The 71,475-nt window shown below is 44.2% G+C and overlaps 4 protein-coding genes and 1 long non-coding RNA gene across 5 annotated transcripts; 3 read left to right on the top strand and 2 right to left on the bottom strand.

Moving 5' to 3' along the window:
- Window positions 1-5,851: 5,851 nt before the first annotated feature.
- Window positions 5,852-8,408, bottom strand: LOC127331714 (uncharacterized). The gene is made up of 4 exons (XR_007869947.2): window positions 8,122-8,408; window positions 7,769-8,032; window positions 6,986-7,039; window positions 5,852-6,121 (listed from the first exon to the last, which is right to left on the bottom strand). It is a non-coding gene; the product is annotated as an uncharacterized lncRNA (long non-coding RNA).
- A 21,836-nt stretch (window positions 8,409-30,244) lies between these two features.
- Window positions 30,245-31,498, top strand: LOC127329862 (short-chain dehydrogenase reductase 3a). Its single transcript, XM_051356279.1, has 2 exons — window positions 30,245-30,325; window positions 30,418-31,498. The coding sequence occupies exons 1-2, from the start codon at window positions 30,294-30,296 to the stop codon at window positions 31,322-31,324; spliced, it is 939 nt and encodes a 312-aa protein (XP_051212239.1). The 5' UTR covers window positions 30,245-30,293; the 3' UTR covers window positions 31,325-31,498.
- Window positions 31,499-36,703: 5,205 nt separating this feature from the next.
- On the top strand, window positions 36,704-41,081 carry LOC127331713 (membrane-associated protein VIPP1, chloroplastic). The gene is made up of 11 exons (XM_051357894.2): window positions 36,704-36,961; window positions 37,692-37,820; window positions 37,908-38,018; window positions 38,295-38,359; window positions 38,443-38,524; window positions 38,766-38,840; window positions 39,026-39,096; window positions 39,188-39,270; window positions 40,179-40,243; window positions 40,327-40,401; window positions 40,658-41,081. Exons 1-11 carry the CDS (start codon window positions 36,812-36,814, stop codon window positions 40,760-40,762), a joined length of 1,011 nt encoding a protein of 336 aa, XP_051213854.1. The 5' UTR covers window positions 36,704-36,811; the 3' UTR covers window positions 40,763-41,081.
- Window positions 41,082-50,902: 9,821 nt separating this feature from the next.
- On the top strand, window positions 50,903-58,180 carry LOC127331712 (F-box protein At5g49610-like). Its single transcript, XM_051357893.2, has 3 exons — window positions 50,903-51,043; window positions 51,188-51,693; window positions 57,259-58,180. The coding sequence occupies exons 2-3, from the start codon at window positions 51,204-51,206 to the stop codon at window positions 57,930-57,932; spliced, it is 1,164 nt and encodes a 387-aa protein (XP_051213853.1). The 5' UTR covers window positions 50,903-51,043; window positions 51,188-51,203; the 3' UTR covers window positions 57,933-58,180.
- A 4,963-nt stretch (window positions 58,181-63,143) lies between these two features.
- On the bottom strand, window positions 63,144-64,394 carry LOC127331711 (momilactone A synthase). Its single transcript, XM_051357892.2, has 2 exons — window positions 64,245-64,394; window positions 63,144-64,145 (listed from the first exon to the last, which is right to left on the bottom strand). Exons 1-2 carry the CDS (start codon window positions 64,274-64,276, stop codon window positions 63,272-63,274), a joined length of 906 nt encoding a protein of 301 aa, XP_051213852.1. The 5' UTR covers window positions 64,277-64,394; the 3' UTR covers window positions 63,144-63,271.
- Window positions 64,395-71,475: the final 7,081 nt, after the last annotated feature.

Genomic DNA, 71,475 nt, shown 5'->3' with positions numbered 1-71,475 from the left:
TGGCTGCTCGCATGTGCCGGCTGCGCGCGGCCGTACGCGAGTCAGCACGTACGCATGCTGCCTGCTCGATGGTGAGCTGATTGGTTGCCTTGCCAATCTATTTTTTTTTCTTTTTTTCTTTTCTTCTCTATTTTTTTCTGAAAACTGAATTAGCTGTAGGTTGCAAAATCTGATGTAAATAAAAATACGAAAATTTGTAAATACTCCCAGTACAGTATCGGGACTTAATGAGCACAGCTCCAATCCAGTAAGATACTAGCAGTATAAAACTTTTATGCAAGGTAAAGTAAAACATTTTCTAAAACTGAAACTTTAACATGCTGATATGTTGAAATGCATGAATTTGAAAATGCACAGTTTTTAGGATGTTACAAACCTAACCCCCTTAAGATGAATCTCGCCCTCGAGATTCGAAGTGGCTAGCAAATAGGTGTGGGTGGTCTTCTCGAAGATCATCCTCTCTCTCCCAAGTTGCTTCCTCCTCTGAATGATGATTCCACTGAACCTTGCAAAATCTGATAGTCTTGGTGCGAGTAAACCTCTCTGCTGTATCAAGAATCTTGACAGGCTTCTCCTCATATGTAAGATCACTTTCTAGTTGAACCTCATCCAATGGAATGGTGTCTCTCAACGGTGTGTCTGCCATTTCCGGATGACACTTCTTCAACTGGGATACATGAAAGACGTTATGAACTGCCGATAGTGCCTCTGGCAATTCTAGCTCATATGCAACCTCTCCTTTGCGTGATAGAATTTTATATGGTCCGATGAATCGCGGTGCTAACTTTCCTTTGATTCCAAACCTCTTAATGCCACGGAGCGGTGAAACTCTAAGGTATGCTCTATCTCCCACTTCATATGTAATCTCTCTACGCTTGGAATCCGCATAACTCTTCTGTCTCGATTGAGCTACCTTCAGCCTATCACGAATGAGTCTAACTTTCTCCTCAGCTTCCTTGATCACATCAGGTCCAAAGAAACTACGCTCTCCAACTCCATCCCATAACAATGGTGTCCTGCACTTCCTGCCATACAATGCCTCAAATGGAGCCATCTCAATACTAGACTGATAGCTATTGTTGTAGGAAAACTCCGCATATGGTAAATTCTCATCCCAACTAGATCCATAATCTAGAGCGCAAGCTCTAAGCATATCCTCCAAAATCTGATTTACTCTTTCTGTTTGTCCATCAGTCTGCGGATGAAAAGCTGTGCTAAACTCCAATCTGGTTCCAAGTGATTCATGCAATTTGCGCCAAAAGTGAGAAGTGAATTGAGTACCTCTATCAGAAACAATTCCCTTCGGAACTCCATGTGAGCACACAATCTTGCTCATATAAATCTTGGCTAACTTGGCGCTTGTGTATGTGGTCTTTACTGGTATGAAGTGAGCTACTTTGGTCAAACGATCAACAACTACCCAAATTGAATCATACCCCGATCTAGTCTTGGGCAATCCTGTGATGAAATCCATATAAATTTTGTCCCACTTCCAATCGGGTATAGGCAACGGCTGTAGTAATCCTGCTGGTTTCTGATGTTCGGCTTTCACTCTGCTGCATACATCACATAATGCAATATACTCTGCAATCTCCCTTTTCATGTTAGCCCACCAAAATCTCTCTCGCAGATCCATATACATCTTAGTGTTACCTGGATGAATAGAATATGGCGAATCATGTGCCTCCTGGAAAATCAACTTCCTAATCTCCGGATCATTGGGCACACATAAACGCTTCTCAAACCATAGCGTTCCTTGTTCATCCAAACGAAAACCTTCAGCTTTACCTTTCTCCATATTCTCTTTTATTTCATCCATCTCATCATCTCCCTTCTGAGCTTCTCTAATTCTATCTAGCAACGTTGGCACCACTTCCATCGATGCTAGGTATCCCTTTGGTACCATTTCCAACCTAAGGTCCTTGAATATCTCACATAAATCTGATGGTAACTCCCCTGCGGTTATACCATTCACATAAACCTTGCGGCTCAATGCATCAGCTACAACATTAGCCTTTCCTGGATGATACTGCAAATCCATATCATAATCCTTTATCAATTCCAACCATCTCCTTTGTCTCATGTTCAGCTCTTTCTGAGTAAATATGTACTTCAAACTCTTGTGATCAGTAAACACATCACAATGCTTTCCCATTAGATAATGTCTCCATACCTTAAGTGCATGCACGACGGATGCTAACTCCAGGTCATGCGTTGGATAATTCCTCTCATGATGCTTGAGTTGGCGCGAGGCATAAGAAACCACTCTTCCATCTTGCATCAATACACTACCAAGTCCTTGACGAGAGGCATCACAGTATACTTGAAAATCCTTCTGAATATCAGGCAAACATAAAACAGGTGCACTTACCAGGCGTTGCTTCAATTCTTGAAAGCTGGCCTCACACTCCTCAGTCCAAGTGAATTTCTTCTCCTTCTTCAATAATTCAGTCATCGGTTTGGCAATCTTGGAGAAATTTTCTATGAATCTCCGGTAATATCCTGCAAGTCCTAGGAAACTCCGGATTTCCCCTGCATTTTTAGGCGACTCCCACACAGTTACAGCTGCTACCTTACTTGGATCAACTGCAACTCCTTCTGCTGAAACAATGTGTCCAAGAAATCCCACTTTGTTCAACCAAAACTCGCATTTGCTGAATTTAGCATACAACTTGTGTTCCCTAAGTTTCTTCATGATCAAACGCAAATGCTTCTCATGCTCATCTTCATCTTTAGAGTATATCAATATATCATCAATGAATACCACTACGAATTTATCCAAGTACTCCATGAATACCTTGTTCATCATAGTCATAAAATATGCTGGAGCATTTGTTAGTCCAAAAGGCATAACTGTATACTCATATAAACCATACCTAGTAGTGAACGCAGTCTTAGGTATATCCTGCTCTCGAATCTTCAATTGGAAATAACCCGATCGAAGATCGATCTTAGAGAACACCTTTGCTCCTTTCAATTGGTCAAACAAGTCATTGATATTGGGCAGCGGGTACTTATTCTTAATGGTCACCTCATTGAGAGAGCGGAAATCCATAACTAGTCTCTTAGTAGAATCCTTCTTCTCCACAAATAAAACAGGCGCTCCCCAGGATGATGAACTAGGCCGAATAAAACCCTTTTGCAGTTGCTCCCTAAGTTGTTTCTTAAGTTCCTTTAATTCTTCTACATCCATCTTATACGGCCTCTTAGCTATAGGTCCAGTTCCAGGCATTAATTCAATGAGAAACTCAACATCTCTATCAGGTGGCATTCCTGGTAACTCCTCTGGAAATACATCCGGATAATCTCTCACTATGCGCACATCCTCTATGCTAACCCCCTTAAGAGAATTGATGTTGGATCCCTTAAGCTCAAACGTGGACTTAAATCGAATGCGCTTCTTCTCCGGGGTTGTAAGCATTATTGCTCTATTAGCACAATCTATGACACCTTCATATTCCGTCATCCAATTCATGCCCAATATTATATCTAAGCCTTGTGACTCCAAAACAATCAGGCTAGTGGGGAAACTATGTGCTCCAATCTCTAAGGTTAAATGGGGACACCCATAGGTCGCAATCATCTCTCCCCCAGGTGAATTTATTTTAATAGGCCTGTTTATGGTACTAGTAGGTATCTTACTTCTATCCATAAATACCCTCGATATGAATGAATGTGATGCTCCAGTATCGAATAGTACGAGTGCTGAAAAATTATTGAGCAGAAACGTACCAATCACGGCGTCTGGCTCCTCATAGACTTCCTCCACGTTGACATGGTTGACATGTCCCTTCTGAAACGGGGTTGGCTTTGCATTCACATCCTTCTTCTCCGGGCAATCACTAGCATAGTGCCCGGTCTTCCTGCATTTGAAGCACTCCACTTGGCTGATATCCCTGCCGGTGAAGTTGTTGGGACGGTTTCGGCCATTGCTATCTCCATTGTTGAGGCCATTACCTCTTCCAGAGTTGTGGTGAAGATGCTTCTGTCCATTATGGTGGTGGCCATTTCCTCCTTTGTGCTGATGACCCTTCCCACCGTGGTGGTTGTGTCCACTGCCTCCATGCTTATGTTGTCCAGAATTTCCATTACCATCATGGAATGTGCGGGTCCTCTGATGCGGCGCTGAGTTGTTGTGGTTATTGCTATGCTTCCTCTTGCGGTTCTCAGCCTACTTCTGCTTTCCCTCAAGAATTGTTGCTTTGTCCAAAAGTGTCTGAAAATCAGGAATATGCACAATGGACAATTGAACAGCAAGATCATCATGCAAACCATCCAGGAATCTCTCCTTTCTCTTTGCATCGATCCACATCTTCCGGTGCATAGCGCGCCAAGTTGCTGAACTCCTCTATGTACTCGGCCACGGTGCGGTGGTTCTGGCGCAGGTTTCGAACTCCCTTCTCTTCAAGGTCATAACTCCGGTTGAAACATGAGCTGTGCGAAACCCTTCTTGAAACATTTCCCAGGTGATTCCGGCAAGGGGTGAGTTATCTGGTAATTATCCCACCATGATGCAGCTGGTCCTTCCAGCAAGTGAGCAGCAAACCTCACCTTCTCAGCTTCGGTACAACCCACTGTCACTAGGTCCTTGTCCACAAAGACGCAGCCAGTCCAATGCTATCATTGGCTCAGGTGCAGTAGAAAACTTGGCAGGCCTCAACCTCAGGAACCTTGTGAGCATATCTACCCCTGGAGGTGGATTATTGTTGTTGTTGTGGTGATTGTTGTTCTGGTTCTGGTTCGCTATGAACTGATTCATGGTCTGCATGAGTTGTGCCTGTGCGTTGATCAGCAGCTGCACATCAGGATTGGGGTTGTTGTTTCCAGTGTTGTTGGTCCCGGTCCTTACACGTCGAGGAGGCATCTGTTGGTTCAGCAAAGGTAAATAGAGATAGATAGAAACTAAAGAAAACACTACCCATACTAATACACCAACATGGCAGCAAGCATTCACACCAAACATATTACACAACAATCAAACAAGACATCCCTATAAAAAGACAGAATCTGTCCAGAATTTTACTGCTGTGAAAACGTATTTTGCAGAGGCACTTAAATACGTCAGAAAATTTAGCCAATTTTTGTGGCTGTACAGGAACGAATTCCGCACCTAACCTGAATTTTTCGTGATTTTTGGAGTTACCAGCAAGGCATGAAAAATCGCGTGGTAAACAGCATCAGCAGAAAAACTGTAGCTCGCACAGACAACAACTTTTGGTAAAAACGAATATAATACTGATTTATAAACCTCACGAAAATTCCACACAATCATAGTTTAGAGAAAAGCAAATCCTAAACATAAACTTGCCATACCACATGTTTTGATATGACATAGATCTATTGCGATATCGATTTCCTGACGAAGACTAAATTGGTGGGCAATCCTAATTAGAACTTGAAGCGTTTGATGTAGTCCGTGCTCCTCTGGCACCGGCGCTTCTTTGGGCGAGCATCTATGGCTGGTGGTTCATCCTCTTGAGGATCTTCATCATCACTTGAGATATAGATGATCACTTCCTCAGGGTCCTCTTGTTCATCTTCTTCTTCGATGTTTGCACCAACTTTGATTTCATCACCATCCTCATCATCATGTTCATATTTTCCAATAATTATTTCAACAGAGGTTTGACTTGTTAACTAAAGTGGGCAATAAACATCTACTATTTTGAACAGAGGAGAGTGAGACAAATGATAGATATAGAATTATGAGAAATGAAGAGCGAGAAGATAGAAGACAAAATTAAATAAGTTTTCAGTTCCTATGGTCTTCCTATTTCTAATCCATTTTCTAAGGTCACGAACCTACAGGCAACACAATGCTCTGATACCATCTGAAGCGACACAACCTGAATACAGATTGAATCTCTGTGCTTTCTGTGCTAGTCCCTTGGATCAATCGCTAGCACACACAGTTCGATGAATAACCAGAATAGCAAATGCGTCAATTATTACAACGTATGATCCATGGTATAATTATTACAAAGCGCATAGCTCAAGGCTAGCTGAAAATAACATAGTTCAAGCAGCAAATAAATAAACGAAGAGCTCCATCACGCCACAGGCGAACATGTTGGGTGTAAGCTCGCAACCTACGGTATCTCTTACTCGTCTTCAGAATAACCTGCAACATAAAAACGTTGCAGCCCCGAAGGGTCATTACACTTGGAATGGAAATGGCAAGATGTCATATGGTGGCTTTTCTGGCGCCTATAACTACATGATATTTGGCAGGTGGAGTTCATATTTGCGTAAAGCCAGTTTTGTTTTCCCTACTCTCAAAACATTTATTCAAAACATAGTATATCAATAAGACTAATTACTACCCATAATCCACCTGGTGCATTAATATTCAGAAATTCGACTGACGAGATCATCCAACAGTTTCAAGCTCTAATTGCTCATAGATGTCCGTAACCGGGGACACGGCTAAGTACTTAGTTTTGACACTCTCGAGAGGTTGTACACATTCCCCACATGACCTAGTCTGTTCTTCTTCCATGATGCGCATTTTGCTCAAATGGACAAATGTCGACTAGGACAAGACCTTTCAGAAGCAATACCTCAACCACAATGGACGTGTTCCGTCCTACCAATATCTACCACCCTCTGTACATTGGGTCGAGTTCTCGCAACCTACTCAATCTAGCCAGAGCCCATATAGCATGTGGTTGTACTGGAAGCTACTAAAACAAGAAAACCGGGCTAATCTCTTTGTTCCTGGGTGGCCAACCTCAAGTGTGATGCACACGGTGCTGCCATAGAAATGACCCCGGTGCAACCACTCAACATAAACCAAGCATTACCACTTACCACCCAGGGGTGTATTAATTTGACATGGTTGTTTTCATTAAGAGAATAAAACATTTATCTCTCGCAACCTCTCCACTTTGATAATATCCCAGGGCCAGTAATTTGAAAATATTATGCACATAAAACAGCTACCAATGCATATAAAACAGTAGGATAATGAGTTTGTGACACTTGCCTTGGTCGGTGTTCAGACAGTCGTCGCAATCGCACTCGTTGCAATCCGGGCAATCTAACGCAAGCAAAATAATTCACAATCAAACACCAAACAACACAAACAGGTAAAACACATAATGAAATTATGCATGCATGCTCTGGAAAGAAATTGGATATCAAACATTTTTATAAACAATTAATGCAATAAAGGTTTCAAATAGCCATTTAACCATGAACAAAATATATATGTATAAAATAGTTTCTAATATCTCTTGCAGGCATACTGGTGGATAGGCAATATAAGTATCTGCAATTTTGCGTTGGATTCATATTAAAATAGTTTACAGAATTTAAAATATACTAGAAATACTATATAAACGATTTTAAATTGCAAAAATTCGCAAGTTTTGTAAAAGCACAAACTAACAGTACCAAAATGTTCCTCTCATTTTTCTGAATCCAACAATATATTATTTGTTCAATTCCGAGTTACAAAACTTTAATAATGAATTTTAAAAGATTAAACATTTCGAGGTTTATTAATAATTTTTGTCCGAAACGTTGTTCGAAAAAGTTTCTCGGATGGAGAAACTTTCTACACGAAAGTAACAGAGAATTCAATTTCGAACTTAATGCAAAAAGAATCACCTAAAACGGAGCTACAGATTATTTGATATGGAATTTAGAAGTTAGATTTTAGCTAGCACACATATGAACCGATCGATCGCATGTGCGCGAGGTGAGAAAAGAAAAATAAGGTAGACGTGGCCATATGTGATACGATTGTTCTGGTTTAGTGCATTACCCTGCTGCTGCTGCTGGTGATGGTCGATTTGGATGAACCAGACGGCGTGGTGGTCAGGCGTGGACGGCGACGTCGTCCCGGCGTCTCTGGTAGTCCTTGGCGATGGAGACTCGGACGACGAGATGCAGCAGACAACAGCGGTCACAGTAATGTCTCTCCCGTCGTGTCCCTCTCTCTCGGGTGGCAGCTACGGGCGGATGGAGCTCCGGACGATGGTGAACTACGGCGATAGCTCCGGCGACCTCTCCCAAGCGTTTCCGTGCACTGCAGTTAGGGAAAAAAGGGTTGAGACGAAGCGGTCGAGGAAGGGGAACAACACGAAGTGAAGGAGGGGCTCTCTGGGCGACGGGAACCTCCGGTTCTGAGCTTCAATGGCGGCGGCAGATCGAAACTCCGACGAGAAATTCGCGCAGCCTGGCGGCGCAAAATTTAGGGATTTTAAGGAGCAAAAACGGAGGAGATTATGCGGTATTTATAGAGGGATTTTCGTGGCAAGGGGGCAAAGAAATCTGAGCGGAATCGAGCGAGAAAACTGGGATATTTCGCAGCCGGTACCAACTCGTACGCGAAACAGACTCCAGGCAGAGGTAGAAGATGATTGTGGGTCCCAGCAGCCATTAGTGGAGAAAAAAAAAATGAAAGAATAAGGTGGACGGATACGGAGCTGCTGGCTGCTCGCATGTGCCGGCTGCGCGCGGCCGTACGCGAGTCAGCACGTACGCATGCTGCCTGCTCGATGGTGAGCTGATTGGTTGCCTTGCCAATCTATTTTTTTTTCTTTTTTTCTTTTCTTCTCTATTTTTTTCTGAAAACTGAATTAGCTGTAGGTTGCAAAATCTGATGTAAATAAAAATACGAAAATTTGTAAATACTCCCAGTACAGTATCGGGACTTAATGAGCACAGCTCCAATCCAGTAAGATACTAGCAGTATAAAACTTTTATGCAAGGTAAAGTAAAACATTTTCTAAAACTGAAACTTTAACATGCTGATATGATGAAATGCATGAATTTGAAAATGCACAGTTTTTAGGATGTTACAGAAGCCGGGGCAGAAGCGGTGGAACTTTTTGGAGATTCAAAGTTGGTGATTTCCCAGCTCACTTTTTCCATTATGGGTGCAATGCCGTGAGCTGATGGCACAATTTAGGTACATAAACTTTAATTGGATCCCAAGGTCACAAAATACTGAGGCTAACGACCTCGCACAGGTGGCATCAGGCTACAAGGACGTAACAGATGAAGGCGATGTTCAGGTGCAGTTCCTGGAACAGGATGACTGGAGAGCCGATATCTTCAATTACTTGAAAGATTCGGCTCGGGGGCACCTAAACGGATAAGGTACAAGGCCATGAAATATGTCCTTATAGGAGATGACATGTTCTACAGGACCTTGGAGGGATTACTTCTCAAATGCCTGGGACCAGCCGAGTCGAATCGGCTCTTACACGAGGTACACGAAGGCGCCGGTGGAACTCACCAATCGGCTCATAAGATGAAGTGGCTGATCAGGCGGTCAGGGTTTTACTGGCCCACCATGCTTGAGGACTGCTTCAGGTACTATAAGGGATGCCAAGCGTGTCAGATGTTTGGGAAGATGCAGATGGTACCCGCATCAGCAATGAACCCCATCATCAAGCCTTGGCCATTTCGAGGTTGGGGCATGGATATGATCGGCAAAATCCATCCTGCATCGAGCAAAGGCCACGAGTGGATTTTGGCCATTACAGATTACTTCACTAAATGGGTGGAGGCCGTCCCTATGAAGAAGGTAAAATTGGAAGATGTTATCAATTTTGTGAAAGAACATGTCATTCATAGATTTGGGATCCCCCAGACCATTACGACTGATGGAGGTTCGGTCTTTATTTCTAAAGAGTTCAGAAAGTTCTGTGACGACATGGGAATTAAGTTGATCCGATCGTCTCCATACTATGCTCAAGCAAATGGGCAAGCTGAAGCGTCCAACCAGAGCCTCATCAAGCTGATTAAGAGAAAAATTGACGAGCACCCTAGACGTTGGCATGAAGTATTGTCAGAAGCTCTGTGGGCTTATCGCATGTCATGTCATGGGGCTATAAAAACCTCGCCATACCAGCTGGTCTATGGACAAGAAGCCGTATTGCCTTGGGAAATTACGGCTGGATCGAGACGTGTTATGTTTCAGAATGATCTAACATCTGAAGAATATGCGGCTTTGATGAGTGATAGTATTGAGGATCTAACGGAACTCGGACTTTGGTCATTGGAGAAGATTAAAGAGAACAAAGCCAAGGTAGCTCGCGCATACAATAAGAAGGTGAGACCAAAGGAATTTCAGGTTGGTGATCTAGTATGGGAAGCTGTGTTGCCATTAGGAACTAAGGATAAAGCATATGGTAAATGGTCTCCTAATTGGCACGGTCCGTACAGAGTCGACCAGGTTTTGAAGGGTAATGCATACATGCTCGAGGAGCTGGACGGGGTTAAATTCCCAGTAGCTATCAATGGGCAACATCTCAAGAAATATTTCCCAAGCATGTGGGATGACGGACAGTGAAATATGGGGGCCGATGCATAAAATCGGCCAGTAAAAAAAAATTTATATCCAAGTCATAGCCGATGTACGGACATCGACTTTAGAAAATATGCAAAACAACAAGATGTAAGTACAGCCGATGCACAGACATCGACTACAGACTAAAAAGCCGATGCGCAGCCATCGACTCTAGAGGAACAAGCGCAAATGAGCAGTTAACAGATTATTTCAGGCCAGAAACCGTGGCATTGGGATGATTCTCCCATTGGATTCGTGGAGGGGTTGAATCTGTGCGTTTGAGATCTAAGGTTTGCGTGGACGCGAATTGAACCTGTTTGGACGGTAATTTGGGGGATCTGAATTTATTCTCTCAGAACGAAGGTTGCAGATTACCGTGTGAATAGGCAACTGATTTGGCCTGAATCGCGTTTTATGGTAAAGGCCGATGCGCTGCCATCGGCTCTTTGCGCGTTGACCTACTTTGACAATCGGCAAAATTGATGTGAAAGCAAAATCGACATAGGAACATTTTCTTCATTGATAGAAGGGATTTCTTACAGAGAAAGAGCCGATTGCTCGGGGGAGGAAGAACAAAAGAGAGGTCTATTGACCAATCTACTGCTACTACTAGTCCTATACTAGTAGATGCTACTCTATGGGCCGTCGCTGCCCTCGTCGTCGCCGTCGAAGCTGCCGTCGGCACTGCTGCCGGTGGGCTCCTCGTCGCTGCGCCCGTAGCCCTCGATGGGAGCCTCCTCCTCCTCCTCGTCGTCGTCGTCGTCATCGTCATCCGACCAAGCGCGGAAGCGCTTCGCCAGCGGGTAGTCCTCGAGGGAATCGTCGTCCTCCTCTTCTTCCTCCTCGTCGGAGGAGGTGAAGTCATCCCAGGAGAAGCGGTCGTCCTCGCTCTCCGCCTCCAGCTCCCCATCGGCGAGGAATTGGAGGTCGTCGTCTCCGTCGGTTAAGGATTTGTCATCCTCAGACCAGACGAAGGAGTCATGGTCCTCCTAGTCCCATTCCTCTGGGGCGAGGATGTCGTGCGCCGCCAGCGAGCCCCACTCCGGCGTAGGTTCGCGGGAGGAGGAAGAGGAGGACTGGAAAGAAAGACCCGATGAGGCGGAGGAGGAGGAAGAGGAAGACATTGCTACAGAGGAAGGGGTTTTTTTTGCCGATGGCTAGTACAGAGCAAGAGGATGAAGAGGCGAACTGTTCGGCGCGGTTAAATAAAAGGGGATATAGTGGAGATTTAATGCTACAGCGGTTTCCGAGGAAGTGGTGCCAAAAAAAACTGTCAAATCGTGCAGAGAAGCTGAGAAGGCAAGGCATCATGATGAAGGATACTGTGACGGTTCTGCTCTGCCACGACATGACCCAACGAAGAAAAAATGGAGTGGTTTTGGAATTATCATTGCCAAAACCAGGGGGGCATGTGTTATCACCAGATTTTAACCAAAGCAAGAGATGGGCCGTGATGGAGATGGGCTTAGAGGATATACACTTAAAGAGTTTCGGAACCGGCTTTGAGCGAGAATTGGGGCTAGATGGCCCGTGTATCTGTAAATTATAGCAGGTTATGTGTCGGTTAGAATTAAAAGATAGAGTTTAGCTCGTACACGGTTGGGATTATTCCCAAGTTAGAGAGTCTACGGACTATAAATATGTATCTAGGGTTATTGAGAAAGGAGGACGATCACGTTCACAACAAACCAATCTAGGCGCATCGCCACCCCTTGTTTCGAGGGTTTCTTCCGGGTAAGCGTCATGCTGCCTAGATCGCATCTTGCGATCTAGGCAATATCTGTTTATTCGTTGCTTAGTGTTGCTCGTACTGAAGCCTTGTTGATGGCGAGCAACACTGTTATCGTAGACGTTTTGGGGCTGACGTGGATACTTTTCTGGTATATTTGCTTAGCTATGCCGCCCCTCAACGTCTAGCTGCCTTTACACCTATCTTGGGTGTAAGGGCAGCACCTTGCTTAATCTCTGTTTAGTAGAATCGATCTGTTATAGTTGCTCCTTGTTCTGCAAGGATTAGTTTAATATCCGCATGATTAGGCCTTGCAAACGGGTTGAACGATCCAGTAGTGCGTGAGGTATGGTTTGCTGATCCTAAAGGGATTGTTCCGGGAATCGACGTTATGTTGGTTTTTAGGCCTCTTTAGGACTAGTTTTCTATTATCTTACGTGTCTGCCAGGCTCATCTACGTGTAGGATGTTCCAGTTATGCGGTGAAAACCCTAAGCTGTCGTAGATTGATTTATCTTGATATTGATTAAGCAGAACCCCCATGTTAATGTAAAATCCAACGTGTTCCATGGGGCAATCGGCTCTTAGAGCCGATCCACAGAGTAACCTAAGAGCCGATCGGGGCTCGTATTTAATGTTTGCGTGTTTGCCATGCAGGAAACTAGTTGAAGCAATCCATCACCTTCCTGACCAGGTATAGGTCAGGTGGCATGCCCTTGCACCAGCATCGGACGTGTGTACCAGGGGCATTGCGGGCCATCGCCCGAGGGACCAGGGCCCACCAGCAGTCCTGGGAGCCTCCCGGCTCTACGTGTTGCCCGTCGCTGCTCGCCGGTGGGTTTTGGTAGTCAACACATCCCCCTCATAGTTTGTGTTGAATAGAACCCCGAATATTGTTTTTGGTGCTATTGCATGCTTATGATTGGTACTTTGTTACTATTTGGTGGAAAGATTATATATTCAGATTGTGTTGTAATAATTATGCCTCTGGTCCATATCATGTTTGACACTTGTGAGTAGTTTCCCACGTTCCCGAGGGCATATATAGGATGATATGGCTATGATTATATATGATGTGCAATGAGTATTTGGTCAACTTTTCTATCTTTTATGTTGTTCTATGATGGTTTTATGCGAACGCCGACTGCATATTACTTCACCTATATGGGCTCATAGGACTGCACTCTAATGTAATGAATATGTGTTGGAAGGGACAAACTGATAGAAACCGTTTTCCAATACTATGAGTTCATTAGAGTGGTTTATATCGGGGACCAATGATTATTGCTATGGCGGGACATTTACGTCTTAATGATTCTATACTTGCTCATAAAAATGGTTTAGGACCCATCATAAGGAGTGCACTTGCTCATATTTATGGCTACACTTAATTTAGGCTCCGCCCCTAACTGGACAAAACTTGACAAGATATTCATCATGCTGTGTAGAACTCTGATGCTAGTAAATCCATGCCGCCCTCAGAAACATTTGGGATACACAGTTGAGCTTATCCTCTTGTTGTATAGAGGATTGGGCTTTTCTCTCATCGAGAGCCTTTTTTACTTATTGCTACTTACTTTTCACACTTTATTTCTATCGCAAACTATACACGCAAAATACCAAAACTGCTACTTTACTATTTTTTTGTCAACTATGCTAATCAATACCTTCGGCTCTTCATGGGTTCTGTTGGAGATATGCCCAAGAGGCAATAATAAATGGTTATTATATATCTTTGTGTTTATGATAATGTTTACATACCATGCTATAATTGTATTAACCGAAACATTGATACATGTGTGTTATGTGAACAAACAAGGAGTCCCTAGTAAGCCTCTTGTATAACTAGCTTGTTGATTAATAGATGATCATGGTTTCGTGATCATGAAGATTGGATGTTATTAATAACAAGGTTATGTCATTATATGAATGATATGGACACACCCAATTAAGCATAGCATAAGATCACGTCATTAAGTTATTTGCTATAAGCTTTCGATACATAGTTACCTAGTCCTTTCGACCATGAGATCATGTAAATCACTTATACCGGAAAGGTACTTTAATTACATCAAACGCCACTGCGTAAATGGGTGGTTATAAAGATGAGATTAAGTATCCGGAAAGTATGAGTTGAGGTATATGGATCAACAGTGGGATTTGTCCATCCCGATGACGGATAGAATATGTGGGAGCCAATATGGATCTCCAGATCCCGCTGTTGGTTATTGGTCAGAGAGAAGTCTCAACCATGTCTACATAGTTCGCGAACCGTAGGGTGACACACTTAAGGTTTGATGTCGTTTAAGTAGATATGGATATATGGAATGGAGTTCGAAGTTTTGTTCGGAGTCTCGGATGGGATCTAGGACATCACGAGGAGGTCCGGAATGGTCCGGAGAATAAGATTCTTATATAGGAAGTCATTTTCTAGGTTTGAAAATGATCCGGTATTTTTTCCTAGAAGGTTCTAGAAGAGTCCGGAAGAAATCAGCATGGAAGGTGGAGTCCCAGAGGGACTCCACCCACCTTGGCCGGCCAGCCTAAGGGAGGAGGAGTCCCAAGTGGACTCCTCCCCATGGTGGCCGGCCACCCCACCAAGGAAAGGGGGGAGTCCCACTCCCCCTAGGTTTGGTCATATGGAAGGTTTATGTTGGGGTCTTATTCGGAGACTTTTGACCTAATCCTTGGGGCTTCCACCTATATAAAGAGAGGAGGGGAGGGGCTGGCCGGCCACTCTTGGCTCCACCTTGGCCGCACCCCTTTGAGGGCCGGCGCCCAAGCCCCCTCTCCCCAAACCCTAGCTACTTCTCCTCCACCACCTCTCCCGCATATGCTTAGCGAAGCTCCGCCGGAGATCTCCATCAACACCGCCACCACGCCGCCGTGCTGTCGGGATTCCAAGGAGGATCTACTACTTCCGCTGCCCGCTGGAACAAGGAGAAGGACGTCATCTTAATCAACACCGAACGTGTGACCGAGTACGGAGGTGCTGCCCGATTGTGGCACCGTCAAGATCTTCTACGCGCTTTTGAAAGCGGCAAGTGATCGTCTACCGCAGCAACGAGAGCCTCCTCTTGTAGGCTTTGGAAATCTTCAAGGGTGATGACCCACAAGTATAGGGGATCGCAACAGTCTTCGCGGGAAGTAAAACCCAATTTATTGATTCGACACAAGGGGAGACAAAGAATACTTGAAAGCCTTAACAGCGGAGTTGTCAATTCAGCTGCACCTGGAAACAGACTTGCTCGCAAGAGTTTATCAGTAGTAACAGTTTTATAGCGGTAGCAGTAGTGAAATTACAGCAGCAGAGTAACGGAGGCAGCAGTAGTGATTTTAGTAAACAGCAGGATTAAAATACTGTAGGCACAGGGATGGATGACAGGCGTTGCATGGATGAGAGAAAATCATGTAACAATCAAAGCAGGGCATTTGCAGATAATAATAAAACGGTGTCCAAGTACAAAGCAATCCATAGGCATGTGTTCCATATTTAGTCGTACGTGCTCGCAGTGAGAAACTTGCACAACATCTTTTGTCCTACCAGCCGGTGGCAGCCGGGCCTCTAGGGAATCTACTGGAAATTAAGGTACTCCTTTTAATAGAGTACCGGAGCAAAGCATTAACACTCCGTGAACACATGTGATCCTCACATCACCGCCATCCCCTTCGGTTGTCCCGATTTCTGTCACTTCGGGGCCTTTGGTTCCGGACAGCGACATGTGTATACAACTTGCAGGTAAGATCATAAAGCAATGAATATCATCATGAATTGATAACATGTTCAGATCTGAGATCATGGCACTCGGGCCCTAGTGACAAGCATTAAGCATAACAAGTTGCAACAATATCATCAAAGTACCAATTACGGACACTAGGCACTATGCCCTAACAATCTTATGCTATTACATGACCAATCTCATCCAATCCCTACCATCCCCTTCAGCCTACAGCGGGGGAATTACTCACACATGGATGGGGGAAACATTGCTGGTCGATGGAGAGGCGTCGGTGGTGATGGCGGCGATGATCTCCTCCAATTCCCGTCCCGGCGGAGTGCCAGAACAGAGACTTCTGGTCCCCGAGACGGAGTTTCGCGATGTGGCGGCGTTCTGGAGGGTTTCTGGCGACTTCGACTTCTCCCCGTGCGTTTTTAGGTCGAAGGCGTTAAGTAGTCCAAAGGAGGGCGTCGGACGCCGGCCGAGGGGGCCACACACTAGGGCCGCGCGCCCCCCTCCTGGGCCGCGCCGCCCTAGGGTGTGGGGCCCTCGGGCCTCCACCTGGCTTGCCCTTCTGGCTCCGTCAGTCTTCTCGGAAAATAGGACCTTTCGCATAAATTCCGAGGATTTTCCTGAAAGTTGGATTTCTGCACAAAAATGAGACACCAGAACAGTTCTGCTGAAAACAGCGTTAGTCCGTGTTAGTTGCATCCAAAATACACAAATTATAGGCAAAACAATAGCAAAAGTGTTCGGGAAAGTAGATACGTTTTGGACGTATCAACTCTCCTCAAGCTTAGCTTATTGCTTGTCCTCAAGCAATTCAGTTAACAACTGACGCGATAAAAGAACTTTCACAAACACATTTGTTCATATGATGTATATATTCTCATGATATGGCTAACACTTAAGCAGTTCATAATAAGATACATGCAAATAAGAGCATCTAATAGCTTTGTCAATCATGGAAAAGCACCAACAATTAATAGTAAGCATCATGAATCATGTCTATAAGAAAGATTGCAATGTTCATAAAAGGATATGATAGAGTGGTATCTCGCTTGCCTGTATTTGAATAGCAAAACATAAATGCTCAGGCACCTCTGAGGTTCATAGAAAGACTAGAAATAGAGATTGTCAAAGATAAAAGCATCAAAGTTATACCACAATCAATCATATTTTGAGACAAGCATATTATACTAAGAATGACAGTTGTGCTCTCAAGAAAGTGCTCAAAGAAAGGATGGAGACACAACATAAAAGTAAAAGATTGACCCTTCGCAGAGGGAAGCAGGGATTAAGATGCGCTAGAGCTTTTCATTTTTAAAACAGGAGTAAAATTATTTTGAGAGGTGTTTGTTGTTGTCAATGAATGGTAATGGGTACACCAACTACCTCGCCAACCAGACTTTCAAGAGCGGCTCCCATGAAGGACGTTATTTCTACCAGCAAGGTAGATCATCCCTCTTCTCTTTTGTTTACACACGTATTTTAGTTTTATTATGGGTGACACTCCCCCCAACCTTTGCTTACACAAGCCATGGCTAACCGAATCCTCGGGTGCCTTCCATCAATCTCATACCATGGAGGAGTGTCTATTTGCAAAATTAAGTTGCTTACTAATGAATCAGAGCAAAACATGTGAAGAGAATTATTAATGAAGTTTGATTAATCGGGGCTGGGAACCCCGTTGCTAGCTCTTTTTGCAAAATTATTGGATAAGCGGATTAGCCACTAGTCCATTATGAAAGTCCATAAAGAGTAAATGACAAGGTTGAAAGATAAACACCACATGCTTCCTCATGAGCTATAAAACGTTAACACAAATTGAGAAGCATTTTGAAGGTTTAAAGGTAGCGCATGAGAATTTACTTGGAATGGTTTGAAATGCCATGCATAGGTATTTATGGTGGACACTTTGGAACAACTTGGTTTTCAGGGGTTTGGAAGCACGAGCAACGTTCCCGCTCAGTACAAGTGAAGGCTAGCAATAGACTGGGGAGCGACAATCAAGAGAGCGGTCACTATCATAATCATGCTTGCGGCAAAATAAATTAACTGAGGCATAAAAGTGATACAAGAACTCTGAAGCAAATTAAATCATCGAGGCTTAGTTGACTTTTGTTCAGTCATATGCATGCGTGAGCATGTGCCAAGTCGATTCAAATGAATTATTCAGAGGAGGATACCACAATGTCATACCTATTTATGAATAAAACAATGCAAGCAAATATCCATGATATGCTACTCATATTAATAAATTGGAGCTAATCATGAGAGATCATGAACTACTAGACTTTCTTAAATGACATATACCTCACATGAACCAACTAAGCATGCTCACATGGATGAGTATATGTACAAAAATGAAAACAAATAGAGTTCATACCAGCCTCTCACCACAGTCGAATTGTCGTAGATCGTCATTATTGCCTTTCACTTGTGTAGCTTGGATAATATGAAATGAAAGCCACGCTCCAGCCACCGAATACCATTGAACTCATGATGAACTTTACAAAACCAAAGAAGAACAGAAAATATTGTTGGTGTTTTCGAATTGGGAACAAGAACAAAAGGAAACAAGCAAACAAAGCAAAATCTTTTTGGATTTTCTTATAGCAAACCAACGATAGCAAATAAAGCAAAATAAAAGCAAGAAACCAAAATAAACAAATGGTGAAGAGAAACAACAGAAATATTTTTGGTCTTTTTGTGTTTTAGGAATGAAACAAAGCAAAAACAAGAAAATGAAAACTAGAAAAGTCACATAAACACAAAGTAACAGGAATTCGTCAAACTTGACAGCAGTACAGTAATCGATTTTTAAGAAATTCTTCCGCTGCCCAAATCGAAAAGTGTTAAACTAATGAAAGTTAGATAACAACCTGGGGAACATGCTCAAAAATTGGCTTCGCAAAATAACATTCTGGCTGTTTTTGAGAATTTTTATGGTAACAGTCCAGAATCTGTTTTAAATCAGCACTTCCCCAAATATCATCTCCCTCTCATTAGAAAACCACTCAAAGAAGCAAAACAAGTATATACAAGTATCCAGAAATCATAATATGCAAATAATGAGTGATGTCGCTATACCTCCCCCCAAGCTTAGGCTTTTGGCCTAAGTGGAGTTCAACCCCAGCGAGGGTCAGGGTTCCACGCCGGTGGATCATACATGGCGTAGTCATAATAAGGTCCTGGTGCAGAAGGAGAGGGTGAAGGCTCAACATGCCCAAAATGTTGATGCGAAGAACTTGCTGCATCGGATGAGTCGAGGGGTTCCTCGGCCTCCTCCGTGCCGCCTCTTGCATGCTGGCGATCTCCCTCCAAGTATGCATTCAGTTCACCTTCCGTGACTGACCATTCCTTCCTGGAATCAAAGTTAAACAGAACAGGTGCAGGCAATCCTACTAGTTTTTCAGTTTTCTTAGTCGTTCTCCAAGTTTTCTTGTAAAATATTATCTTGTAAGACAGGTTACTCAAGTTAGATGAATCAGAAACAAATTCATGTTTAATCATGGAGACTATGTCAAGTTTCTCTACGGAGAGCGGAATATCAAGATGGTGAGGTTCTACACCATGCATAGCTAATAAACGGGAGGCAATGAGACCTCCACAAATTCCTCCCTTCTCACGGTTAGTAGCAAGTCTATAGGCTATCAAAGCTCCCAAATTATAAGTCCTATCACCTTGTAATGCAGCAGCTAGAAAGGCTAAATCCTGGATAGATAGCTTACTTCCATTCTTTCTAGCAAGAACGCACTTGGTGATGAAATAAGCAAAGTAACGAATAGCTGGGAGTTGAATACTACTAATTTACCACCATCCTCTGAGAAGCTTCTTCCATGACAAATCATCTTGTAGAGATTCAAGAGCTCTTGCGGCGATCCCCTCATCTTCTCGCATGATCCCCATTGCGGCACTCTAATAGCTGCACAAAAATCATTGAAAGGCAAGTTGACCGTTTTATTATAGATTTTGTACCGAACCATGGGGTTAGATTGAGACCAATTGAATTCAAATTCCTGCACTACAGACATGGTCAGTTTTGCATATTGGCATGGTTCATCAATAGCAAAATCATCCAACCCTGCACGAGAAATTAAATTCTGAACGTCTCCCAAGATTCCTGCACTTCTCATGAAGTCTGTGCATGGGTAGTAGGAGGGGTATACTCCCTCTTCCCAGTGAACTCTCATAACTTGTTGTACCTCCAATTCTTGTTGGTTTAGTGATGTCTATTCCACTCCATTTTCTGAAATTTTCAACAATCATTATAAAATTTGATTTGGTGACATATAATTGAAGGAAACTACTATAGGAACTTGCTAGAGTACTAATCATGCATCAAAAATAGTTTTTTACATCATAGAACAAGCATGCAAGCTCACTAAACATGTTACCTACAGCCGCAAAATATTCAAGATATACTCAACCAAACAAAATTCTACTTGGATAATCAGAGGAGTCACATACCAAGGAGCAAATGTGCCAAATTTCAGCAAGAAATCTGGGCTGAACAAAGAGATCGAGAAATCTGGAGTTCTTGAGCAGAAACGCGAGTGGGAGGAAACTGGTGCGAGCTTTTTCGGGAGAGAGAAGAGGATGGGAGGAAGAGATGGAAAAGTGGGGCTAAGGGGGGCCCACACACCAGGGTGGCGCGCCCCCCTTGTTGGCCGCGCCAGCCAGGTGGGAGCCACCCTGGGGTGCCCCACTGGTCATCCCCAGGTGTTCCCAGATGCCTCTTCGAAAAATAGGACCAACGGTATAATTTTTGTGAATTTTTGAAAACTTTGAAAAATGCACATTTCTGGGTGTTAATTTTATTATTACTTGGCAGGAAAAGATTTTTGAAATCTCTATACAACTAAGAACTTTGCAAAACAAAAGTGCTACAGCAAGTAGAACAAGTGGAGGAAGAAAGAGATGTTGTTTAACTCCTCTATGCATATAAAATGAATTTGTTAACAAGGTTGATCAAGTCTTGTCACCAAATATATTTTACATAACATATGAAGAAATAAACCTCAAATCAATCATGTTACCTTGTATTGAATTGATATGGATCCAATCATAAGATTTTGATATTCTTCTTTAGGCTCATATATAGGACAATCAATAGTTCCAACTTTGATAGTTCTCACATTAGAGATAGTATTAACTCCACATGCTTTCTCAATCCTCTTGGGAAAATAAACGGTATGTTCCTTATCATCGACATTGAAAGTAACCTTTCCTTTATTGCAATCAATAACAGCCCCTGCGGTGTTGAGAAAAGGTCTCCCAAGAATAATAGACATATTATCATCTTCAGGCATTTCCAACACAACAAAATCAGTTAATATCAAGCAGTTAGTAGTAACTTGAACAGGAACATCCTCACATATACCAACAGGAACAACAGTAGATTTATCAGCCATTTGCAAAGATATATTAGTAGGTATCAACTTATCTAAATAAAGTCTCTTATAAAGAGAAAAAGGCATAACACTAACACCGGCTCCCAAATCACATAGAGCAGTTCTAACATAATTATTCTTAATAGAACAAGGAATAGTAGGTATACCTGGGTCGCCCAACTTCTTTGGAACTTTCCCGTTGAAAGAGTAATTAGCAAGCATAGTGGAAATCTCCTCATTAGGAATTTTCCTTTTGTTAGTAACAATATCTTTCATATACTTTGAATAAGGAGGCAATTTAATAGCATCAGTCAAAGGGATTTGCAAGAATAAAGGTTTCATCCAATCGCAAAATTTATTATAATGTTCTTCTTCCTTTGATTTTAGTTTCTTAGCAGGAAATGGCATTTGCTTTTGAACCCACGGTTCTCTTTCATTACCATGTTTCTTAGCAATAAAATCTTCTTTAGTATACTTTTTATTTTTAGCATGCTTTTCAGGTTCATCTTCAACTTCTTCTTTATCAGAAGCATCATTCTTATCAATATCTTTATCATGTTCATTACCACTTTCAGTTTCAGCATCAGAAATAGAAATACTATTAGGATCATTAACAGGTTCAGAGGATTCTACAACATTTTTATGTTTCTTCTTCTTTTTCTTTGAAGGTGCACTAATTTCTTTAATTCATTGAGAATCTTGTTCAACTCTTTTGGGGTGCCCTTCAGGATATAGAGGATCCTGGGTAGAAACACCGCCTCTAGTTGTTACTTCATAAGCATGTTTTTCTTTAGAATTATTTTTTAACAAGTCATTTTGCACTTTAGTGAGTTGATCAATTTGAGTTTGAATCATATGAAAATGTTTAACAATCATCTTAACATCATTGGAGGTTCTCTCCACAATATCATGCAAATTGCTAATAGCTTGAGAATTTTCCATTAGATGATTCTCTACTCTCATATTAAAATTTTCTTGCTTAACAATATAATTATCAAACTCATCTAAGCATTGAGCAGGAGGTTTTGAATACGGGATATCTTCCCTACTAAAGCGTTGAAGGGAGTTTACCTCAATCATGGATGAAGGGGGAATTGTCTCGCATAAATCTTCTATGGGAGGTAAGTTTTTTACATCTTCGGATTTAATACCTTTCTCCTTAAGAGACTTCTTGGCTTCCCTCATATCTTCATCATTTAATTTAATCAAACCCCTCTTCTTCAATATTGGCGTCGGGGCTGGTTCAGGTGAAGACCAATCATCATGATTCCGGCCTATTTTAGCCCATAATTCTTCAGCTTAAATGCAGAGTTCTTTTCTGAAAACACAACCAGCACAACTATCCAAATATGCTCTAGACTCAATGGTTAGTCCACTATAAAATATATCAAGTAGATCATTCTTTTCCAGATCATGTTCAGGTCGAGCTCTGATAAGAGAGCAAAATCTTGCCCAAGCTTCAGGAAATTTCTCTCCATCTTCCTGGTCAAATCTATAAATTCTCTGCAAAGCAATATGTTGAGCACTAGCAGGAAAGTATTTTCGAAAGAAAACATCACGCAATACAGTTGGACTTTTAATAGAACCAGGAGGCTAATTATTATACCAAGTTTTAGCATCATCCTTTAATGAGAAAGGAAAAATTTTAGCAACAAAATAAGTACGCATCTTGATATCATCAGAAAACAAGCTACTCAGAGTAGACAGCTCAATCATGTGTTCTACAGCACTTTCTTCTTCAGTACCACAAAAGGGTGTTTTCTCCACAATAGCTATATGAGATAGATCAAGAGAAAAATCATAATCTTTATCCTTAATGTTTATAGGAGATGTGGCAAATTTAGGATCAGGAGATAGCTTATATCTAACAGTATGTTGCGCAAGAAACTTTTTAATTTTACTTGCATCAGTAATAGAATTGCATTTATCAATAAAATCATCATTAAGCTCCACATAATCCTCATCAGGATCATCACTAGAATACTCAACAGACTCAGGTGAACTAACAGGTGTAGTAGCATTAGGAGTTTCAGTATTTTCAATTTGTCTAGACCTAGCAATTGTAGCATCTAGAAAAGATCCCAATGAACCACTATCATCAAGCACAGCAGAAACATTATCAATATTATAAGAGTTTTCAGATTCAGCAGAAGTACCGGCAAGTGAAGCTTGCGGCGGTGAAACAAGTTGACTTATCACAGATGGTGAATCAAGAGCAGCAGAGGTACTCAGAGTTGTACCTTTCTTGTAGTGGATGGTAATATGGCGACTTTAGGATCGCGAGATTTACCCATGATGGAGAATTTGCAACGAACAATATCAATCCAAGTGAACTTCCAAATAAAGCTATGCTCCCCGGCAACGGCGCCAGAAAATAGTCTTGATGATCCACAAGTATAGGGGATCGCAACAGTCTTCGCGGGAAGTAAAACCCAATTTATTGATTCGACACAAGGGAGACAAAGAATACTTGAAAGCCTTAACAGCGGAGTTGTCAATTCAGCTGCACCTGGAAACAGACTTGCTCGCAAGAGTTTATCAGTAGTAACAGTTTTATAGCAGTAGCAGTAGTGAAATAACAGCAGCGAGTATGAGACAAAGAGTAGTGATTTTAGTAAACAGCTGGATTAAAATACTGTAGGCACAGGGATGGATGACGGGCGTTGCATGGATGAGAGAAACTCATGTAACAATCAAAGTAGGGCATTTGCAGATAATAATAAAACGGTGTCCAAGTACAAAGCAATCCATAGGCATGTGTTCCATATTTAGTCGTACGTGCTCGCATTGAGAAACCTGCACAACATCTTTTGTCCTACCAGCCGGTGGCAGCCGGGCCTCTAGGGAATCTACTGGAAATTAAGGTACTCCTTTTAATAGAGTACCGGAGCAAAGCATTAACACTCCGTGAACACATGTGATCCTCACATCACCGCCATCCCCTCCGGTTGTCCCGATTTCTGTCACTTCGGGGCCTTTGGTTCCGGACAGCGACATGTGTATACAACTTGCAGGTAAGATCATAAAGCAATGAATATCATCATGAATTGGTAACATGTTCAGATCTGAGATCATGGCACTCGGGCCCTAGTGACAAGCATTAAGCATAACAAGTTGCAACAATATCATCAAAGTACCAATTACAGACACTAGGCACTATGCCCTAACAATCTTATGCTATTACATGACCAATCTCATCCAATCCCTACCATCCCCTTCAGCCTACAGCGGGGGAATTACTCACACATGGATGGGGGAAACATTGCTGGTCGATGAAGAGGCGTCGGTGGTGATGGCGGCGATGATCTCCTCCAATTCCCCGTCCCGGCGGAGTGCCAGAACAGAGACTTCTGGTCCCCGAGACGGAGTTTCGCGATGTGGCGGCGTTCTGGAGGGTTTCTGGCGACTTCGACTTCTCCCCGTGCGTTTTTAGGTCGAAGGCGTTAAGTAGTCCAAAGGAGGGCGTCGGAGGCCGGCCGAGGGGGCCACACACTAGGGCCGCGCGCCCCCCTCCTGGGCCGCGCCGCCCTAGGGTGTGGGGCCCTCGGGCCTCCACCTGGCTTGCCCTTCTGGCTCCGTCAGTCTTCTGGGAAAATAGGACCTTTCGCATAAATTCTGAGGATTTTCCTGAAAGTTGGATTTCTACACACAAAAACAAGACACCAGAACAGTTCTGCTGAAAACAGCGTTAGTCCGTGTTAGTTGCATCCAAAATACACAAATTAGAGGCAAAACAATAGCAAAAGTGTTCGGGAAAGTAGATACGTTTTGGACGTATCAAAGGGTTAGTCTCGTTCATCCCCTCGTTGCTCCCATCTTATAGATTGCATCTTGGCTTGGATTGCGTTCCCGCGGTAGGAAATTTTTTGTTTTCTATGCTACGTATCCCTACAATGGTATCAGAGTCGTGTCTATGCATAGATGGTTGCACGAGTAGAACACAATTGTTTTGTGGGCGTTGATGCTTTGTTGTCTTTAGTTCGAGTACTTTGCATCTTTGTGGCATGGTGGGATGAAGCGGCTCGGGCTAACTTTACATGACCGCGTTCATGAGACTTGCTCCACGTTCGACATGCAACTTGTATTGCATAAGTGGCTTTGCGGGTGTCTGTCTCTCCCACCATAGTGAAGATTCAATTTACTCTTTCTATTGACAGCACTAGTATCACCGTTGTGGTTCATGTTCGTAGGTAGATTGGATCTTACTCGAAAACCCTAAACCACGTAAAATATGCAAACCAAATTAGAGACGTCTAACTTGTTTTTGCAGGGTTTGGTGATGTGATATGGCCATGATGTGATGATGAATATGTATGAGATGATCATTATTGTATTGTGGCAACCGGCAGGAGCCTTATGGTTGTATTTAAATTTCATATTGAGTAGTATTTCAAAGTAGTTGTAATAGTTGCTACATGAGGTGAACAACCATGAAGACGGCGCCATGGACCTTGACGCTACGCCGACGATGATGGAGATTATGCATGCCCGTTGATGATGGAGATCATGTCCGTGCTTTGGAGATGAAGATCGAAGGCGCAAAGACTAAAGGGCCATATCATATCACATATGAATTGCATGTGATGTTAATCCTTTATGCATCTTATTTTGCTTAGAACGCGATGGTGGCATTATAAGATGATCCCTCACATTAATATCAAGATAATAAAGTGTTCTCCCCTCGTATGCACCATTGATATAGTTCGTCGTTTTGAAGCATCTCGTGATGATCGGATATGATAGACTCAATGTTCACATACAACGGGTGTAAGCCATGTTGCACACGCGGAATACTTAGGTTTGCTTGACGAGCCTAGCATGTACAGACATGGCCTCGGGACAACGGAAACCGAAAGGTTGAACACGAGTCATATGGATGATATGATCAACATGTTGATGTTTACTATTGAAGCTACATCATCTCACGTGATGATCGGTTTTGGCGTAGTGGATGTGGATCGTGTACCACTTAACAACTATGAGGGATGTTGTATTAAGTGGGAGTTTATTAGTAATTAGATTAAAACATGAACTAATTATCATGAACATAGTCTGAGTAGTATTTTGAATTAATTTTGTAGTTTTGGCATCCATTTTTCTACCAAGCGCTAGTCTTGTTATTGAGATAGAAATACTGTTAAAATATGACAATAAACTTTACGGACTGGTACCGTATTATTAAAGAATCAAGAAATGATTAAGTCCTATTGCAAAATTTTAGTAAACCTCACATTGTTGATTCAAAGAACTATGGTTTCAATTGGTACCTAAAGTTATCTTGTCTCCATGAAACTTGAAGTTCAAATATGTTTGAAAAAGTAAGGAGCTGAAAATTTACTTTTCAGAAATAATCAAGGTATGAGATATATGTGATATCTAAGACCTTATAGCAAGATGATAGAATATAATTTTGTGAGACTACATAAACTCATAAGTTTTATGGGAATGTATGAAGGTTGAAGACGCCCGGCGTCCCAATCCTCCAACTAAGTTGGACACTAAAGATATTCGCATATCTATGAAGTGATCGTCCTTAGTATGCACCGTTGCTAAGACTCATAGTTTCGTAGCATCACGTGATGATCGGGTGTTATAGATTCTACGTGTGCTTACAACGGGTGCAAGCCAGATTTGCACATGCGAATACTGAGGTTAAACTTTACGAGCCTAGCATGTACAGACAAGGTCTCGAAAAGTCGTCATGATATGATGGATAAAATTATGAGTGAAATTGTTCATCATATTAAAAGGTTAGTAATAGTGAAATCTGAAACACTTGTCATATGATGATCAACTTCAAAGTAAGAACCTCAAGGTTATTGGTATTTGACCAACAAATCTAGAAGTTAATGATGTTGAAGTGTTTTTCTGAATAATGAGGAAAGCTAAAAAGAGAAACTACAAAAGATATTTTGGCAAAAAGAAAGAAAAGACTAGAAAGTCTAGCTCAGGTGTATATAAATGATATACATGTTATTGTTGTATTCCTTGTTAGGTCATACAATGAAATTCTTGGGTATTAGTACCATATTGGTTGGTATGAAGTGTCATACAAAATAACGCAATACAAGAATACAATGGCCTAAGTGACTGACAAGGAATATGATAGGAATGCACGTCTGGAATAAAAATAAAGTATTATTATGTTCGTCGTTGGCATTCTATCTAGCCCTTAGAATTTATAATAAAGAACTTAATAATTGTTATTTTGCTCTGGTCAAATGAAAACAATGAGTTGTTGAAATTATGACATTACTTCATGTACGATGGATAAGTTATTATAAATCTTAATGGTGAAACACACATACATAACACTGATAATGTATGTCTTTGTGTTTATGATAATGTTTACATACCATGCTATAATTGTATTAACCGAAACATTGATACATGTGTGTTATGTGAACAAACAAGGAGTCCCTAGTAAGCCTCTTGTATAACTAGCTTGTTGATTAATAGATGATCATGGTTTCGTGATCATGAAGATTGGATGTTATTAATAACAAGGTTATGTCATTATATGAATGATATGGACACACCCAATTAAGCATAGCATAAGATCACGTCATTAAGTTATTTGCTATAAGCTTTCGATACATAGTTACCTAGTCCTTTCGACCATGAGATCATGTAAATCACTTATACCGGAAAGGTACTTTAATTACATCAAACGCCACTGCGTAAATGGGTGGTTATAAAGATGGGATTAAGTATCCGGAAAGTATGAGTTGAGGTATATGGATCAACAGTGGGATTTGTCCATCCCGATGACGGATAGAATATGTGGGAGCCAATATGGATCTCCAGATCCCGCTGTTGGTTATTGGTCAGAGAGAAGTCTCAACCATGTCTACATAGTTCGCGAACCGTAGGGTGACACACTTAAGGTTTGATGTCGTTTAAGTAGATATGGATATATGGAATGGAGTTCGAAGTTTTGTTCGGAGTCTCGGATGGGATCTAGGATATCACGAGGAGGTCCGGAATGGTCCGGAGAATAAGATTCTTATATAGGAAGTCATTTTCTAGGTTTGAAAATGATCCGGTATTTTTTCCTAGAAGGTTCTAGAAGAGTCCGGAAGAAATCAGCATGGAAGGTGGAGTCCCAGAGGGACTCCACCCACCTTGGCCGGCCAGCCTAAGGGAGGAGGAGTCCCAAGTGGACTCCTCCCCATGGTGGCCGGCCACCCCACCAAGGAAAGGGGGGAGTCCCACTCCCCCTAGGTTTGGTCATATGGAAGGTTTATGTTGGGGTCTTATTCGGAGACTTTTGACCTAATCCATGGGGCTTCCACCTATATAAAGAGAGGAGGGGAGGGGCTGGCCGGCCACTCTTGGCTCCACCTTGGCCGCACCCCTTTGAGGGCCGGCGCCCAAGCCCCCTCTCCCCAAACCCTAGCTACTTCTCCTCCACCACCTCTCCCGCATATGCTTAGCGAAGCTCCGCCGGAGATCTCCATCAACACCGCCACCACGCCGTCGTGCTGTCGGGATTCCAAGGAGGATCTACTACTTCCGCTGCCCGCTGGAACGGGGAGAAGGACGTCATCTTCATCAACACCGAACGTGTGACCGAGTACGGAGGTGCTGCCCGATTGTGGCACCGTCAAGATCTTCTACGTGCTTTTGAAAGCGGCAAGTGATCGTCTACCGCAGCAACGAGAGCCTCCTCTTGTAGGCTTTGGAAATCTTCAAGGGTTAGTCTCGTTTATCTCCTCATTGCTCCCATCTTCTAGATTGCATCTTGGCTTGGATTGCGTTCTCGCGGTAGGAAATTTTTTGTTTTCTATGCTACGTATCCCTACAGGTTCGACAACCTTTATTATTAAAAAGTAGTACAACAGATCTCCTACACTTGGGATCCATCAAGCATCCAATCTTATACCAATGAATCAGATTTCTTGAATCATATTACTACCAAATTGGTCAAAAGTCAATCCTACGTATTAATTACTTTGATTTTGATTGGTTTCGACATTCAAAGTAATTAATACACATATATTGTGTATTAATACAGTGATATTGTGTATTAATACACATATATTGTGTATTAATACACTGATATTGTGTATTAATTATTTTGATTGTTTGATCCAAAATCAATCACAATCAAAGTAATTATTGATTGTGATTGATTTTGGATCAAACAATCAAAGTAATTAATACACAATATATATGTGTATTAATTACTTTGGTTGTGATTGATTTCGGATTAATTTGGTAGTAATCTATACTATTACTCCCTCCGTTCCTTTTTATAATGCTTATTCTTTTTTAGCACAAAAATTAGCGCAAGCAATTGTTTTGACACAAAACTCCCTACCGATCTGAGAGAGAAAAAAGGAAACAAAAATCAGATCAGAGGAAATCAGTGCTGTTGCCATAACCGATTGTTTCCAGAGAGGAAGCGTACGTTCGTTTCCAGATTTTCTGGATCCTAACAGATTGGTTTCCACAATTTCTGGACCTCACCTGATCGATGAAAGGGCTAAAACGCAAAAAACAGAGCCTCTACTTTTATATTTCGAAACAAATGTGAAAAATCTATAGGCACTATAGAAAGGAACGGAGGGAGTATATTATAGTTGGTACGTCAGTTAGCACTTTGCATTCTGTACTTTGCACTTTGTATTTTGGAAGCATATGGAGCATCCAATCTTACACTAATGAATCAGATCATATTACTACCAAATTGGTCCAAAATCAATCATGTGTATTAATCACTTTGATTGTGATTGGTTTCGACAAACAAATTAATTAATACACATATATTGTGATATACATTTACACTGTATTAATTACTTTAATTGTGATTAATTTTGGATCAAACAATCAAAGTACTTAATGCACATATATTGTGTATTAGTTACTTTTATTGTGATTGATTTTGGACCAAATAATCAAAGTAATTAATACAAAGATATTGTGTATTAATTACTTTGATTGTGATTGATTTTAGACCAATTTGGTAGTAATATGATTCGGGATATCTGATCCATTGGTGTAAGATTTGATGTTCTAGATGCTTTCAAAACGCAAAGTATAGATGATGTGTGCCCTCTTTAAATATGGGTTCGCTTACCAAATGTTTGGTCAGAAACGAATCACGGCTATCACGAGCTGTTGATACGTTCTACGTCGTCAAGGATGATGTTCCGAGCAATGCACCTTCTTCTCAGGTACGATCGAGATTGGGTTTTGTCTGATTTCTTAGCTAGGGAAAATTGATCGCCATTGATGTTCTGCAACTGGGTTGCTCCTGTGGGTGTAGCGTGACAAAGAGTGGAGCTGCGGGACGGGTGAGCTCATGCTCGACTCGCAAGCTCTCCACGTCCTCAGGCTCTGGCAGGTTAGCTGGGAAGGTGGCCATCATCACCGGCGCGGCCAGTGGCATCGGGAAGGCGACCGCCGTGGAGTTCGTCAAAAACGGCGCCAAGGTCGTCATCACCGACATCCAGGATGATCTCGGACATGCCGTGGTGGCAGAGCTCGGTGGTTCGAACACGGCCTTCTACGCCCGCTGCGACGTGACTAACGAGGCGCAGGTGGCGGCCGCCGTGGACCTCGCCCTGGCGCGCCACGGCCGCCTCGATGTCATGTTCAATAACGCCGGCATCATTGGCACCACCTACGCGGGCGGCCCCATTGAGTCCATGGACCTGGCCGACTTCGACCGCGTCATGGCCGTCAACCTCCGAGGTGTGGCCGCCGGCATCAAGCACGCGGCACGGGCCATGGTCCCACGCAACCATGGGTGCATCTTGTGCACGGCTAGCACAGCGGGCGTGCTGGGCGGGGCGGCCCCCCACGCATACAGCGTCTCCAAGACAGCCATCATCGGCATGGTGCGGTCGGCTGCAGTGGAGCTGGCGGCGCGCGGCGTCAGGGTGAACGCCATCTCGCCGTACGGCATCGCCACATCCATGGGCACGCGGGGCGTGAGGGAGATGCTGGGGCTCCCGCCAGTTGGCACTGATACCGACGATGAGGAGGTGGTCAGACGGGTGTTCGAGGAGGACTTCAACGAGATGGGCGGCGGTGTGGTGTTGCGCGCAGAGGACGTGGCGAGGGCGGCCGTGTTTCTCGCGTCCCACGACGCCAGGTACATCACCGGGCATAATCTCATGGTGGACGGTGGGTTCTCCGTGGGGAAGCCGCTCAACATCCCGGTGCGTTGAACAAGGTGGGATGTCGTGTTCGGTTGCAGGAAGTTCGCCAAAAATGAATAAATAAATCAGAGAGAGACAAATCAGAAATGTTGTAATAATCATTGGCTTGACCATGGTTGATGTCCGAGTGTTTGGTTAGAGCTGTTGTGAAGTGTATAACAGATTGTACTAGCTCTTTTCTTAGTTTCAACTTTCGGTTACATTTGCTAGTTTGCTAGTGTATGAAATTTAACATGGTGTCAAAGTCTAGGGTTTTGAGTTCAAGTGTTAATTTTCGTAATTTATCCTAAAATTGTTGTTGCATCCTCTTTATTCATGTAGTATTGGCCTCTTTATTCATACGCGTGTTTGCGCTTCTTCTATCCACATGTTGATTTTCTCTTTCCCTGTCACAGGTGAGAGGGTGTATAGGTGGATTGTACTAGCCATTCCCATCAATTCATCTGTCTGGTTGGAGGACCACGACTTGTTTCATGTTTTGGACTTTTCATTGTTGTGTGCACCTACCAGTGCAGAGTATGAGGATACGAATACACATTTTAATTGTTGTTTAACTAACAAAGTGTCCCTGCATTATGCGTATAGATTATCCACTATGGGCCGGGAGTATGCAACTTGTTTCATTAGGGCTGTTGATGCTCTCGTCACCCGCAATGTAGGCGATGGGAGGTTGATTGTGCGGTATTTCTATTTCCACGGGTGAAAGTCACAGTTAGCTACTGTGCAAAATCCTTCTTATGTGAGAGGGTCGAGTTTCCGTGTTTGCCTTCTTGTTGAAATTTGGGTGATAGACATGTTTGTTCCATTATTCTTATAGTCGAACCCGAAACTTTGTGCTTCATATGAAAATGAACTGGGTTCTAAATTTATCACATGCTCTGACCACTATTATTTGAGGATAAAAATCACGATATAAGGTGCATGGGTGCAAGAAAAGAAATTTGATGTTAAAATATTTTTCAATACGACATTCCCTCAAGAATTCTCTACTTGTAAGAAAATTGTATTCGAAGAAACACCTATGAGATAACATCCTATATTATAAGCCTTTATAGCATTCGTTAAACTTCTTCATTTTCATAGCACTCTACCGATAGAGATGTGAGGACATATAATCACACAATAGCATATCAAAAAGTACCAATCAATTGATGGAGGAATATCATTTATTTCCTTTATTTTTTAGGGTGCTTATGGTTAGTGGGAAACTTGCCTTAGCTATCTTTCAGAAAATACAAACTTTACCACATGTGTATTTTTCGCAATAAAAAATGTTTAATTTGAATAGAGAAAGATCCCATCTATAATCTTACTCCCTTCGTTTCCATATTATCTAACAAATATGGAATGGACGGAGTAATATATAGTAGTGTGGCAAAGTAGCTAATCAATTTATTTGTTATAAGAAAAAAAATAAGTTAAGAAAATTGTACAGTATTATGATATGCCAATTTCATATTGGTGAGAAAGGCCCAACAAGTTATGGAAAAAGTTAGACAATGTTGAGAATACCATTGTGTATATATGATTCTTCCACTTTATGCTAGCGATTGAAGTACCGTAGGCGTACCGTTACTGATGAGATTGTGTAAAAGGTTATACTATATTGTGCTTTTGGATAAAACAGACTCTAAAATTTTCAATTTTTAGATTATCCACATGTTTTTCTCTGAATTTAAAATTATCCATGTGCCCTTAATTAATTAATTGGTGGATAACATAGTTGTAAAAGTCCGGGTATTTGAAAGGACGAGATGTCGCCTAGAGGGGGGGGGGGGGGTTAATAGGCGTTTAAAAACTCTTACAGATTTGGTTTGTAAGAATGCGGAATTAAACGAACGTTTAGTTTACAAGCACAAACTCTAAATATGCTAGGCTCAACTAAGTGCAACAACAACAACTAGAGCTAAGCAAGATAAGCACAATATATATATGAACAACAAGTGATAGCAATATATAATAAGTACTTCAAACTCGATGGCTATCATAAAGGAAAATAAGCTCGAGTATAGAAATAACCGAGGCACGCGGAGACGAAGATGTATTCCCGTGTTCCCTTCCTTTGCAAGAAGGTACGTCACGTTTGGAGAGGTGGAAGTCCCACGAAGGATTCTCCACCGCCACGAAGGCTCACCTTTTTCTCCGAGCCAAACCCACGAAGGATAATGGTCATTTCCTTATGGTTAGCTTTTCCTCCACTCCGGAGATCGCACGCTCCACAACCACTTCACAAGCTTCACGAAGGAGAAGCCCATGCCTCTTCACAATCTTCCACGAAGAGACCACCGAGACAGCAACCAAGCCAAGTAGGAGGTCACCCTCCAAGAGTAACAAGCTCACGGTCTCTCACTCGAACTAATCATGGCGGCTAGCTCAACACTATGCAATGATGCAAAGCAAGAACAACAAAGGTGTTCAAATCCTTCACTCAAATCCCACCAAAGTAACAAATGCTAGGATGAGATTAGATAGAAAGAACAAAGGAGGAAATCAATAAATGACTCCAAGATCTAGATCCAAAGGGTTCTCCTCACTTAGATGAGAAATGGATTGGTGTGGATTGTAGATCCAGATCTCCTCTCTTAGATCCCTAAAAAATGAGCAAGAATCATGGAGGGAATCAAGAGATAGGGCAAGTTCTTCAAAGTCAATAATAGAGGAGAGAAAGTGGAAGAACTAACTAAGCCCAAAGTGGAAGAAGGCCTATTTATAGCTCAAGCCGAAATCTAACCGTTTGGGAAGTGTCCAGCTCAGCATCAGTCGAGGAAGCCGGTCAACCGGGCCAGGGGCCGGGCCATCTGGTCCAGGGGCCGGTCAGACCGGGCCACAGGCCGGACCATCCGGCCTTCACCGGATCGTGCGCCGGGCTGAGATCGGGCGAGTACAAGACATACAGAACCTGCCCCCGGTTCTCACCGGAGCAGGAGTTGGTCCGCACCGGGGAGGCCGATCCACATACCGGGTGATCGGGCGTGAGGCCGGACCGGCCGGTCCAAACCAGACCGTACGCCGGGCCAGCACCGGGAGAAGCTGGAGACCCCCCTGGATAGTGCTCGGTTGGCACCGGTCCAGGAGCCGGTTTGCGCCGGGCTAGTCGGCGCCACGGCCGGTCCAGCCGGACCTTAGGCCGAGCGGGCACCGAGCGATAGTGCCAGAATACGCAGGACCCCTGAAGACCTTTTCTTTTCGTTTTTAACAGAAAATGCTCCCGAACTCCGATTGACATGAAACCAATTTGGTTGGAAAGATAACGACAAATAGAACCCCAACAAAAATGGTGAAGACTCCTCACAGAATATTTTTAGAGGTTCTAGAGAGGGATTCTCCCACCGTCAAGAAACGGTGAAGACGTCCAAACTTGAAAAACGCAGTAGAAGATGCATGCAGATTCCGTTTTCGATGAACTTGGGCTTATTGTAAGGCTAGCAACAAGCTCAAGAACCTTACAACAGAGAAACAGCAAGAAGCAGTAGGGATATGCAAAGAATAAAAATGATTGAGCTCCCTAGGATAATGTGATCAAGTTACCCAACCGAAAGTCTCTCTTAATGGTGCGGCTTCTCCTATAACCCAGTCTCCCAACAACCACCTTGAGACCGGTAAAAGGAAAACCTAGCAAGGCCATACCTTTGTCTTGCGCATCCCGCTTGACCTTGATGATAACTCTTCAAGCTACACTCAGACCGGAATGCATCATTTGATCATTGTTGCTTCATGAAGACTCACAAATGATCCCCCATACACCATGATGGGAAAGCTCCATTGATGCACATCTTCACATGTCCATTATCACCAAATAGACGGCAAGCTTCAAGCATACGATCCTCTTGAGATGCTCAACTTGAACTTGCCCAACTCAACCTTGATGACAATCACCACTTGATGTCATCCTCTCATGGGCTATATGAGATCTCACTTTTGATGCATGCCCATGGAAAGATACCTATCTCACATAGACAACACAAGGACACATATATGATGGGTTAGTTCATGAAGCATAATTGACAAGGCTTACAATATCACATGACTTCACGTGGCACATTCTCCATGCTTCATGTGTTGACCAAACTTGAATCTATTCTTCGTTCTTTGTATTGGTCAACCTTGTATCTTCTCATGCTCTATCATACTATCTTGAGGTGTATAAAGAAACCTTAATTTGTTTGCATGCTCTAAATCTTAGTCAACCATAGCTCAATTTATGAGACTATCATGACAGTGACTTACAGCCATATCTTGAATTCTTCAATTGGAATCAATCACTCAAGATCCTGATCATTCATTGCTTATCACATAAGCTAGAGCATGGATAATATTAAGTTCCACATAAGAACTCTATCTTCATTTCTTCTTCTTAATCATATCACATATATGTCTTCAAACCGATGATCTTGATGTCAATACTCAAGGTATATCTTTATCTTCATGGCATCCATATTTGAATCCAACATATGGACTACAAGTACTACATATGGAATATTCCTTCATATAAACTCAATGAAAACATTAGTCCATAGGGGTTGTCATTAATTACCAGAACCACACACACGGGCAATATACCCCTACAATATTCAATTTTGTCTCATCATTTTGAGAGCCGGTCCTGACATACCGAGATTAAATAGATAAATTATTTGAATTTTAGGTTTTTAGATTTTATGACAATATGCATGAGTTTTGCAATTAGATTTACTAAAAGTATCAACTTCTCATGTCATGTTAAAATTTTCTTGAGAAGGCGAGACACTTTTTGTAAAAAAAAAAGCTAATTGATCGTTTTTCCTGTGTTACAAGAAAAAAAGCACACAAGGTCTAATCCATGAGAAAACTTACAAGTATGTGGACAAAAAGTTTATCATGGTGCACTTGTGTTGTAAAACAAAAAGTAAAAGCACACAAGGTCTAATCCATGAAAAAACTTACAAGTATGTGGACAAAAAGTTTGACATGGTGCAGTTGTGTTGTAAAACAAAAACTTAGTTTCCGTTGTTTTTGTACACCATGACAAATTGGGTAATTATATTCAATTTTTTTCCGGACAATATATCACCTAGGCGTGGGTACTATGCCTCCTCAATTGAGAGCATCAGTATCAACTTCTCGTTATCGCAGTTGTCAACAATGAAGACACATTGTGAAGTACAAAGTGGATAGTTGAGCAATGTACATGATATATATGATGGTATCCTGTTGTGTATTTTTCATTTCGATCTGACATCGGTCACCCATCTTGCTGATGTAACCCTGAGAAAGTGATTTTTTCGTGGTTTGCAAAGAAAGGTAGACTTTTCATGCTTATGTTCAAACTACCAATATGTAGGATATTTATAGAAAAATCGAACTAAATCAAACAAATAATAATTTTGTAATTGTAAGAAAGATAAGGTTTGGGCCAGCCACAACCTCTCCCTCGCCGCGCACCATTGTTCCGACCTCAGCCGGGCTGCGTCCTCCTTTCCTCGCCGGCGCCGCCGCTCCTCCCACCCCGCCGCCCCCATGCTCCTCTCAGTCCGCCGCCTCCCTGCGGCTCCTTCCCGCCCAGCCGCCCACCCACACATCTCCCCTTCGCCATCCACCCTTCGACTCCGGCGACAGCATGGTCGAGTGGCAGTGGCGATGGCGAGGACGACGTCAACGGCACCTGTGGTATGCTTCTCCTGTTTTTTTAGAATCGAACAACGAAATAATGAAGGGTTAAAATCCGGTCTGAGCGAATCCGTTTTCGGTGTTTCTAGCTGTGCAATCAGGCCGCCCACAATCCCAATCAATCCCGGCAACCCTTAAGTTTAAATTAGATGCATGCTGTTTTTATACCTAACCTTATATAATTTACTGACATGAATATTGAATAAGTAGCAGTGCGAGCTATAAAGCACAAGAGTTAATTTATCATCCATGCGCGCATCATATATGTTATAGAGAATGTATTGTATTAAACAACTTGAAGGGGCATCAAGTCTATTTTTTTTTATTGCACAAGTAAACATTTTAACCTAAAAGACTTTGCAATGTTTCATCTCTCATATGAGTTAAGGGTTTGATCAACTGTACATATCTGAGTGTTGCATCGCGTCCCATTGACTCTGTTAACTGCAAATTGTAATTGTATATGTATGCACTAGAACATGCCGGCTAGCGACTTTGTGAATAATGCTAAGTGTGCACGAATTTAAGGTCCATCACAGTGACCATGATCGAGGGTGGTCTAGCGACTTTGTGAACAAGTCGAAGTGTGCACATATTTAAGCTCCATCACAACAACCGTGATTTAGGTTCTATTAGTTTAAATTACGACATTACAAGCTGAAATTATTTGTGATGCCATTTTGCTTTTATGAGAAGCTCAAAATGTCTTCATTATGATGGCATTGTGTAGATAAATTCGCATATCTTCTCGGCACCCCTTGCGTCAAAATTGAGGCTCTGTCGCCAACCAAATGTCAAGAGATATAAGTGCAATGTCATACGGAGTAACCTCTTTGATCGATTAACTAGGGTTGCCAGGGTGAGTGAAACTTCCAATCATTATGTCATTATGTATTAGCACAGTTCTGCATTTAACTAAGAGCTCTGTGACTTCCTGGTTATCTAGTCCTATGCAAATGCAGTTATTAGTTCATTTGAAGACCCTGAGAAGATCTTAGATCAGGCAGTTCTGGAGATGAATGATGATTTAATAAAGATGCGGCAAGCCACTGCACAGGTTTGTTGTAAATACATTTAATCACAAAATTTCATCATTGGCAACACATGTTCCTTTTAATTTTCTTATTTTCTACAACTTTATGTTCTGTCATCTCAAACATTCCCCAGTACACTGTTTACGGTTATTGAAGCTTATTTGGTTAGCTGCCTCTCATTTACTAGATTTGCGTATGTTTGTTGGGTCTCTCTGTATACACTGTATGTAGATGGAAATATGAGCTGCCTATACATGTTCCATTACATTCTACCGCTAACATGGATTTTTGTTTCGAAGGTCTTGGCATCTCAGAAGCGGCTTGAGAACAAGTACAAAGCTGCTGAACAAGCTGATGCTGATTGGTAATGTTATGGGTAACTATAAGCTTATTTTGAGCCCCGCCATCTGTGTTTTTACGCTCTTCACATTTTTCTTACAAGTGTAGGTATCGGAGGGCTCAACTTGCTCTTCAAAAGGGTGATGAGGAGCTTGCCCGTGAAGCCCTTAAGAGGCGTAAATCATATGCTGTAGGTACCATATTGATCTATAGTTCTGGATGAAAAGTCTGCCTAGCCACACGATTTAACTATTTCTGATGGTGTGTAATAAGTTATACTTTTGTGCCTTTTTATTAGTTTGATTTGCAGTAAGCCAGTAATGTATATGTTGTATATAAGTCTAATATGTTTTTTTTTAAGCGAAGATCTTTCATGTAACTTAAGTCAGTTTATTATGTAAAACTCATTATTTGTGTATTTCTGTGCTTAGGACAACGCAAGCTCCTTAAAGTCCCAGCTTGATCAGCAGAAGAGTGTCGTTGAAAATCTTGTTTCAAATACCAAGGTGTGATTATTAATTTAAGTTTCAACTGCTGGCTTGCTCTTTTTCTTATTTTCATTATACATGTCAATACATATCTTTATCTTTCTGGGTTCCTGTTCAGCACAGGGTGAACACTACTACCTATTCACATGTACTAGTTGTTCGTTGTGCACCTTTGTTGAAATATAGATTATGTTATTATGTAGCTTCTCGAGAGCAAGATAGCAGAGGCCAGGCAGAAAAAGGATACTCTAAAGGCCCGTGCTCAATCAGCCAAGTATGCATCTTTCTTTTGTTCATTATTTCACTGCCTGCTACTTCATTGTTTGTATGCTCTGAGTTTGATAATTGGCCTTCTTTTTCTTCAGGACTGCAACAAAAGTGAGTGAAATGCTGGGAAATGTAAATACAAGTAGTGCCCTGTCAGCGTTTGAGAAAATGGAGGAAAAAGGTACTCTTTTCATGTCTGATTTTTCCCACCAGATTAATTTCTTTTGTTTCTTAAATTACCATGCTCCTGTTTTCTCGGTGTCTGTGACACACTGATTTTGGTTAGGCCAGAGGTCATGCTTTATATTGAACATACATAGCTTTAACTCTTGATAGGTTCATCAATGGCTAGGTATACCACCCTGTTATGGTTTTAAGTCAAAGTGTCTCAGTATACAGATGCAAGCTGCCATACTTGAGCAGTCGACGCTAAAGTAGTCAATCAGTTACCTTTATGACAGAGTAGAGGCTTGAACCTCAAAACTTTGCCAATTAATTTCAGTGGAAAAATATTTATAATGCAACACGTGGCAATCAGAACTGTGTTTTTTTAGATGGTTACATATATCAAAAAATCTCAGCCACTTGCAGAAAGGCTGATAACTTCAAACATATTTGATGTTTTTGTTGAAGATTTTGATTGGTGTTGAGAACTGAGTTCCAGCTCAGTGGCAAGGCGAGTGCGCAGCCAGCCCACCCGGGTTTGAATCCCATCCGAAGCGAGAAATCGCTGGAGGGCGAACTAAACGGGTTATCATCCGTAGCGAGAAATCGCTGGAGAGTCTCATCCTATCTAACAACGTATAGCCAAGGGAGGGATCATTCCCCCGTTGGTCAACGTTTTAAGATTTTGATTGGTGCGTGTTGGGATTTCCCACTTGAGTTGCTGTGAGTAGGATCTTGGCAAATTATTCATCCAGCTTATCTTTCTTATCGCCTGTATGCTGAAGGTTATGTGTCTTCTATTGGCTGAAATGACACATGTGTTAGCCTCTCTTACTGGTTGTGGTCATCAACAACTAGTGATATCTTGTGGCAGATCATTTGAACATTCTTTTCTTACAAATAGTTGCATTTTTATGCTGCTAGTTATGACAATGGAATCCCAAGCTGAGGCACTTGGTCAGTTGGGAGCTGATGATCTAGAAGGGAAGGTAAAATCGGACACTGCATATATACTTTTAATGATATACCTTTCGTTAGGAAGATCTGATCGCTACTATTTATTTGTGGGCAGTTTGCAATGCTCGAGACTACATCGGTTGATGACGACCTTGCACAATTGAGAAAAGAACTTTCTGGGAGCTCTTTGGTACGTACCCTTTTGGGACTAAACCATAATGGTTTTGAAGCTAAAAACCCGTGTGCTTTAGATTTCTCTCTCTTCTGTTGGCATGTGCACTATGGTGGCAAAATGTGATGGTACTTTGGTAATACTCATCATTGGTGAAATAGAATAGAATATGCATAAGTGCATCATAAGTCGGCCAGCTAACTAAAAGAGAAAATGAGTCTAGGATTTCTTGTTCATTCCATACTACATGACTATAATTTCGTGTCACCTACAGAAAGGTGAACTTCCTCCTGGTAGAGCTGCGGCAGGTAGCCCTTCCCGAGACAGGGATATCGAGAATGAGCTAAATGAGCTGCGGAGGAAGGCCAAAGATTATTAGATTGCACAGGATATGTCCGTCCACCGCGCTCGACAAAATCTCCTCACTTGAGAACCCCCAGAAGAGAACATAGCCTGCAGATTCCTCTCCAATGCGCATTTGATCCTCCAGTGCACTTTTTTTTCGCGGGAAGGTAGGAAGGCACTGATACGTGAAAAATTGACTGTATTTTTTTATTATTGTGAATGATATTGTACAGTTAACCATTACATCAATGTAAATCACTGCTCTTTACAGAGCTTAGCCAGGAACCTAAATTTTCCGTCCTCATGTACCTTGCTCTTTGATTGGTGTGATAACATAACATGTTCCAAAGTTCCGAGACATCGTATTAATTTTTGATGCTGTAGCTCAAGACCTCAAGTGATGGTCTCAGTAGTCGGTAGTACCAATGCGCGTGAAAGTCACTCTCTTGACTGTACAACTGTGCCTGTCTTTGAAATCTGAATTCTACTTCCTGATGCATGGTTTATTCAGTCGGTCTTGTTGCTGTCTCGACGCGAAGGCTTAGCCAGACTGATTGGTCATGCCAGGCACAGGATACAAGTATTGTTTTGCTGTTTGAAAACGGCGTATGAGAGCCCACAGCTCACTAAAATTGTCACTGGCGCCGGCGTGTGAATCAGCATTCCAAACGTATACCTGCCCTGCCGCCGACGACGAGGTTGTGTCCGTTGATGTACTCCACCTCCTGCACTCTTCCTCCGACCATCTCGTTTTCACGATGGCTTGCGTGTGCCGTTGTTCGGATCCGCACAATTTGCTAGCGCTAATTGTCTCTCGATCCGCAGAGGCGATCCCCAGCGAGGAAATCTCAGTGGGCGCGCTTGCTCTTCCTCTGGTATCCGATTGTGCAACAATTTCTCATCTTGCTATCTTTCCACATCACAAGATCACTGCCCTTTCTAATTTATTTTTTCCTTTCACTCGTTGACAAATTGATTTTTTAAGTACAATTACGTGTTACAAGTGCGTGTGCGATTGTGCTTGACTGCTTGAGGAACCAATGCAGATGATAAAAAACCTACAAGGATTCCAGCGAGCAGCGACGACGCCTTCGGCAGCGAGGCCTATGTAAACGTCCGTCAGGCCAAATACTTAGTCATACTCATCGTAGTTTCATTTTGAAAGAGCAGGAGTGACCAAGTGCTAGCTGCTAGGAGCGATTAGACTGTGTGTACTAAACATGTGGGATATTAATACATCAAGCTAGATAAGGGAATTCTCAACCAGCCATTTCAACAATTCAAATGCCACAACTTATCATGAAGTTGAATTAGCATTTCAAACCGCAACCATGCCTTGCGTGTTATTAACAATGCAAACTGTTTTTAAACAGGGGATAACAATAGAACACTTCTATAGCATAGGTAATACATTGCTTAAAACAATAACATGATCTTCAAGATAACGTAACAAGCACCAAATGATGAGAGAAGAAGTGCTACTTCCATCATCCAAATTCTTCAGTTTTGTAGCATAGGTAATTCATAGTTTAAAACACTAACATGATCCTCAAAACAGCATGGTCCCAGCAATTGTCACCGATAACTCATTCGTTTTTTCATGCATGTTTGTTTTTGTGTGGACTTCATACATAATCATGTACTTTTTATTTGTATTTGTTTTGATCAGGAAAAATGCATATGATGAGATTGAAACATCAAGGTCGCAAAAATGCACCATGACCTTAAGTCACATGTATCCATGTATGTGTTTGTGCTATTGAAATTGGATAAGTGGGTGGCCGCTTTCATTCCGAGATCTATTGTTTGTTGTTTGAAGCTATGTGCCCAACATTGCATTCCCTTTAACATGTGTTCAGTTAGGTGTTGGATCAAATTGTATAATTTTATTGTGAGGTTTGCATCACTCGGTCTTGAGATTGTATGTGTTTTATAGATATTTATACCATTTGATAGTTTCAAGTATTTGTATCATCTGATTTTTCTCAAATAGTCGTGTTCATTTTTGTCCTTAAAATGGCTGGGCATGGAAAGAGACACTTTCAGTTCTGTTATTTGTTTCTTCGAGCATATGCTAACATTTTTAATGAATACTAGCTACTTAGTCATATTCATCGTAGTTTCATTTTGATATGTTCTCTTTTCTTTGTCTACTCCCTCGCGTATGCCATTGTTATTTCTTTAAGAATCATTGGATATTTACAAATTATATATTTTCTCCAGCGTTGTGCCATTTGTTAGGAAACACAAGATTTATGATATTATACATACTTTATTAAGGACATGCATGGTTAACTTGTTCCATTTCTAAGTAACTATTTCCTTGGATTTATGTGCAAAAAACATTTTGAGCCCTTATTAATAAAGGGTTCACACTTTTCTTTGCTTTATTTAATCCTCTAGAAATGTAAGCTAATATATCCTGTGGTATAGGGAACAATTTTCCCGACTTCACAATTTTGGTCTTTTTAACTCGTATATTTTGACTTGATGGCCAAACTAAATCTCGATATGCATTAGGTATTAAGGTAATTGATTGTAAGTACTAACACTATTATAATTGTGTTCTCCAGCCTTCATATTATGTATGCTTTCCATGTTATAAATGTTTTTTGGATACTATTTCTCAATGTTTTAATGTATGCCTGATTTTGAACCATATTATGAATTTATCACATGTCATTATGTTATTCAATTTTAAATTTTTCATTCAAATATCTCCAAAGTTTATTTCTTTAATATGGACGGTTGTGGCAACGCGTGCTCTTATGGTCTAGTATGCCTGAGAAAACACCTCTACACAAAGAGCAGGAGCAACCAATGCTAGGACCGATAAGACCAACGTGTGTACTAACATGTAAGATATTAATACATCAAGCTAGATAACGGAATTCTGAACCAGCCATTTCAACAATTCAAATGGCACAACTTCTCATGAAGTTGAATAAGCATTTCAAACCGCAACCAAACCTGAGCTTTCAGCAGGTGATTTTTGAGTCAGATTCCTCTACACTGGTTAGTGCACGATCTTGGAGACATAGGTGTCCTGATGCGTGAGGCGAGGAGCTTAAGCATTTTGCATTTCAATATTGCTTATTTCACGTTTTGTCGCCGAAAGTGTAATGATGCAGCCCATAGATTGGCTAAGTTTGGCTACCAGAACAACGAACTCTGGTCCAGTTGGATGGACGTCGCTCCTGCTTTTGTAACGGGTCTGCTTGCTAGTGATATTGCTATGCAACAAGTTTAGTGGAATGAAATTTCCAGTAAAAAAAAACAATGCAAACTGTTTTTGAACAGGGGATAATTGTAGAACACTTCTATAGCATAGGTAATACATTGCTTAAAAAAATAACATGATCTTCAAGATAACATAACAAGCACCAAATGATGAGAGAAGAAGTGCTACTTCCATCATCCAAATTGTTCAGTTCTGTAGCATAGGTAATCCATAGTTTAGAACACTAACATGATCCTCAAAACAGCATAACGAACACACATTGATGAAAGTAGAAGTGCTAATTCCGCCATCCAATTTTCTTGGTTATACTAGTAGCACTAGAGACTAAGAACAAAAGACATGACTCATATTATGGGATAGATAGCTGCTCCAGGGACAGATCAAACAAGGAGTCCTTGCCCTCCCTGGACGGTTGTCGTCCAACCGACCACGTCGCCTCTCTGCCACCACCACAACCACTGCAGCCACACGCGCTGTCGTAGTGGGACGACCAGATGGTGCCGCCCCACCATAATACGTGCCACCAGCCAATCCGCCGCAATAAGTGCCGCACCCGCCTCCGAACATGCTGCCGTAAGTTTCTGCTTGGGCGCACCGAGGATTGTGGACGCCTCTGCCGTTTGTCGACCTCGTCTCCAACGATGAAGAAAACAATGGTGCTAGGAATTAGGGTTTAATTTTTGTCGATGTAAATTATATTAAATGACTGAAATATTTATCAAATTTTCACGCTTTTTAACTTTATTTAAATTCACTCCATTTGTTTGTATGTGGTAAGGGGTAAAAATAATCAACACGGATACAATGGGTCGGGCTGCTGGACGTACCGGCCCGCAAGCCAAACCACGAGGGTTAAAATCTATCTGCAATAGTGAAGCAGGTACGTCCATGAGAGAGACAGACCTAGTTCTTCTAGGGTTTAGACCGACGCTGGCGATCGAGGCGGCGAAGGGAAGAAACTCCGGCGCCGACCGAATCCTCTCCGGTAAATCCCTAATCCCCTCCACTCGGGCTGATTAAGGGGGTGTCTTTGCACATCTGCCCGGCCTTGGTGGTGGGGGAGGACGCGATCGACGGAGGGAGGCGGGCCGCGAGTGGGTGGAACCCTAGATGGCGGCGAAGTTTCCGAAGGAGGGCGGGTCCTCGGGCCCGAGAGATCAGAAGGATGTGCAGGCGATGCTGGAGCGTCTGGCACTGAAGGATGATGAGCTGGATGATGTGATCCTGCCTCGGGAGGATTTTATCAGTTTGAAGGAGGAAGCAAGGTGGATGGCGGTGGTAAAGGTTCATACCACGAAGCAGTTTAGCAACCAGCCGTTCTTTCAGAAGATGGATGTGGCATGGGGTCTGGCGAGGAAGTGGACAATCCGCCCGGTGGAGGACAATCTCTTTGTTCTCCAGGTGTCGTGCTTGGGGGATTGGAACCGGGTCATGTTGGAGGGACCTTGGATCTTCAGGCAGATGGGTGTGATGCTAGAACCATATGACGGCATTGCAGATCCTTTGGCCGTGGCTTTAAACCACATCCTAATGTGGGCTCAGATCAGGGTAGTGCCGCCTCTGTTTCGGAAGGAGGCAATAGTGCGCGACATGGCTGCGCGGCTTGGTGAAGTGCTTGGAGTAGACCTATACGCTTTGGGAGCGAGCGGAACCAGTTTTGTTAGGGTGAGGACTAAGCTGGACGTTAACAAACCTTTGGTGAGGGCTGTGGGACTTCATCCAGAGGGTCAACCAAAGCTGAGGTTCCAGGTTTTGTATGAAAAGTTGCCCAGGTTCTGTGATGTGTGTGGAATCCTTGGACATGGTGACCTGGAGTGTGGAGATGGAGTTCACACAGAAGAGGCGAAGGAGTATGGTGACTGGATGCTGGCACCACAGGAAGATTGGCACCCCCAAACTACCGGTGTCCGTAGGGGACCGGCAGTGGGAAGCAGCGGGGGAGGACGTGGAGGTGGACGCGCCACTGGCCGCGGAGCTGAAACTCGAAAGAGGCCGACTAGTGGGCAGACTGGCAAGGTTAGCCAGGGGGACGCTGCTGCGGAAGAGAAGGGCATGGTGCTGGCCGACGGAGGGGAGAAGCGGGGACAGCAGGGGACGGAGGTTGCTGGGGAGCTGCTGGCTTTACCTCCTGGTACCCAGAATCCACCGTCGCCGATTAAGCCACCAATGCCGAAGAAGCAAAGAACGAGCGAGGATAAAAAAATGCAGGCGGGCTCCGATGAGGAGTGCCGCCAGGATCCATGAGTTGCATGAGCTGGAACTGTCGCAGTTTGGGTAGTGATGCGACAGTTCGGGAGCTTCGAGATTTGACTACCCGTTTCAAACCTACTGTGCTTTGTGTAGTTGAGACGCAGCTGCATAAAACACGGGCTGAAGGCCTAGCTAGGACGCTAGGTTTTGATAAGGCTTTTGCTGTTAGTAGTAGAGGGCGTAGTGGTGGCCTTTGCATGTACTGGAATAATGAAATAAAAGTGGAGATTATGCCGTATTCTCAGTATCACCTGGATTCTGTGATTACAGAGGGGAACAAAGAACCGTGGCGTCTCACTTGCATTTATGGTGAGGCAACGACGGCTGAGAGATACAAAACATGGGACATGCTAAAGTTTATAAAATCTTCCTCTCCTCTTCCGTGGATGTGCATTGGAGATTTTAATGAAGTCCTCCATCGGTACGAACATGATGGGGTGGCAGACAGAAGCTTAGCCCAGATAGCAGGGTTCCGCGAAGCAATTGATGTTTGCGAGCTTGCTGATTTGGGATACGAGGGAAACCCTTGGACCTTTGAACGGAGGGTGGTGGGTGGCTCTTTCTGCAGGGTCCGGTTGGACCGAGCGCTAGCAACGGCGACGTGGAGTGCTCGCTTTCCTCTCGCACGTGTGCGTCACCTAACGGGAGTGACCTCTGATCACTGCCCCATTTTGTTGTCTTGGCAGGAAACGGCACGCCAGCGGAGGTTAACTGAGGATAAAATCTTCAGGTATGAAATTATGTGGGAGTCTCATGATCAGTTTAAGCAGCATCTAGGTGAGGTGTGGCAAGAGAAGGGTAGGGCAGTGACGATGACACAGCTGAAGGAGAAACTCCAAAGTGTTTCGGGCTCCCTGGAGGATTGGGGACGTAATACCTTTGGCCATGTGAGGCGGGAGATTCGATGTTTGAGCGAGAGGCTGACTGGGTTGCGTGCAACACCATCCAGGACGGGACCAACGGAAGAAGAGGATGCGGTGATCAAACGCCTGGGGGAATTATACCAGCGTGAAGAAATCATGTGGAGACAACGTTCCAGGGTACAGTGGCTTGCCGAGGGAGACAAGAACTCGCGTTTCTTTCACTTACGGGCGAGTAAGAGAAGAAAGAGGAACCATATAAACAAACTGAAACAGGCTGATGGTTCATTTACTGAAGATGAACAGATTATGGCGGATCAAACTAGTGAGTTTTATGAGAATTTGTACCTTTCTGAGGGTGTAACAAATATGGAGGAAGTAATAGACGTGATTCCAGTTAAGGTCACGGAGCAAATGAATGATCAGCTGCTCAAGCCTTTCGAGGCAAGAGAGGTCAAGGAGGCCCTTTTTCAGATGTTCCCAACTAAGGCTCCGGGACCGGATGGGTTTCCCGCCCATTTCTTCCAAACCCATTGGGACATTTGTGGAGAAGAGGTGATGATGGCAGTGCTTCGAGTACTGAAGGGGGAGGACAATATGGAGGAGATTAACCAGACCTTCATTGTGTTGATACCTAAGGTAGCCAATCCGGAGGAGCTGGGCCAATTTAGGCCGATCAGCTTATGTAACGTTATCTACAAGATTGCCTCAAAGTTGCTGGCCAATAGGCTGAAGATTTGCCTTCCAGAAATCATCTCCGAGGAACAGTCGGCATTTTTTCCGGGGCGTTTGATTACGGATAACATCATTACTGCTTACGAGTGCTTGCACTTCATGAAGCGGAATAAGGCAAAGCGGAATCGTTTCTGCGCTTTGAAACTTGACATGCGGAAGGCTTACGACAGGCTTGAGTGGAGATACCTGGAGGCAGTAATGATCAAGCTGGGGTTTCACAGAATCTGGGTGAAGACAGTTATGCGGTTGGTGACCACAGTATCTTTCCAGGTTCTGTTTAACGGAGGGAAGTTAAGAAGGTTTTTACCTTCACGAGGGGTAAGACAGGGTGACCCAATTTCACCATATCTTTTCTTGTTAGCGGCAGAGGGCCTTTCGTGCCTCTTAAAACACCACAGTGACTCGTCAGATCTTAATGGCTTAAAGGTGGCTCCGTCGGCTCCGGCGGTCAGTCATCTCCTTTTTGCGGACGACAGCCTGTTGCTATTGAAGGCAGATACGGAGATTGCGGGGAAGGTTCAAGAAATTCTGGACAAGTATTGCTTGGCCTCGGGTCAAAGAATTAACCGGGACAAATCTTCTATTTTCTTTAGCAAGAAATGTCCCAGGGGTATAAAGGATGGAGTCAAGGCCACTCTTGACGTTCATAATGAGACGCTGTTTTAGAAATACCTGGGGATGCCATCGGATGTTGGGCGTTCCCTGAATGGCGCCTTCAAGTACATCAAGGATCGAATTTGGAGCCGTATCCAGGGATGGTTGGAGCGTCTTTTTACTATGGCATGTTTTAAGCTACCTACTGGCCTGTGTCACCATATCAATTCTTTGCTGCGCAAGTTCTGGTGGGGGAGCCGAAATGGTGAGAGGAAAACTTGCTGGGTTGCATGGAGTGATATGTGCAAACCAAAGAATCTGGGTGGACTTGGTTTTAGAGACATTGAGTTGTTCAATTTGGCGTTGCTTGCGAGGCAGGGCTTGCGGATGTTGCAGAATCCTGAGTCGTTGAGTGCTCGCATTCTCAAAGCAGTCTATTTCCCAACAACGGAGATGCTTTCCGCTGAAGTGGGATCATCACCATCGCGGGTATGGAGAGGTATCCATGAAGGGTTACAAGTCTTGAAGCAGGGACTTATAAGGAGGATTGGGACTGGGGAGGAAACTGATCCCTGGAATGATCAATGGCTACCGAGGGATGGTATGCTTCGAGCTCTTGCCTGTCTACATGTTCCGAGTGAAGAGTGTCCAGAACCGCCTACACAGGTGGCGTTTTTCATTGAGGCAGCCACAAACACGTGGAAGGAAGAGGAACTTCGGCGTTTTTTCCTACCAATGGACGTGGAATCGATCCTTCAAATTCCTTTGAGCCACCGACGTTTTTCGGATTGTTGGGCGTGGCATTACGACCGTAAGGGGATCTTCTCTGTCAGGTCGGCGTACAAGATGTTGGTGCACACTCGCGAAAAAAGGGAAGCATGGTTAGATGGTTCAGCAACCTCGTCGAATGTTAAGGAGGTGGAGAACCAGTGGACAAAACTTTGGCACACCCAGGTGCCGTCAAAGGTGAAGATTTTCTTGTGGCGGCTGGCCAAGCAATCTTTGCCGACCAACGATGTCCGTCACCACAGGCGGATGGCCGATAGTGATCAGTGTAGGCTATGTGGTGCAGCTGACTCATGGCGCCATGCGCTGCTTGATTGCACCATGGCACGCTGTGTGTGGGCTCTTGTTGACGAGGAGATCACAGAACACATGTGCCGGTCAGAGGAGGGCAACGCTCGCCAGTGGCTAGCAAATCTCATTGAGACTCTTAAGCCGGAAGATCAGACTCGAGTTTTTGTTACTCTTTGGGCGATCTGGCATGCAAGGAGGAAGGCTTTGTTCGAGGAAATTTACCAGAGTCCACTCTCGACGTACGCTTTCGTGGAGTCTTTCATCAACGACCTATCGCTTGGCAGGCAGGAGCCGAGGAGGAGGAGTCTGGTGGAAGCCGCGACAAGCCAGCCGAAGTGGTATCCGCCGCCACAGGGTTTCGTTAAGGTGAATGTGGATGCGGCTGTGTCCAATCGGACGGGCAAGGGGACGATCGCTGCAGTGGCAAGGTCGGAGGCAGGCGAGTTCTTGGGTGCTTCGGCCGTGGTTTTGCCAGGAAGGACGGACCCGGAAACACTGGAGGCTCTTGCGTGTAGAGAAGGTGTCGCGCTTGCATGCGATATCAACGCCACCAAGGTTCATATTGCAAGTGACTGCCAGATGGTCATCCGCAATCTGGAAGAAGGATCTATGGGGGTCTACGGACACATCGTTCGAGAGATTGTCGAGTCCAAAGGGGGTTTTCAGGAGCTCACGTTTGGGCATGAACGCAGGAGCTCGAATAAGGAGGCGCACAGCCTCGCCAGAAGTGTCATTCGAGATGATGGGGGTCGCCGTGTGTGGCTTATTGACCCGCCTTCGGGCCTTTGTATTCCTTATGTTATTGACCTTGAATAAATGAGGTCTTCCCCCCCTTCAAAAAAAAAAAAATCTATCTGCAATAATACCACCCAAAGTTTTGCAGAAGCTAGGGATCATCCGGTCAAAGTTTTGCCTGTCTCCGCTCATCAAGACCAGCCTATACTGCAAACCTAAAAAGCCAGCACAGCTCATTGATTTGCTCGTCTAGTCCCATCGACCGGCGCAGCACTTCACACCGGCAATCCCATCCCTCTCCTCACATCCTCCTTCGCCAATACTAAGAGCATCCCCACTCGTTGGCGCTCCCCACGCCCAAATCCGGCGAAATTTTCGTCCGGATTGGAGGAAGATTTGGCGTGGGAAGGAGTAGTTTCTCAGTCGTGTGCTCCCCAAGCGGCGTTTCTCGGGGAAAAAGAGGATGGCTCGGGGAATCCGGACGAAAGAGGAGACACGTGGGCGTGGGCGGTTGGTTTAGCTTCATCCGGAGTCCCCGGGAGACCCCCGGAAAACCGAGGATGGCATGGGGAGTCCGGACGAAAATAGGCTCAAATCCGGACCAAAATGAGGAACCGGGGGCCTGACTGGGCCGTTTTTCGCCGTCCGGATGAAAAAAAGTGGCCGTGGGGGCTCCGTGGGGAGACGAGTGGAGATGCTCTAATAATTCACATCCGGATTTCCGCTGCCAAGGCCCGAGTGCACGGCTCATTGATTTGTTCGTCTTCCCGTGCAGAGACGCCGAGGACGCCGTCGCGTCGGAAGTCGCCGCCCTCGCTCCAGAGTAATCCTCTCGGCTCAGTCTTTCCATTCTTTCTCTTAAGCCGGCAGATCTAAGCACTTCTTTCTTGCGCCGAATCCGTCGCCCCATCTGCATTTTGTATAATTCGTACTGATGTTTGCTTCTTCTTTTTCCCCCCTTTACCAGCGATCGAGCGGTTAGCATGCCGGACAGCAGCGGCGCGACCGTTTTTGACGACCTGCCGGAGTGGCTCGTCGTCGACGAGATCCTCTTCCGGTTGCCGCCCAAGGACGTACTCCGCTGCCGCGCCGTCCGCAGGTCCTGGCGCAGCGGCACTTCTACCGACAAGTTCATCCTCGACCACCACCGCCGCCAGCCCTCGCTCCCCATCATCAAACACCGGGAGGGCCTCTGCCGCTTCCCAGTCCCCAGTGCCGCTGCTGCCGATGTCTGCAGTGATAAAAAGATACGGCCCTTCGTCCGGTACACCCCTACTACCATAGTCGACGTTATACACCACGGCGCTTGTGACGGCCTCCTCATCCTGTCGGAGCAAGCTGATTTCTACATCTGCAACCCGACCACCCGCAGGTGTGCTTCTCTGCCACATCCTCCACTACGACCAGGCTTCAGCACGGTCACCGTAGTCGCCTTCTACCGGCACCACACATCTGGAGATGAAGCAGCACAAAGTTGTGGAGGAACAGCTCCACCGTGTTGCTACAATGTGGACAGCACAAATGTTGAAGGAACCGCTTCAACGTGCTGCGCTAGATATCGCTCTAGGGGCGTAAGCTAGATATCGCTCTAGGGGCGGGGGCTGTCAAGAGTTCAATCCAAACTCTCAACACAAGATCTAATCCAAGATCTTAAAAACAAGAACAGAAAGTTCTCTTTATCTCTGTTGAAGAAAATGAATGCCTAACTAAGGATTTTACGGAAACTGAAATTTTTGAAGCCATCATGCAGATGAAGAAAAACAAAGCGCCGGGGCCAGATGGTTTTCCGGCGGAATTCTATCAAACTTTTTGGGAGATAATAAAAACGGATATGCTAGATATGTTTGTGAGTTTTCAACGAGGCGAGCTACCTCTTTTTCATCTTAATTTCGGAACAATTATCCTTTTGCCGAAAAAAGAAAATGCTATTCAAATACAACAATATAGACCCATTTGTTTGTTGAATGTGAGTTTTAAAGTTTTTACTAAAGTTGGAACTAACCGTGTGGCACATATAGCTGAAAATGTTGTCCAGCCGACACAATCAGCTTTTATGCCTGGCAGACATATTTTGGAAGGTGTGGTTATCTTGCATGAGACAATACATGAGCTCCATAGGAAGAAATTAGATGGGGTTCTTTTAAAAATTGATTTTGAGAAAGCTTACGATAAAGTAAAATGGTCTTTTTTACAACAAGTGTTAAGAATGAAAGGTTTTGCGCCAAAATGGTGTGCTTGGATAAAAAGCTTTATTGAAAAGGGTAGTGTTGGGATCAGAATTAATGAAGATATTGGACACTACTTTCAAACGAGAAAAGGGCTTCGACAAGGTGATCCGATGTCACCTATTCTTTTCAACATTGTTGCAGACATGCTAGCAATTTTGATTGCGAGAGCGAAAGAGGATGGTCAGGTAGCTGGCCTGATTCCTCATTTAGTTGACGGCGGGGTCTCGATTCTACAATATGCGGATGACACTATCATTTTTATGGAGCATGATTTAAACAAAGCGTTAAACATGAAATTAGTTCTATGTATTTTTGAGCAACTGTCGGGTTTGAAAATAAATTTTCATAAGAGCGAGTTGTTTTGTTTTGGTAAGGCCAAGGAGATGGAGAGTGACTATAAAATTATGTTCGGGTGTGACATTGGATCAGTACCATTCAGATATTTGGGTATCCCGATAAATTTTCGAAAGTTAAGAAATGGGGATTGGAAACCAGTTGAAGATCGATTTGAGAGAAAATTAAGTAGTTGGATTGGTAAAATGCTTTCTTACGGGGATCGTCTCGTACTTATTAACTCTATTCTCACAAGTCTTCCCATGTTTATGCTTTCTTTTCTTGAAATTCCAAAGGGGGTTAGGAAGAGATTGGATTATTTCAGATCTCGTTTTTTCTGGCAAAGTGATGGTCATAAAAAGAAATATAGGTTGACAAAGTGGAACATAATATGCAGGCCGAAAGAACAAGGAGGGTTAGGAATTGAGGATTTAGAACTCAAAAATAAAAGTCTGTTAGCCAAGTGGCTACATAAACTTATTAATGAAGAGGGTATGTGGCAAGAGTTGTTGCACAAGAAATATTTAAGTTCTAAAACTCTCTCTCAGGTTTCTGCTAATCCAACTGACTCACCTTTTTGGAAGGGACTGATGAAAGTAAAGGATGAATTTTTTAAACGCGGTTCGTTTCAAATAGGTAATGGCCAGAGTACTAGATTTTGGGAGGATATTTGGCTAGGACAAAGGTCTTTGGCTAGTGAATACCCATCTTTATATAACATAGTGAACCACATGAATGTTACTGTTGAGAATGTGTTATCAGCCTCACCGCTTAATATCAGCTTTAGAAGAACCCTGAATGATTATAAATGGGAAAGATGGACACATTTGTTAAATAGATTAATCATGGTACAACTCTCGGATAGCGAAGATACTTTCAAATGGAGCCTCACGTCCTCTGGTATTTATACGGTTAAATCCATGTATATTGATTTGCTTAATGATAACTCTGTTTTTCTTAATAAATACATCTGGAAGATGAAGGTACCTTTGAAGATTAGGATTTTTATGTGGTTTCTTCAGAAAAAGGTTATACTCACGAAGGATAATTTAGCCAAACGTAATTGGCAGGGGGATGTGAGATGTTGTTTTTGTGATCATGAGGAGAATATACAACACTTGTTTTTAACTTGTCCGTTCACCCAGATGATATGGAGAATTATTTACATGACTTTCAATATAACTCCTCCTTTAAACATCACAAACTTGTTTGGGAAATGGTTGAATGGGGTGCCCAAAATAGAAAAAGCTCATATTAGAGTGGGTGTATGTGCTGTTTTATGGGCGATTTGGAAAGTTCGGAATGATTGCATCTTTAACAAAAAGAGTTTCCCATCATTTTTGCAGGTCATTCCTTTAGCAACACACTTGATCCATATGTGGTCCTATCTACAGTCGGTGGACGTGCGACTGGATATGGATATTGGGTGCAACCGCCTGGTTATGGTTGCACGGGATTTCTACAACCGGTGCGGATGGTCTGCTGATAGGCGTTTGGAATGCTGATGCAAAGAAGCTTCATGTTGCTATTCTTTTTTAGATGGCTCATTTTTGTTGAGACCCTTTGTGATCCGTGATTTGTAATAAGTCTTTAGTCGTTCGTGTGTACAACTGGATTTGTTTTAAATCTTAATAAAGCGGCCGTATGCATCATTTTGATGCAGTGGCTGGGGAAACCCATTTCGAAAAAAAAACATAGCCTGGTTTCATAGGTAGAGGTTGGACCTCTATTTATAGGCTGCATGAGCCTTCACTACTTAGCTCTACTCACAACTAGAGTGTTCTAGAGAACACTACATAAGCTAGGGAAAGAACTACAAATATCCTAGTTACAACCTCTACTAGAATACTCTGGAAACCACTACAACACACATAACTAGAGGACCATATTACCTAGAATATAGTAGAAGTGTGTAGAAGCTAGTACTGGATCTTACTTATGTTTTATTTTAATTTTATTTTATATACCGTCCCTCATCATTCTCCCCTGGTTGTTTAGAACTCGACCTCGAGTTATCTTCATAGAGTGCTTGTTCTGGATGATAAAGAGCCAAGTCTGCCACATTGAATATGTTAGATATTCCCATCTCAGCTGGAAGATCTATCATGTAGGCATTATCATTTATCTTCCTTAGAACAGGGAAGGGCCCGTATTTCCACCATCTAAGTTTCTCTTTGTTGTCTAATGGTGGTCCTTCTTTCCGGAGGTATACCATCACCTTATCACCAACATGGAATGATTTTAGCCTCCGTTTGTGGTCACTTTTCTCCTTCTCCTTGGAGCTATTACGATTTGATTGATTTGGTAGAATGATGATCTTCCGCTTGTTCCAAGTGAAAGAGTAGGAATTGTCCTTCCCTTTGTGTGTTGTATTCACATCATATTGCCAAGGTCTCCCAAGAAGAACATGGCTGGCATCCATATCAACAACATCACATAACACATTTGCGTGATAGTGCTTGCCCAAAGAGAGTGGCAGGTTGCATTGTTTGGTCACCCTCATATTCACTCCTTTCTTGATCCACCCAATAGTGTAGGGGTTTGGACGATCATGTGTCTCAAGCTTTAAATGATTCACCAAATTCTGAGAGATAAGGTTTTCACAGCTGCAACCATCAATCACTAGTTTGCATACCTTGCCATTCACCGTGCATTTGCTCTCAAATATTTTCTTTTGTTGTGGGTTGTCGGGCTGCGGTGTTGAGCACAAGGGGCGCTGAATCACGCATACCACCTCTTCTCCCTCTTCTTCACAAATATCTTGTCCTTCTACATCTTCAGATTCATATTCTTTGCCATCTTTGCCATCATGGATTGTTGTGTTGACAAATTTCCTCAATGGGCAATTGCTAGATACATGTCCCTCTTCACCACATTTATAGCATTTTATCACAGGCTTTGCCCTACTCTTACCTCCGGCTTGCTTTGGGACAGTTTCTTTTGCACCGGGTTGAGTGGTCTCTTCTTCCATTTCGTGGGAGTGACTCCTAGATGAGTCTTCCATATGAGAATATGGAGCCTTACTTGCCTTTCTTGCCTTTACCAATCTCTCTGCCTTTAAAGCTAGAGCTTGTGCTTGATCAAGGGACCAAATTTGCTGCATCATTAAACGATCCTGGATAGCATCATTGAGACCATTGATGTACCTTGCAACTTGTTGATCTTCAGTTTCACCAAGGTGGCACCTCACTTGTAACCTTAGGAACTCCTCCGTGTATTCTGAAACGGTCCTATTTCCTTGAGCACAATTCTGAAACTGAATAAATAGGATCTGATCGTAATCTGCAGGCAAAAATCTCCCTTTCAAAAGATTCTTCATCTGCCGCCAAGATCTCACACGAGGTTCTCCTCTTAGCCTGCGATCTTCTTGAAGGCGATGCCACCATGCACCAGCTCCTCCTTTTAGTTTGTATGCAACCAAAGAAACTCTACGATCTTCAGGAATATCCATAACCTCAAAGAAAGTCTCCACCTCATACAACCAATCAAGGCACCCCTCAATATCAACATTTCCATTAAAAGTGGGGATCTCAGCTCTCACCTTGTATGTATCCCTCGCATATGTAGAGCGGTGTACTCTCGGATATGTATGGAGATCAGGTTCTTCAAGGCCCTCGTCATATTCTTCACCTTCGGAAGCTTCAGCATACATTGGCCTCCTTGAAGTACGCTGAACAACACGTGAATGAGGTGTTTTTGCTTCAATACGACCTCCCATTCTTCGACGCCTATCATCTGCCTCCTTTGATGATTCTTCATTGGCAACAGGAGGAACACCCTTTCTTACCATCTCAACTAGCTGATCAAATTTGTGGTTAAGGTCTTCACGGAACGCTTGGATTTGTTGTTCTGCAGCATCCATTCTCTTTCCCAACTCCTCCATTGCTTGCTGCAGCTTGCTCTCAATGAGGGAACCAGCAACTTGAACGGATCAGCAGGGCTCTGATACCACCTGAAGCAGCACAAAGTTGTGGAGGAACAGCTCCACCGTGTTGCTACAATGTGGACAGCACAAATGTTGAAGGAACCGCTTCAACGTGCTGCGCTAGATATCGCTCTAGGGGCGTAAGCTAGATATCGCTCTAGGGGCGGGGGCTGTCAAGAGTTCAATCCAAACTCTCAACACAAGATCTAATCCAAGATCTTAAAAACAAGAACAGAAAGTTCTCTTTATTGATAGGTAGATGGTACATAGCCTGGTTTCATAGGTAGAGGTTGGACCTCTATTTATAGGCTGCATGAGCCTTCACTACTTAGCTCTACTCACAACTAGAGTGTTCTAGAGAACACTACATAAGCTAGGGAAAGAACTACAAATATCCTAGTTACAACCTCTACTAGAATACTCTGGAAACCACTACAACACACATAACTAGAGGACCATATTACCTAGAATATAGTAGAAGTGTGTAGAAGCTAGTACTGGATCTTACTTATGTTTTATTTTAATTTTATTTTATATACCGTCCCTCATCAGGAGAGCACCGGGTTCTCTGGGTGGTCATGAGCCACGCCAGAGTTGAATATGAATCACCTGATTACTTCGTCCTCACGGTGGGATCACACCAGCCAAGACTCATCCAGTGGCCGATAGCTTCTCCTGCCGCTGAGTCCTCCACTTGGCCACCAGTGCATCATCGTGGTAGCCTGCACTGGCCGATGGGCCTCAGCATTACGGTATTTGACACCGTAGCCGAGACATTCCGCCAGATGAGCCGTCCGGCGCAGCTGGGCGACATGGTGTCATTGCTCGACATGGGTGACGCCCTTGCTTTGTCAAGCACCACACTTGAATGCGTCACCCTAGATGTCTGGGTGTTGCAGGACTATGACGCTGAGACCTGGGGCTTCCAGTACCGGATTAACTTGCGAGCTATTGTGGCAGCACCACCGCTTGATTTGCAAGTGAAATATGTCCCGAGGATGGTTGCAATCAACGAGCGCGAGCTGTTGATCCAGGTGGGTTGGCGTCTGCTGCATTGTGGCATCGATGGTACATTTCTAGGAAATGTTGAGATCGAGGAGCATGAAAACTACCTGACACTCACTAAGCATCGCCTCCAAGAGAGCATGATTTCACTTCCATTGTTTGAGAGGCAACAACAAGAAGAGGCTGTCAACAATGTGCCTCCATTCCTCATTGTGCTGTAAGATGCCTTGGACTCCCCATCATGTCTTGGACTCCCCTTGTTTAATGTGCTATCAATTGGAGCAGCTAAGCCATGTCTTTTGTTCTTAGTATCTAGTAATACTAGTAGAACTGAACAATTTGGATGTCAAAAGTACTAGCACTTCTGCCATCATCATTCGGTGCTTGTTATGCTATCCTGTGGATCATGTTATTGTCGTGAACAATGGATTATCTATGCTATAGAACTGTTCTACTTGTCTCCCTTGTTTCATTTCAGTTTGCATTATTAAAAAGCACGATATTTGTTCCGTCCTTCATGACAAGTTGTGGTATGTAGCTTACTATTTTTTTCGAGAAAACGCAAAAAGCCTTTGCGTTTCATTTCATTGAAAAGAAGGAGATGAACATAGGTTTATCAGTTACAACCCGCAGAGAGGGGCAGGACAGGGAACAACCAACAACCAGGGAACAACCAAAACTATGAGAGATCAGTGTACATCCCAGGTGTTTGGCAAAACGACGCGCAGGTGCCCCAGCTCTTGCCCAGGTGCTTGCCTCATCACGGATCTTGGTCACGACGCCAAGGACAGAGGGGGTATGTAGCTTACTATTTTGATCTTTCATGTTCAGTATACACTTTGGTCTTATTGTTTCTGGGACCTCATCGCTCCTGCTCTTTCTGTGGAGTTTTTTTTTGCTTAGGTACATGTGGGAACATATGGCTGTGATTTGGTGCTCAGCTAGTTTTGTGTCTGATTGTTACCACAACGGCAAGTAATTTGAGCAGTGCCACTGTTTTTTTGTCTGGTTGGTGCTACTTCAATTCAATGCAGCTATTGTTACCAAAATATGGAAAGTACTTTGTTTCATGGACTTCCACTATTTCAGAGATGTGCTTGGCTGATGGTTTTTTGTCCAGGATTTTATTTTTTGCTAGGACTAAGTTACAATATTACTATCTTATTAACAAATGTTGCAGTCTGCTGGAAGGTCGGTAATAATCTGGTTAGGCTGTTGTTAGCTAGTTTTACTTCACTGTATGGCTGTAGGGTTGGTGCTTCATGTCTCTCTTTTGTTTTTCTTGTTTATGGCTTTACTGAACTCACCAACACAACGCTGCAGGCCATCCTGAGATGAACATGGTTCCATGCATATAGGACCGGAACATAACACAACACATCTGGGGCTCTCAGCTGCATCTATTTGAAACACATTAACACATCTCAGCCGCACCACTCTGAAAACATTCCACTTCTGCTCTGTTTCATTTCAGTTTGCATTATTAAAAAGCACGATTTTTTTCCGTCCTTCATGAGAAGTCATGGTATATAGCTTAATATTTTGGTCTTTCATGCTCAGTACACACTTTGGTCTTATTGCTTCTGGGACCTGGTCGCTCCTGCTCTTTGTGTGGAGATGTTTTTGCTCAGGCAGGCATATCTGGGAAGCTGGCTGTGATTTGGTGATCAGCCTAGTTTTGTGCCTGATTGTTACCACATCGACAAGTAATTTGAGTAGTGCCACTGTTTTTTTTTTTTTTGTATTGTTGGTGCTACTTCAGCTCAATGCAGCTATTGTTACCAAAATATGGCAACTACTTTGTTTCATGGGACTTTCACCATTTCAGACAAATGCTTGGCTGCTGGTTTTTTTGTAGGATTTTTTTTTTTGCTAGGACTAATTTACAATATGACTTATCTCATTAACAATGTTGCAGTCTGCTGGAACATAACACAATGCATATGAGGCTCTCAGCTGCAACAATTTTAGAGAAAGCAACACATCGAGGACCATTCATACATTTTCCAGGAAGAAAGCCAAGTTGCTACAAGCCGCACGTATTGCTTAGCTTAGTCAACTCATCCCACTAAGATTCTTGGAAGAAAATTCCAAGGATTTGATAACCACACACATCACATTATCCATTACACTAGGATTCTACCATGCAGGATTTAATTGCTAGAAAAAAAGCTAGATAACTGGATGTAGATGTTACATCCAGTTCTTGCTTGGGGAGCTCCTTCATAAACTTTTGACCACATAGATCTGGTAGAAATACCATGAAGTGGATAGCTGTAGTATTAGTGACATGTACAAAAGAAACATCTGTGTAACTAAATAATGATATATATCAAGCAGATTATATGCCCTCTAAACATATTTAGCTTTTCAGGAATGAGGCAATATGCATCTTACATCTCACTATCTCAGTGTATAGCACTGTAATACTGATATTGCAAGTTAATATGAAATAGTATGTGAAGAGAAGGTATCACTTACTAGCGTTCCCACTTGACGGCCATAAATCTTTTCAAGGGGTACAACATTTGCCCTGAACATATGTGCCAATGTATGGGCTCTTGCTTCATCATCATTTCAGCATTTGATCTTCACCATTTGAAGGTCTTTGCAAGTAAAAGATCTTCCCATTGGTTTCGTACGTGTTTCCAATTAATGAATTCCTGGTGTTGAAGTTCTTTTGCACATCAACAGAACTGTTAGTAAGTCTACGCTAACATACAAAAAACTAAGAAGATAAAATCAAGAACCAAGTGGCATAAGCCAAATATGTAACTACACATACCAATTTAAGTTGGAAAAGCCTCTGTATATCATACCAGGGGAATGCAGCATAGTTTACGGATAGATGTCCCACCTACACCTTAGGTGTCATATGATTCATCGTTCCGATATGTATCTCGCCTGGTTTTTATTATTTATCTTTTTGGACTTGAGACAACAAAACGGCTGTGTGCATCCTGGTTATGCAGAGGCTGGATGTAATTGCTTCTTAAAGTAATAAAGCATCCTTTATCGAAAAAAACATATTTGCTGATGTGGCGGCCTTTTTTTTTAGAGAAAAGCACATAAAGGTTATTTATTTCATACATCGTCTCCACCTCATCCGTTCGTGTGCCCTTGTCCCGCAGGCTGGCGCACCGCGCACGCGCGTCCTCGTACGTTCCTGTCCCTCACCCTTGGCATTCGCGGTTTGTGCCGGTTCCTTAGAGCATCTCTAGTAGATACGGCAAACTGCAAATCCCAAATTCGTGTATCCAGGGGTATCCCAACGCGGATTTGGGGTTCGAAAAACAGGAACGCAGTTAAGATACGTGATAATAAACTGCATAATTTAAACATTTGATTCGCGCCAAAGATTGTTCATACAAAACACGGAGATCAACAGCGGAGCCTAGTGCTCCGCTTCTCTACGCCAATGGCGCCGTTGTGGCGAACAAAAGCAGTAAACGCTCACCCTCTCGGAGCTATGTGCCGCGGTGGCGGAGCCGATAGCCTAGTCGATGTCGAGCTCGATTTAGCACTCATCATGCGCCACCTGCTCGTGGCGCCACTCCTGCTCCTTGTCGGTGTAGCGCGCGGACTTCTCCTCGACGAGCTTGGTCACCGTGCCCAGGGCCGCCTCGAGGACGAAGTCGCCCCGCTTGAGCGCGGGCACGTCCATCTCCAGCCTCGCCGCGATTGCGGCGATGTCCTCGTCCGCCGCGTAGTCGCTGTGGTCAAACCGCGGCGGTGGGGGCAGCCTGCTTGAGCTCGAGCCCTCGAAGAAGGCAAGGCGGTGTGAGGCCGGGGCGCTGGAGCTCGTGCGGCGCGCTGGAGCTCGACGCCTCCAGGTCGTGGGAGCTGGAGCAGCGCGGCGGTGGATCCCGCGACCTCGACGCCTTGATGCTCTTAAACCAGACTGTTGCTACAAGTTTAGTATGGTTTGGTCTGGTGTGTAAACCGTATACGATAGTTTACACGTATACGATAGGACGTGCTCTCACGGTGTGGTGCGGATTGATTACACGGCGCGACTGGTTTGAAACTGTCTAAAAGGATTAACATGCATGCACAAGTGCATGTTACAGCAGGATATGCTCCACACCGCCTAGACCGCGTCCTCCGTTTCCCTGACCGAGGCCAACATCCCGCTCATGGAGAACGTGCAAGCCTGATGCGGGTTTGATGATGATCGCTAGGTCGCGGCGCTGCCGGCAGAGCGACGAGTTGACTAGGTGATGATACTGGCGGAGCATGCAGAAAGAGCTCTGATGCTGGACAGCTGCTTCGTTGTCGTCATGATGCCGACAGCTCGACGCCGGTGGCGTCCGAGTACTTCATACATCACATGGCCTTAGAGCAGCACGCCGAGCAGATCAAGTTCGACATGCTCGCGCTCGAGAGCCAAATCCTCTTCGCCGCCGACCATCCGTCAAGCTGTTTGTCGCCTCTTGCGGCAGGCTAACACTCTGGCATTCCGTCGAACAGGTCGTGTTCTGGTGCCCCGACGACGCACGCCGTGAGTTCCACCATGTCATGCGCCGGCGGGACAAAGCGCCGCTACCCCAGGTCGCCTTTGACCTCGTCCACAACTTACTACGCCTGGCCGACACGTACCGGAGCTTCAAGCCGAGACAGCGCGGCTAGGAGCCGATGACCTTGAACGGCTGGCATACACGCCTCGCCGACGAAGTGTGAGGCTCGTGCAGTTCGTACGCCGGCCAGAGGTGCGCTCGCGCTCTGCCGCCGGCGAGGCGAGGAAGAATATTAGGGAGAGGACGACAATGAGGAGCACAAATTGCCCCAACTCACGTCCGTTGCCGTACCATGACCTGGCCATCGTCGCCACCATGCTAGTTGACAGGATCGCGTGAAAAAAGTCCAAAATCTCCGACCAGCCGAGCTGGAGGTGCTAACCCGGCGAGATGCGGTGGTACAAGCATGCATGGAGGGGCAGTGCTTTCCGGGACGGCCAAGGGGCTGCTTCGCGCAGGGCCACCCGTCCCACGCTTAAACTTTAGGTGCTTTTATGTAAAAACTCCAGCTGGTTGGAGCACAGCCGTTGACAAAAGGTCCCACATCACCATGTCAACAAATACGTAGTTGTATTGTCTGCAGTGACCGTATGTGACACACCTACGCATCTTTAATAACCGTAAGTGTCACTTCTCTGATGAAAGCGAAGTATACGGATAAGTTGAATGATCTACCATGTATTTTACTCTAGCCTCAAACCCATCTCCTTCCTCCGTGGAACCCAGCTCTGTGTCGACGGAAGGGAATGATCACTCAGAATCGTGGGCGGTGGGAAGCTGACGTGGTGAATCAGGCCAAACCCTTTGTCCTCCATCACGTTCCTTTGGTTGGTCACACCACCGTTGTCAAAGCCCCATCCTATCCTCTGAAATATCGATCGGTTTAGCAGAAGGGGAAAAGAAGCAAGATCAACATGCGGGGTCGTGATATATGTTATCTTCAAGCTAGCACGATCAACATGCAGAAGCAAAAAACAATGGGTGTCCATTCTTCGCTACAACGATGACAAAGTAGTCATGCCATATACACGAGTAAATCCTCGCTACGTCTTGGTCAGCTTGCAAACTGTGAACCCTCCGTCGACGACAAGGTTATGCCCGTTCACGTACTTGGCCTCGTCGGACGCGAGGTACACTGCCGCCCTGGCGATGTCCTCCACCTCCAGCACCGACCCGCCACCCATCTCGTTCATTCCCTTCACCATCCGCCTCAGATCCTCCTCGGTCGCCGCTGGGAGCAGCTCCGCCAACCCGCGCAGCCCGAATGGCGTGGCGATGGCGTGCGGCGAGATGGCGTTCACGCGCACGCCGTAGCGGCCCAGCTCGCCGGCCAGCGCCCGCACGGCGCCGATGACGGCGGCCTTGGAGATGCTGTACGGCGGCGCGATGACGCCCCCGATCACGCCCGCGGTGCTCGCGGTGCAGATGATGCAGCCGGCCTGGCGCGGCACCATCACGCGCGCCGCGTGCTTGATCCCTGCGACGGCCGACCGGGCGTTGAAGGCCATGGTGCGGTCGTAGTCGGCGACGTCGAGGGACGTGACGGAGTCCACGGCCATGGGCCCCGTGATACCTGCATGGTTGTACATGACGTCGAGCCGGCCGTGGCGCGCCACCGCGAGGTCGACGGCGGCGGCGATCTGCGCCTCGTCCGTGACGTCACAGCGGGCGTAGGCAGCGTCCGGCCCGAGCTCTGCGGCGACGGCGCGGCCGAGGTCATCCTGGATGTCGGCGAGGATGACCTTGGCGCCGTTCCTGACGAACTCCGTGGCGGTCGCCTTGCCGATACCGCTGGCGGCACCAGTGATAATGGCCACTTTTCCGGCCAACCTTTGGGAGTTTGAGGCCGTGGAGTAGCCGCAGTAGTGGCCGACGCAGCCAGCCAGCGACTCCGGCGCAGCTCCGCCCATCGCCCCCCTGCAAGACACGCACAAAGAATTTCGAGTACACCGTGTTTTAGCTGCTTATTCGTAATCTAGGGAGGGCCTAGTCTTCTTCGAAATGCATGCACCATACCTGAGAAGGAGCTGCATGCTGCGATAGTACATCCTGTTTATCTCGTCTGGTCTCCTCTTCTCCTTTGAGTCGATGTGCGAACGGAGCAGCCATTAAATAACAGGGGAAATCTGGATCGTTGGCAGGCATTGATCCCGACTGAAGATCATTCCCATGCTATTGCTGGCGGCAACAAGAAACTATTGACATTAGCTCACCCACCCCGGACCGACCCACTCCATGTGCTAGTTATGTACTTTCGTTTTCCGTTCTCTGCCAGCTCGAGGTTGCTGACCCGACGTGAGCTGTGCTATAGCCCAGAAATGCTAGACCTACGGGATTTTTTCTACGTGATTGACTTACGGGAGGACGTGGCTGCAGTGGATTTGCTGCTAAACAGTTGGCCCCCTTGATTTTCGGCCCACGATGAATCAGTAGATCACCACCTCATCCCGTAAGAAATTTCCGTAAGAATCTTTACGTAAGTGTAGCTTTACTGGCTATAGCCTATAGGAAACACACAAGGTGTCGACCACTATTCTCTATGCCCACGGCAAAATGTTGGGATATCGGCACAGGGCCATTCCGGTCAGGCTAGCATGCAAGCTGTCGGCACAAGAAAATCGTCAGCGCAGGAAGTTCAGCCATCGACACTGCCTCTCCACCCAGTGACGGAAATAAGGTTAGCTGGGCGAAATTATTATGTCTATTTTTAGGCACAAATGTAGTTCTAGTCATCAAAATAAATGATCCACAAAATCTTCGTCCGGGACTAGGGCACCGGGATAGACTTCGAGGTGTTTCAAGAAAGTTTCGCGCGGAGAACTGCGTACTCAACACGAAACTCGGGGACTGGGAGAATATACATATAAACTGAAAGATTGAAAACCGGCATGAATTTAAAGAACTTTGAGGTTTGGGCAACTTACCACCACGTTGCCGCTGGCGTCGTGCCACGCGGTGTCAAACTCCTGGACCGCATGCCGGAGCCGGCTCAGGTGCTGCGCTGTGCTCCGCGGGCCGGAAGGGTCGACAACCGGAAGCTTATCCTTGCCCAGGCCGCGGGTAGCCGGAGACAAGTCCGCCCGGTTCCACTTTTCCGCATAGTCAAGCAGCGGGCCCAGATTGACCTCGCCACGGTTGAGCTCAGTGATCCGGCCCAGCTGAGCTGAGGCCTTCTCGCTGGATGTAACGGCGGCGCGGCTGGCGTGCATCACCAATGACCGCGAGCCAGAAGCTGGCTCAGAGGCAGTGGGTTTGCCGGCTGGAGCTGCCGGAGGAGGTGACGGTGCGTCCTTAGATGGCGCAGGGGTTGCCGGTGTTTCCTTGGCAGGTGACAAAGTTGCCGGCGCGGAAGGTTCCGGCACGGTCTTGGAGGGGGAGGCGCTAGTCTTCTTCTTCTTCTTCTTGGGTGTGGGAGGAACCAGTGGTTCCGCCCTCCCAGCGTCTTTGGTACCGGCGCCGGTGTTGCTAGCGCTGGTGTCTTCAGTATCTGGAAGGGAAAAGAAATCCTCCTCCGCGCGGTGATGAGAAGTTTCAGGGGCCGCGCGCCCCGCACTTGTGTTGCCTCCCAAAGGGGAGGCTGAAGATTTGCCGGCACCAGATGGTACCGGGCTTGTTCGAGGAGTAGGAGAGGTCCTGGCGGCGTCCTCAGGGGCTTCCGGCCTTATGCCCGGTGCGCTCCGGGTAAGGCTCAGAGCGGGCCTGAGAAAGAAAAAGAGAAAGAAAATTGGAAAAAACAATGAGACGAGGAAAATCACAAGCAAAAGACAAAAGGAAAGAAAAACCGGAAGCTTACCCGGTAGCAACCGGAATTTGACTCCGGTAGCGCTTCTTGGTGTAGGGCTTGCCGCTATCCTTCTTGGAGCGCTTGGCGGGGGGATCTTCGCTGGGGCCGGCCTCAGGGGCCGGAGCTTTGTTCTTTCGCCCCTGAGAAGCCAAGTTGTCCAGGAACTCCTGGCCAACCTCGGCCTGCAGGGGAACCGCTCGCTCCACGACCTGGGGGTTGGCGTTGGCTGAGCGGAGATCTACATAAAAAATAGTTCATAAGAAAGCCGATGAGCAAAGTACCTAGAGGATAACGACCTCATCCTCGGAACCGTAATCATTTGCCGGATGAAAAATCGAAAAGTTACCAGGCCGCGGAGTGTGGGTCCGGCCCATTTTGTGCTTGCCTCGCACAACGTAAGGATCCGGGTCCACAGTGTCCAAGGGACGCTTGGTGCAAGGACCTTGCGCCTCCACAGCAATACGAGGAAAGCGCTCAAGGGCCTGAAAGAGAGAAAAAGTTAATCAGTTGTGCATCAAGATTTACCGAAAAGTGTCGATCGGGATTACTAAGTTCTTACGGCAGCAGAGGGGGAATTGTTGAAGCTGAGGGGACGGAGGCCCCAAGACCAATCCGCCGGCATATCGGTTTGGCAAATTTGCCTAGCCTTGAGAACCACATCGGATTTGCTTAGGCCGAAGCTGGTGATCCTGGTAGGATCGTCGTTGCCAGTCATTTGGCTCATCTTGTGAACCCGACGTTGGAGAGGAAGAACCCGGCGTGAGATAAATGCGCGGATGATATCATCGGAGCAGGTGTCCGTGTCCTTGTTGAGCTGCTTGCTTGTCACGGTAAAGCACACGTCCGTTGGGAACCCCAAGAGAAAGGTGTGATGCGTACAGCAGCAAGTTTTCCCTCAGTAAGAAACCAAGGTTATCGAACCAGTAGGAGATGAAGGCCACGTGAAGGTTGTTGGTGAAGGAGTGTAGTGCGGCGCAACACCAGAGATTCCGGCGCCAACGTGGAACCTGCACAACACAATCAAAATACTTTGCCCCAACTTAACAGTGAGGTTGTCAATCTCACCGGCTTGCTGTAAACAAAGGATTAAACGTATGGTGTGGAGAATGATGTTTGTTTGCAAAGAATAGAAGAGAACAATGATTGCAGTAGATTGTATTTCAGATGTAAAAGAATGGACCGGGGTCCACAGTTCACTAGTGGTGTCTCTCCAATAAGATAAATAGCATGTTGGGTGAACAAATTACAGTTGGGCAATTGACAAATAGAGAGGGCATAACAATGCACATACATATCATGATGACTAATATGAGATTTACTTAGGGCATTACGACAAAGAACATAGACCGCTATCCAGCATGCATCTATGCCTAAAAAGTCCACCTTCGGGTTAGCATCCGCACCCCTTCCAGTATTAAGTTGCAAACAACAGACAATTGCATTAAGTACCGTGCGTAATGTAAACAATACAAATATCCTTAGACAAAGCATTGATGTTTTATCCCTAGTGGCAACAACACATCCATAACCTTAGAACTTTCTGTCACTGTCCCAGATTCAATGGAGGTATGAACCCACTATCGAGCATAAATACCCCCTCTTGTAGTCACAAATATCAACTTGGCCAGAGCCTCTAATAGCAACGGAGACCATGCAAGATCATAAACAGCACATATATGATAGATCAATAATCAACTTGACATAGTATTCCATATTCATCGGATCCCAACAAACACAACATGTAGCATTACAAATAGATGATCTTGATCATGATAGGCAGCTCACAAGATCTAAACATGATAGCACAAGAGGAGAAGACAACCATCTAGCTACTGCTATGGACCCATAGTCCAATGATGAACTACTCACACATCAGTCCGGAGGTGGGCATGGTGATGTAGAGCCCTCCGGTGATGATTCCCCTCTCCGGCAGGGTGCCGGAGGTGATCTCCTAAATCCCCCGAGATGGGATTGAGGGCGGCGGCGTTTCAGTATGCTTTCTCGTATCGTCGCTCTCGGTACTAGGGTTTTCGCAACGGAGAGATTAATTAGGCGAAGGGGCAGAGTCGGGGGACGCTCGAGGGGCCCACCCCATAGGGCGGCGCGGCAAGGGGTGGGGCCGCGCCCCCCTAGGGTGTGGCCGCCTCGTCGCCCCTCTTCGTCTCCTCTTCAGACTTCTGGAAGGCTCCGTGGAAAATAAGACCGTGGGCTTTTGTTTCGCCCAATTCCGAGAATATTTCCTGTGTAGGATTTCTGAAACCAAAAACAGCAGAAAACAGGAACTGGCGCTTCGGCATCTTGTTAATAGGTTAGTGCCGGAAAATGCATCAAAATGATATAAAGTATATATAAAACATGTGAGTATTGTCATAAAACTAGCAAGGAACATAAGAAATTATAGATATGTTTGAGACGTATCAAGCATCCCCAAGCTTAGTTCCTACTCGCCCTCGAGTAGGTAAACGATAACAAGGATAATTTCTGAAGTGACATGCTACTATCATAATCTTGATCAATACTATTGTAAAGCATATGAGATGAATGAAGTGATTCAAAGAAATGATAAAGATAATAACTAAACAACTGAATCATATAGCAAAGACTTTTCATGAATAGTACTTTCAAGACAAGCATCAATAAGTCTTGCATAAGAGTTAACTCATAAAGCAATAAATTCTTAATAGAAGGTTTTGAATCAACACAAAGGAAGATATAAGTTTCAGCAGTTGCTTTCAACTTTCAACATGTATATCTCATGGATAATTGTCAACATAAAGTAATATGATGAATGCAAATAAGCAAGTATGTAAGAATCCATGCACACAGTTGACACAAGTGTTTGCTTCTAAGATGGAAAGAAGTAGGTAAACTGACTCAACATAAAGTAAAAGAAAGGCCCTTCGCAGAGGGAAGCAGGGATTACTCATGTGCTAGAGCTTTTATTTTGAAAACATGGAAACAAGTTTGTCAACGGTAGTAATAATTCATATGTGTTATGCATAAAACATCCTATAAGTTGCAAGCCTCATGCATCGAATACCAATAGTGCTCGCACCTTGTCTTAATTAGCTCGGATTTCCATGGATTATCATTGCATTATATATGTTTCAACCAAGTGTCACAAAGGGGTACCTCTATGTCACTTGTACAAAGGTCCAAGGAGATAGATCGCATTTGATTTCTCGTTTTTGATAAATCTCAACTTGAGGACATCCATACCGGGACAACATAGAAAACAAATAATGGACTCCTCTTTAATGCTTAAGAATTCAACAACATATAATATTCTCATAAGAGATTGAGGATTAATGTCCAAGCTGAAACTTCCACCATGATACATGGCTTTGGTTGGCGGCCTAATGTTCTTCTCTAACAATATGCATACTCAAACCATTCAACTCATGGCAAATCACCCTTACTTCAGACAAGATGAACATGCATAGCAACTCACATGATATTCAACAAAAGTGTAACAGTTGATGGCGTCCCCAGAAACATGGTTACCGCTCAACAAGCAACTTATAAGAAATAAGATACATAAGCGACATATTCTTTACCACAATAGTTTTTAAGCTACTTTCCTATGAGCTATATATTGCAAAGACAAGGAGTGAAATTTTTAAAGGTAGCACGCAAGCAATTTACTTGGAATGGCAGAGAAATACCACATAGTAGGTAGTTATGGTGGACACAAATGGCATAAGTTTTGGCTCAAGGTTTTGGATGCACGAGAAACATTCCCTCTCAGTACAGGGCTTTGGATAGCAAGGTTGTTTGAATCAAACACAAGTATAAACCGGTACAGCAAAACTTACATAAGAACATATTGCAAGCATTATAAGACTCTACACTGTCTTCCTTGTTGTTCAAACACTTTTACCAGAAAATATCTAGACTTTAGAGAGACCAATCATGCAAACCAAATTTCAACAAGCTATACGGTAATTCTCCACTAATAGGTTCAAACTACATGATGCAAGAGCTTAAACATGATCCATTTGAGAGCTCAAAACTATTGCCAAGTATCAAATTATTCAAGATAATATACCAATTACCACATGAAGCATTTTCTGTTGATGTCTACGCACGCTTCTATTCTTGTAGACAGTGTAGGGCCTCCAAGTGCAGAGGTTTGTAGAGCAGCAGCAAGTTTCCCTTAAGTGAATCACCCAAGGTTTATCGAACTCAGGGAGGTAGAGGTCAAAGATATCCCTCTCAAGCAACCCTGTAATTAAGATACAAGAAGTCTTTTGTGTCCCCAACACACCTAATACACTTGTCAGATGTATAGGTGCACTAGTTCGGCGAAGAGATAGTAAAATGCAAGTGATATGGATGAATATGAGTGGTAATAACAATCTGAAATAAATATGGCAGCAAGTAAACATGCAGTAGAACAGTAAATAAACGGTGATTCGATATTTGGAAACAAGGCCTAGGGATCATACTTTCACTAGTGGACACTCTCAACAATGATCACATAATTAAATAAAGCTCTTCACTTGTGCTACTTTCTCACACTCTTTTGTTGGATAACAAACACCATTCATTGTGTAGGGCTATAAAAGCACACCTCAAGCCGGAGTAAACAAGCTCCACAACTTCCGGATTTCATATTAAAGTAACCTCTAGAGTGCATAATAGAACGTTGCAATTTAGACCGAGTACTAACATAGCATACATACTGTCAACAATAGCTATGAAAGGGGGAATAGTTCGCATCAATACTATCGTAGTAATAGTTAACTTCATAATCTACAAGAGATTACAATCATAACCTACGCCAAGTACTACATGATGCACACACTATCAACTTTACATCATGGAGGAGGAATAGACTACTTTAATAACATCACTAGAGTAGCACATAGATTAATAGTGATACAAAGCTCATGATCACATAAAGATCACACCATGGGAGAGAGAGATGAACCACATAGCTACCGGTAGAGCCCTCAGCCTCGGGGGAGAACTACTCCCTTCTCATCATGGGAGACAGCAATGGCGATGAAGATGGCGGTGGTGTCGATGGAGATGGCTCTGGGAGAAATTCCCCGTCCCGGCGGCGTGTCGGAACAGAGACTTCTGCCCCCCGAAACTTGTCTTCACGATGGAGGCGGCTACGGAACGCTTCGTGGAATATCGTCGATTGTCGTAGGGTTTTCGCGACGGGCAGAATATATAGGCGAAAGGGCGGAGTCGGAGGAGTCCCAGGGTGCCCTCACCACATGGCGGCGCGGCCAGGGTTGGGCCCGCGCCCACCTATGGTGTGGGGCCCCCTTGGCCCCCCTCCAGCCCTTCTCTGGCTCTCCGGGTCCGTCTCGGCAAAATATTGACTTCCGTCTTCGTGGGGTCCAATTCCGAGAATATTTCCTCTGTAGAATTTCTGAAACCAAAAACAGCAGAAAACAGGAACTGGCACTTCGGCATCTTGTTAATAGGTTAGTTCCGGAAAATGCATAA

Source organism: Lolium perenne, chromosome 2 (assembly GCF_019359855.2).
Source record: "Lolium perenne isolate Kyuss_39 chromosome 2, Kyuss_2.0, whole genome shotgun sequence".
Taxonomy (NCBI): domain Eukaryota; kingdom Viridiplantae; phylum Streptophyta; class Magnoliopsida; order Poales; family Poaceae; genus Lolium; species Lolium perenne.
Note: the sequence above shows the minus strand (reverse complement) of the source record. Positions and strands in the feature narration are given on the sequence as shown.

Bases quoted from the DNA above. Each gene is read 5' to 3' on its own strand.
- LOC127329862 (XM_051356279.1), top strand. From the start codon at position 30,294: ATGATGTTCCGAGCAATGCACCTTCTTCTCAG. The intron at 30,326-30,417 runs GTACGATCGAGA...CTGTGGGTGTAG, and splicing joins GCAATGCACCTTCTTCTCAG to CGTGACAAAGAGTGGAGCTG.
- LOC127331713 (XM_051357894.2), top strand. From the start codon at position 36,812: ATGCTCCTCTCAGTCCGCCGCCTCCCTGCGGCTCCTTCCCGCCCAGCC. The intron at 38,360-38,442 runs GTAATGTTATGG...TTACAAGTGTAG, and splicing joins GAACAAGCTGATGCTGATTG to GTATCGGAGGGCTCAACTTG. The intron at 38,841-39,025 runs GTGTGATTATTA...GTTATTATGTAG, and splicing joins ATCTTGTTTCAAATACCAAG to CTTCTCGAGAGCAAGATAGC.
- LOC127331712 (XM_051357893.2), top strand. From the start codon at position 51,204: ATGCCGGACAGCAGCGGCGCGACCGTTTTTGACGACCTGCCGGAGTGG. The intron at 51,694-57,258 runs GTTGTGGAGGAA...GTCCCTCATCAG, and splicing joins TGGAGATGAAGCAGCACAAA to GAGAGCACCGGGTTCTCTGG.
- LOC127331711 (XM_051357892.2), bottom strand. From the start codon at position 64,276: ATGTACTATCGCAGCATGCAGCTCCTTCTCAG. The intron at 64,146-64,244 runs GTATGGTGCATG...CGTGTCTTGCAG, and splicing joins AGCATGCAGCTCCTTCTCAG to GGGGGCGATGGGCGGAGCTG.